At 40.8% G+C, this 72,089-nt stretch overlaps 3 protein-coding genes across 4 annotated transcripts; all 3 read right to left on the bottom strand.

The window, feature by feature from the left end:
* Positions 1-22,505: 22,505 nt before the first annotated feature.
* On the bottom strand, positions 22,506-41,837 carry LOC140822974 (purine permease 3-like). Its single transcript, XM_073184022.1, has 2 exons — positions 40,946-41,837; positions 22,506-22,883 (listed from the first exon to the last, which is right to left on the bottom strand). Exons 1-2 carry the CDS (start codon positions 41,657-41,659, stop codon positions 22,521-22,523), a joined length of 1,077 nt encoding a protein of 358 aa, XP_073040123.1. The 5' UTR covers positions 41,660-41,837; the 3' UTR covers positions 22,506-22,520.
* Positions 31,466-35,588, bottom strand: LOC140822973 (uncharacterized). The gene is made up of 3 exons (XM_073184021.1): positions 32,905-35,588; positions 32,227-32,810; positions 31,466-32,140 (listed from the first exon to the last, which is right to left on the bottom strand). The coding sequence occupies exons 1-3, from the start codon at positions 33,833-33,835 to the stop codon at positions 31,622-31,624; spliced, it is 2,034 nt and encodes a 677-aa protein (XP_073040122.1). The 5' UTR covers positions 33,836-35,588; the 3' UTR covers positions 31,466-31,621.
* Positions 41,838-57,863: 16,026 nt separating the features above from the next.
* Positions 57,864-61,560, bottom strand: LOC140824596 (bidirectional sugar transporter SWEET4-like). Of its 2 annotated transcripts, none has more exons than XM_073186168.1 (7): positions 61,532-61,560; positions 60,493-60,544; positions 59,421-59,457; positions 58,824-59,040; positions 58,564-58,725; positions 58,343-58,465; positions 57,864-58,252 (listed from the first exon to the last, which is right to left on the bottom strand). In XM_073186168.1, the coding sequence occupies exons 2-7, from the start codon at positions 60,539-60,541 to the stop codon at positions 58,088-58,090; spliced, it is 753 nt and encodes a 250-aa protein (XP_073042269.1). In that variant the 5' UTR covers positions 60,542-60,544; positions 61,532-61,560; the 3' UTR covers positions 57,864-58,087. The 2 variants fall into 2 exon arrangements, with proteins under 2 accessions (XP_073042269.1, XP_073042268.1); XM_073186167.1 differs by having other exon boundaries at positions 60,493-60,599; positions 61,532-61,555.
* Positions 61,561-72,089: the final 10,529 nt, after the last annotated feature.

The raw sequence follows: 72,089 nt of genomic DNA, 5'->3' as shown, positions 1-72,089 counted from the left end.
CGGGTCAATTTTAGAGGTCCAGGGGTAAAACGTTAATTTTCGGGCTTCTAGGGACATAATGGTCATTTTTCACCCGAGATGATATTTTGGTCAAGACACCGCCCTGACACAAATTCATGATATTTTAAATGTTCAAGCATCATGTTTATGATATTTACGCAATTACAATAAATACGTTGCATGCTTGGTTTTAAGGAAAAAGTTATGTTTATGCATATTTTTATTAAGTGGTGATTATGATGTTATTTTTGAAGGGTGGGACTTGGTTGTGACTGAAGATGTATATATATACAATGATATGAGATATGATGAGCTGAGGCCCAGGCTCAGTGGACGAGTAATACTGTCGCTGATGTCCCCCGCCGCCCAGTACTGTGGTTACATGTAGATGGATCCATCGATAGAGCTGTTACGATAGAGCTGATACGAAAGTCACAAATAATGAACTGAATTCACTTAAAAAGAAAACGTTTACGTATATAATGATATGAGATGACATGCTTTGACACGACATGATTTTACACGAGACGTTTATGTTCATGTTTTAAATTCATGAAAGTTATGCTGAGTATGATATTTTTCACTATTGTGTGCCTGTATATGTACTTGTTATTTCTGCTAAGGTGTGTTGAGTCTTTAGATTCACTAGGCGTGTGTGATGCAGGTGAGTTCGATGTCGATGAGACTGGAGGTGCTGGACTCTGAGTCAGCGGACCTGGTGGGCGACGCGACCCAGGGACCTATGATTCTTCCGCACATATACGATTTTACGTTTTGGATAGGATATGAGGATATTATATACTGTTCTATTTTTCTGTTGGATGTTAGGATTTTACTCACTTCTTTTACTCCATTATATTTTTATTGGTAATGGTTTATAATAATTTTTAAAAATGCTTTTAAGTAGGATTGCATGCATGCGATTCAGTTAAATGTTTATTTTCAAAATGAGAGATTTTATAAAAAAAATTAAACAAAAAATATTTCCGCATTTTAAAACGAGTAGACGTTTCACGTATTTTGTATTATTTGTATTAATTTAGATATCACATTTTTACTTCACGAATGTCATCATCAAAGATCTCTCAATATTAACTTCAAACTATATATTTTGACATCCCCACATAGTTGGATATAAGTATTTAGGGAGTAAAATTAAGTATTTGCGAACTCGCATTAGATACTCTTTGTACCAATTTAGCTATCATATTTTAACTTCACCAGTTTAGATACTCTTCGTACCAATGCATCTTTCATGGAGAGATCAACACTTGGTGAACTTATGTTGTCTATTCGAATATCCAGTATTTTAATACATATTGTGAGTATCTCATTTAAGATATCAAGTAATTGCAAACTCAATTAGATACTTCTCAAGTAAAACTAAGAATTTTAAAATTTCAATACTTAGTTGGTAATTTGATTTTTTTTTTGTTTTTACAAAAAAATATTAAATGAGGTAAATATGTTATCCAATACATCTTCCATGGAAAGATAAACACTTGGTGAGCTTACATTGCATATTCTAATATCCAGTATTTTATTACATATTATGAGTATCTCATGTACCAAATCAAATATTTGCAATCTCAAATTAGGTACTTCTCAAATAAAAATAAGTACTTTAAAATTTACATGCTTAGTTGAGAATTTTACAAAAAAATATTAAATGAGATGAATATATCATCCAAATTATTAATACATGGAAATACCAATATTTAGTTAACTTACGTTGTCTATTCGAATATATAGTATTTTAATACATATTGTGAGTATCTCATTTACGAAATCAAGTATTTGCAAACTCAAATTAGGTACTTCTCAAAGAAAAATAAGTACTTTAAAATTTTCATGCTTAGTTGAGATTTTTTTTTTTAAAAAAAATATTAAATGCAATGAATATGTCATCCAAATGTATCTTCCATAAAAATACCAAGACTTGGTGAACTTATGTTTCTTATTTGAATATCCAGAATTTTAATACATATTGTGTGTCACGCCCCGGGACGGGGGTGGTTGACATCGGCGTTGCTCTCAAATTTACATTCGAAAACAACATGCCTTAGAAGTACAAAATTCAGAAACCAGTCTTTTTATTCATAATACGGAATAAATCAATTGTCTGTTACAACTTGGATACTAATGTTTTACAGCGGAAATGTAAAACCAGACATAACAGTGTCTTAACAAATTATGCGGAATTAACATAAACATAAACTGAGAACAATAGTATTCTTCACCGGCCCCAGAACTGGATCCGCTCTTCTTCTTCTAATATTTCTTCCTCGTTCTTATCTGAGATGGGTTTGCTGGGTGAGTGATATGATATTCACTCAGTAAGCAAGGGCGGGAATAAATCTCAGTTTTAGAAATCCCATTTTACATAAACAATAACACAATAACATATAGAAAACTCTTATTTCAGAACAGAAATCAGAATTAGTAAGCAATGAGCACGTTAGTGAATTTCATGGCTAAACTGATATCAGTCCCCTATATGTTCTCTCTTCTAAGGGGTGAGGCCATAATCAGAATCAGAATCAGAATTCAGAAATGTTCAGAATATATATTCCTACCATTAGTTCACTAGGGAGTTTCAGTGCTTCAAAATCATATATCAGAAATAAACAAACAGAAACTATATTTTAAAACAGAATTATCAAACTGATTTCAAGATATTTATATATAAGCCCACTTACTATAATTTTCTAGATTTTCGGTTGAAGTCTACTGGAAATCTATTTGTTCTCGCTACTGGATTTTACAGCTCGAACAAGGCACTCTCGTAGCTCGAAAATTTAAGTAATAATCTCAAGATTTGTGTAACACCAATTCAGAGACTTGAGGGTGTTATTTATAGGCCAAAATTTGGCTGTTAGACTCTCTATTAATGGTCATAATATGCATTTAACAGCCTTGATTCCATTTTAAATGCTTCAGTTACAAGTCATGAGTTGGATTAGTAACTGTCTGCTGAAATATCGTTCTTCTGCTGTTGGATTCTATCTGCTGGAAAATACCAACTTCTGAAATATTAGCTGATGTTGGAATTGTTAGCTTCTGCTGGAATTTTTCTTTGCTACTGAATATTGCAAGCTGCAGGAAATATTAACTTATGCTGGAGTTTTGCATAGCTGCTGAAATGCTGGAAATTCAGGTTCTCACATCCCTCCCTCCTTATGAGGAGTTTCGTCCTCGAAACTTGGCTATACATGATCCTCAAAGAGATAAGGGTATTGCCCTCACATCTTTTCTTCCAACTCCCAAATAGCTTCTCTTTCGGGGTGGTTGGACCATTGCACTTTGACATATGGAATAGTTCGTCTTCTCAGTACTTGGTCTTTGTTATCCACAATACGAATCGGAATTTCTTCATACTTCATTTCTTCATTTAAATTGCCCTCGACCAGAAGTGGTCTGACTTCAAGAACATGACTTGGATCGGAAATATATCTTCTTAGCTGCGATACGTGGAAAAAATTGTGGATCCTTAACATATCAGGTGGAAGTGCTAATCTGTAAGTAAGTGTTCCCACTTTCTCAAGAATCTCAAATGGTCCGACGTATCTGGGATTCAGTTTCCCAGCCTTATTGAATCGGATTACACCCTTCGTGGGTGACACTTTCACATATGCCTTCTCTCCAAATTTTTAGTGTGAACACCACTGCAGCTAGTTCTAGGTCATGTGTTGGGTAATTTTGTTCATACGGTTTCAATTGTCTCGACGCGTATGCAATCACCATTCTCTCTTGCATGAGTACACATCCTAAACCCCCTTTAGATGCATCACTGTAGATGGTGAAGTCTTTGCCTTCCATAGGTAAGAACGACACTGGCGTGGAGGTCAGCTTCTTCTTCAAAGTCGCGAAGCTTTGCTCACATTTTTCACTCCATTGAAACTTAGAGTTCTTCTGTCTGAGCTTGGTGAGAGGTATGGCTATTGAAGAGAATCCCTCAACAAATTTTCGATAATAGCCTGTTAGTCCCAAGAAGCTTCGAATTTCTGTCACATTCTTTGGTCTAGGTCAATCTGAAATTGCCTCTACTTTCTTAGGGTCCACCATACTCCTGCTGCTGATATTATGTGCCCCAAGAATGTGACGCTCTCTAACCAAAATTCGCATTTCTTTAACTTGGCGTAAAGTTCCTTTTCTCTCAGCGTCTGGACGGTGAGACGTAGATTTTCTTTGTGGTCTTCCTCATTTGAAGAATACACTAAAATGTCATCGATGAATACCACAACAAACTTGTCAAGAAACGGTTTAAACACTATATTCATGAGATCCATGAATACTGCCAGAGCATTTGTTAATCGAACGGCATCATCATGAACTCATAATGTCCATACATTGTTCGGAAGGCTTTCTTCGGAATATCGTGACCTTGAGTTGGTGGTAGCCTGATCTTAAGTCGAGCTTGGAAAAGACTGTAGCTCCCTTGAGTTGGTCAAACAAGTCATCTATCCTTGGAAGTGGGTATTTATTCTTGATTGTGATCTTATTCAGTTCTCTGTAATCGATACACAATCTCATGCTTCTATCCTTATTTTTCACAAATAGGACAGGAGCTCCCCACGGAGATGCGCTTGGTCGGATCTGCTTCTTATCCAACAACTCTTGAAGTTGCTCTTTGAGTTCTTTCAACTCTGATGGAGCCATTCGGTACGGCGCTTTTGAGATTGGTGTAGCATTGGGCACTAAATTAATCTTAAATTCCACTTCGCGGTCGGGAACTTCGCCCGAGAGTTCTTCAGGAAAGACATCCGGAAATTCTTGTACTACCGGAATCTCTTATAGTGTCAGTGTGGTTCCTTCCTTTACCTCGATTAACATAGCTAGGTGAACTTCTTCTCCACTTTTCATGGCTTTCCAAGTTTGAGAAGCAGAAAGAAGAGTCTTTTGTTCTTTTGTCTTACCATGAAATAAAAGTTTCTCCTGGTGTGGAGCTTGGATGGTTACCGTCTTTCCATGACAGTCTACTAAAACATGATTCTTGGCTAACCAATCCATTCCAAGAATTACGTTGAATTCCACCATGTTCAGTTGAATTTGCCTTGAAATTCTAATCTTTTATGAGAGTACTAATATCCCGATATAGAGTGCGAGTTTCTAAAATTTGATTTGTAGGAGTTGCTACTCTATATGGTTCTTCTAAGTTATCAGACTTAGCTCCTAACTTCTTGGCAAATCTATTAGACATGAATGAATGTGTAGCACCACAATCAAATAACACATAAGCAGGTATATTATTGATTAGAATGGTACCAGCTACGACATCATTTGAGTTGTCGGCCTCTTCTTGAGTGAGGCATAAACTCGAGCATTTGTCTTGTTGTCCTTAGGCTTGTGTGGAGTTGTTCCTCCTGCTAGTCCATTCCTTAGATCTGGAAGAGGACATTGAGCAATGCGATGGTCCATCTTTCCACAACGGAAACAAGCTCCAGAATTCCTACGACATTCACCAGTGTGTGTGAATCCGCAAGTTTGGCACTTGACTCCTTCTTTGCTTGATTGAGAAGAAGTGGTTCCTTTGGATGGAGCACTGTTAAATTGGTTGCTTGAAAACCTAGGCCTCTTGAATTACTGGCCCGGTTGGTACTGGCTTGATTGAGGACGTTTGAGTTTGTTCTCACCTTCATGCCTCTTAATGTCATTCTCAACCCTGATGGCGGCTCCCATCAATTCATCAAAACTGTTGGGCTCGATAACAGGAAGGGCAGATTGAATACGCTTGTTCAATCTCTTCTTGAAGCGATGCATCTTCAAAGCTTCATCTCCCATGATGGTTGGGGAGTAAGTTCACAATGAGTGGAACTTGGATGAATACTCCACCACTGTCATATTTGGTTCTTGAACCAAGCTTTCAAATTCTGACAGCTTCTGTACTCGAACTGCTGTCGGGAAGTATTGCTTCAGAAATGCCTCTCGGAACCTTTGCCAAGTGATAGGTCCCGCCTTTACCATAGCTGGTGAGACTCCTTCCCACCATTTGGCTACTTTTTCCACAAGAAAATGTGTAATCACATCTACCTTGACCCCTTGTGGAACCTCATGTACTCGAAGATGGTTCTCCACCTCCTTCATCCAATTCTGTCTGACCTCAGGATCGGAGCTTCCATCGAAGTTTTGAACTCTTGCTCTTCTGAGAGACTCATAGTGTTGCTTAGTCCCATTCTGAGCCGGAGGTGGTGGCGATGGCTGAGTAGCATTATGGTTCACTAACCCTTGTAGCGTGGTTGCCACGTCGTGGCTATAGCCATCAAGTCCACCTGACTGAGGCCAACTGCTGGTGGTTGTTGTGGGGGTTGTTGTGCATCTTCATCATTGTGGTTATTGTTGCGATTTCCATATCTAGGATTGCGATTGTTTCTCACTGGTCTTCCGTCCATTTCCTACAAATATGAAAGCTCTAAGGTTGTTGGAAGAATATGGACTACACAAAGGAAGCACGACGATAGAGTAATTTTTCAAATTTAAATATGAAACCAATGGATAGAAATAAATTTTATTGATTTCCACAAAAGTGCAATTACAACTGAACTTCGAAAATGAAAAACAAAATGCAAATGGAACAAGTGTTATTACAAAGAAAACTACTACTGATGTTCTAATCTATCACTTCTCCTAATCCTAAATCCATAGGATCCTCTTCAACTCCTTCTTCTTCTTCGGGATCCTCCTCAGGTTCGTCTTCATGGTTGGCTATCACTGTTTCAAGATGTTCAATATGACCATGCAGAACTGCATTCTGGTCGCTAAGAACTTCGACAGTGTCCTGCAGCTCCTGAATCTGAGCATCAATATGTTCTCTATATTGATTATGCTGGTGTACATAGGGATGTAAATGATCCAACCAAGCCGAACATTATCAGGCTTGAGCTTGGCTCGTTTAAGATTAATTCAAGGTCAAGCTCAAGCTCGAGCTCGAGCTCGAGCTTGATTCGAGCTTTTATTATATGGCTTGAGTTTGGCTCATTTAAGATTGATAGAGCTCGAGCTTTATTCGAGCTTTTATCATCAGCCTAGAAAATTCGACTTGTCTTGAAATTACTAAGCTTGTGAAAAGCTCGAGTTCGACCCGTTAAAAGCTCGTTTATCATGTTAATCAAGCCGGGCTCGAGCTTGGTTTATTAATAGCTCTTTATCATATTTAACAAGCCTGACTTGAGCTCGGCTCGTTTTCGAGCTCGTAAAACATACAATTGAGCTCGAATATGAGCTTGGTTCGAGCGTGTTAAAATTAAATATATCTATGAACTAATTTTATATTAGAAATAAAAGTTTAACTTTTATTAGTACTAATATTTTTATTTGTCAACTCAAAAAATGAGTCAAGCTCGAGCTGGCGAGCCACCTAAACGAGCCGAGTTAGAGCTCGCGAGCCTATTAACGAATATGTTTGCGAGCTCACGAGCCGAATACGCTTAGGCTGGAGCTTGGTTTGATTAAGTTGTCGAGCTCAAAATCGAGCTTGAGCTTGGTTTGATATGATTAACAAACGAACTCAAACAAGCTTTTTATCGAGCCGAGCTCCGAATAGCTCGCGACCGGCTTGGTTTGTTTACATCCCTAGGTGTACGAGTTGGTGATTTTGATCCTTAAGCACTTGGATATTCTCAACCAAGGTGTCACGTAACCCAATGAACTCTGCAACAGTCTCTTGGGAGGTTTCAAACTCTTCTTGAGTATTCCTATTCTTCTCTTCTGCCTCATGCAGATAATGAGCATAACGTTGAACATCACCTCTCAAGTGTTCTGCTCGATGCTCCAATTCATCTTTGTCCAGCTCTAGGCAGTAGTTATGTTCTTTTAGTATCTATAGCTTCTTCTCTATGCTCTTAATGTAGCTACTTTGGTCAGCCATATCCTACATCCAAAACATGAGAGTGAAGGTTCATAAACGATATCAAGAATACAAGTCAAACTATAGACAATTACTGGAACGAACAGAATCAGTATGCCTATAACATTTAGTAGGAGAAAATAACTCAAAAATTTTTCGGTCTCAGAATGGCGTGAAAAATTTACCGAAAATCCTTCACATCAAGAACATGAATGTTACCAAGTTTGGTGTAAAAATGCTTAGCCGTTTGGAAATGAAAATTCCTCAAAGTTTCGAAAAATTGGAAAATTTTACGGAAATGATGATATCACTATCTTAATGAAGGATTTTGGGATTCGTCGGAGGTGCTAAGCCAATTTAATGGTTCTAGGTTAGGTTTTCCTCGTCGAGAGCTTTCCAACGCATACTTTTAATATTAAAAATTCCTCCTGGATCAAAATTTATGGCCGTTTGAAGTTTGCGCGAAAAACACCTCAATTTCCATGCCATTTGCAAGGTCTACTGCATGCTGAAATTCTCTGTCTACTGCAATTCTGATGCTACTGCAATCAGTCTGCTGCTTTTCCACCACTTTCTGCTGCTTTCCAGCATTGTTAAAACCAATCTGCTGCATTCCAAGTCTACTGACCCAGTCTTCTGCATCCAGATCTACTGGTTCTCATCTACTGGTTCTGGATTCGGGCTACTGGTTTTGGGTCTACTGATTTTTTTTTAGACATGCTGCTGAAACACTCGGAGTTCTACTGTATTCTGATTTGTTTCCCTATTGATTTTCCTAACTGTACGTAGTTAGTCTATCATTTCAGTAGTCTATTACAGTAGTTTATTAGAGTAGTTTATCATATCTTATTTTTCGAAGTCTATTCAGAACTTATTATTTCTAGTTCCTCCTCCCCATATTATGATACCTGGTTCGCTCTAATACCACTTCAATGTCACGCCCCGGGACGAGGGTTGGTTGACACCGGCGTTGCTCTAAAATTTACATTCGAAAACAACAAGCCTCAGAAGTACAAAATTCAGAAACCAGTTTTTTATTCATAATACGGAATAAATCAATTGTCTGTTACAACTTGAATACTAATGTTTTACACCGAAAATGTAAAACCAGACATAACAGTGTCTTAACAAATGTCGCGGAATTAACATAAACATAAACTGAGAACAATAGTCTTCTTCACCAGCCCCAGAACTGGATCTGCTCTTCTTCTTCTAATATTTCTTCCTCGTTCTTATCTGAGATGGGTTTGGTGGGGAGTGATATGATATTCACTCACTAAGTAGGGGCGGGAATAACTCCCAGTTTTCGAAATCCCATTTTACAGAAACAATAACATATAGAAAACTATTATTTCAGAACAGAAATCAGAATTCAGAAATCACAGGTTCCAGAACAGAGCACGTTAATGAATTTCATGGCTAAACTGATATCAGTCCCCTATATGTTCTCTCCTCTACGGGGTGAGGCCAGAATCAGAATCAGAATCAGAATTTAGAAATGTTCAGAATATATATTCCTACCATTAGTTTACTAGGGAGTTTCAGTGCTTCAAAATCATATATCTGAAATAAACATACAGAAACTGCACTTTAAAACAGAATTATCAAACTGATTTCAAGATATTTATATATAAGCCCACTTACCGTAATTTGCTAGAGTTTCGGTTGAAGTCTACTGGAAATCTGTTTGTTCTCGCTACTGGATTTTACAGCTCGAACAAGGCACTCTCTTAGCTCAAAATTTAAGTAATAATCTCAAGATTTGGGTAACACCAATTCAGAGACTTGAGCGTGTTATTTATAGGCAAAAATCTGACTTTTAGACTACCTATTAATGGTCATAATGTGCATTTAACAGTCTTGATTCCATTTTAAATGCTTCAGTTACAAGTCATGAGTTGGATTAGTAACTGTCTGCTGGAATCTCGTTCTTCTGCTACTGGATTCTATCTGCTGGAAAATATCAACTTCTGAAATATTAGCTGATGCTGGAATTGTTAGCTTCTGCTGGAATTTTTCTTTGCTACTAAATATTGCTAGTTGCTGGAAATATTAACTTCTGCTGGAGTTTTGCATAGCTGCTGAAATGATGGAAATTCGGGTTCTCACATTGTGAGTATCTCATTTTCGAAATCAAGTATTTGCAAAATCGAATTAAGTACTTCTCATCTAAAGAGTAAAATTAAGTATTTGTAGACTCGAATTAGATACTTTTTGTACTAATTTAGGTATCACATTTTAACTTCACAAATTCAAATCAAAAGTCACTCAATATTACTTGAAACTATATTTTTTTATATTCCAAAATAATCACAATCGAGTCTTAAAAGGGTAAAATCAAGTATATGTGAAATCAAATTAGGTACTATTTTTATCAATTTAGGTAACACGTTTCTTTTCACAAATCTCATCATCAAAGAACACTCAATATTATCTTCAAAATATATATTTTTACATACTGAATCAAATTTGAGTATTTAAAAGTTAAAATTAAGTATTTGTGGACTCAAATTGTGTATTAATTGTATTAATTTATGTATAACATTTTTTACTTCACGAATATCATTCGATGTCACTTAGTATTAACTTCGAATTATGTTTTGGCATCCTAAAATAATTGGATATGAGTATTTAAGGGGTAAAATCATGTATTTATAGACTCTAATTAGATATTATTTGTACCAATTTAAGTATCACATTTTAACTTCACAAATGACACAATCAAAATTCACTTAATATTACTTGAAACTTAAGTATTTTCTTACACATTTGAAGTATTTATATATGTTAGACATGAATTGTATTGTGGCGATGATAACTAAAACCAGTAGATCAGCAGACCAGATCAAACGTCTAATTTATCAGTAGCTGCTGTTCTAGTAAAACTAAATCAGTAGAAGAGATAGTTATACAAAACCAGTAGAAGACGTTGCCTAACGTTACTTTTTTAATGTTACCGTTAAGGGTTCCAAGTACTAGTATTAATTGCGGCATTAATTGCTATACTGAATCATTTAATGCACCTTACCCATTTTGGTATAAAACAGAACTGATTGTTCTACAGTCTTGTTGCAGGAACTTCTTTTGGCAATATAGCTGACTCTATCAGACTATCTGAAGACTATTCTGATTTATGGACGTTGAACTCAGTTGCTCTTATATAAGGGTAACAAACCTTACTCAAAAGCAGGTTACGAAAACAGATTTTCAAGGATCAAAGCTTTTACATCGAAATCACTCTTAAAGTTCAACAAAAAGAAAAGTAGCACACGCTTCATAGCAATTATCTGATCATTTGAAGATCATCTTGTGCTACTGATCATCACACTCTTCACTATCACTACACTATCTATACTTCATCAAGAAGAGTTTGTAATCTGAAAAGAGTCTTTTCAGAACCTTGTGTTACGCACATTTGTGAGTTGAGAAACTAAGAGTTTCAGTAGGATGAGTGTAAGTCCTTCTGAAGTGGGTGTGTACAAGAGTTGTACTGTAATATCCAAAGTCTTTTAGTTATATCTTCTGGAAACAGAAGAAGGGGAGACGTAGAAGAGTTTATCTTCGAACTTCCATAAACAACTGCTGCCTACTGTTTTACTGTTTTTCTACTACTTCATCAGATTTTTTCCGCACATTTTCATTGTAATCAGGTGAAAGTACACGCACAAGATCAACTACTATTTTTAACAGGATTCTAGTACTTCATCAGAACGAAAAACGAGTAGAGTTTATTCACCCCCCCTCCCTCTAAACTCAACTTCGATCCTCAACAATTGGTATCAGAGCGGGTTATTCTTGTTTGTGAAAAACTACAACAAATGGCACATTTCAGCAAGATCCCTATGTTCTCTAAGGAAGATTTTGATGACTGGAAGATAAGAATGCAAGCACATCTTGCAGCACAAGACGATGACATGTGGTATGTCATCACAGATGGTCCACTGAGAATCTTAAAGCCTAATACAGCTATTGCTGTCACTGACGGAGCACCACAGATGGTCGAAAAATCAAGAAGTGAATGGACCAATGAAGATAAGAAAAAGGCCAGTCTTGATAATGTGACGAAAGATATATTGTATAAAACTCTAGACAAGAACACCTTCAGCAAGATAAAGATGTGTTCTACTGCAAAGGATATTTGGGAAAAGCTCATCCAGATATGCGAAGGGAATGAGCAAACAAAAGAAAACAAACTGTCTGTAGCCATGCAGAAGTTTGAAAATCTAAAAATGAAAGCTGGTGAAACTCTAAACGAGTTCGATGAAAGATTCAGTAGCCTAGTCAATGAGCTAGCTGCTCTGCGTAAAGAGCATAGCAACAGGGAAATAGCCCTCAAGGTGATGAGAGCATTACCTAGAGAATGGGATGTTAAAACAATGGCTATGAGAGTATCCAAAGACTTGAACAAATTGGAGCTGCACGATTTATTTGCAGATCTGAAAGCCTACGAGTTCGAATTGGAAGTGAGAAGTGGAGAAGAGCCTTCAAGCCTACCAACCAAGGCTCTTGCTGCTACTGCTACTGCTTTTACTGCTACTGCCTCTACCTCTTCTACTGCTGCTGCAGTTGTACCTCAGGCATTACCGACTGTGATCACTGACAATACTCTGGAGAAGACTGCTGAACAAATCAGTAGTGATGCTATGTCTCTGTTTGTAAAGAAATTCTCCAGGTTCATGAAGAAGAACCATCGAACTTATCAGGGTCCCAATCGCAACTTCAAGAAAGACTCACCATCTGGTGATATGGGATGCTTTAACTGTGGAAAGATAGGTCATTTCATTGCAGATTGTCCTAAACCAAAGAAGGATGACCAAAAGAATAAGGATCACAAAAGGAATGACAAAAAGTCCAGAAGAGATCGAAAAGTGATGATTGCAGAAGAAAGCAAATCCAAGTGGGCGGACTCTAGCTCTGAGTCATCTGACTCAGAAAGCCATTCCAGTGACAGTGATTCAGAAGAAGTAAAATGTCTCATGGCAGACACTGACTCAACCTTGACATCTGGAGAGGTATTTGATTTTGACTCCGACGAATTTACACGAACTGATCTGATTAATGCTTTACATGACATGGTAGAAGAGTATTCTAGACTTTCTCAATTATTCGAGGAAGTTAAGATCGAAAATCAGGACTTAAAGAATCAGAACAGTAAGTTAACTTGCGTGCAAGTAGACAGCTGTAATGATTTACAAGTTGAGATGAGTAAATTGATAACTGAGAATGAAAGAGCCAAAGCAGATTACCAGAAGGTGCTTTCTGAGAACCAGAAGTTGTCGCTACTGGTAAATGCTTGGAATAAAGTTTCTGTTTCATTGGAAAAGATGCAAGAATTACAAAAACAGTCTGGAGACAGGAGTGGTCTCGGATTTTGTAATGATGAAGGATCTTCTGAAACGAATACCAAGCCAAAACTGGATATGTGCAAAGGGAAATATATTCATTTTGTGAAATCCAGCATGGTACAGGAACCAGTAGTACCTACTGCTTCAGTTGAAAGGAATGTAAATCTAACGAACAGAAGAACGCACTATGGTCTGGGTTACGTTAAACCTAAGGAAAAAGTTGACCAGAGTTACAGATTCAGAAGAGAATTCAACTCTGGAAGACAACATCCTATGAAGGTTAAAAACTACCAGTACTACAACTCTAAGCCTGTTCAGAAGAGATACAGACTGGAAAACAGAAACAGAAGGGAAGAACACCATTTTGATATGCATACCGTTAGAAATAACAGATCTTCTGTTGCACACACATCTTTGGATATCCGAAGTACAAAGTCCCCAAGAGTTGTACAAATGTGGGTTCCCAAAGGACTGATAAGGCTTGGACCCAAATAGATTTGGGTACCAGTTACTAAAATTTGTGTTTGCAGGAACAGAAGAAGGAAGCAGAAATCAGTAACTCTACATGGTATCTGGATAGTGGATGTTCCAGACACATGACTGGACAGAAAAACCTACTCTCTGAGATAGTGAGTTGTACTGGACCAAAGATAACTTTTGGAGACAACTCAAAAGGTAGAACCATGGGTAAGGGTAAGATTATCCATGGTAACATCACTATAAATGACGTGTTACTAGTTGACAACCTCTGTTACAATCTTATCAGCATTAGTCAACTGTGTGATAATGGTTATTCTGTAGCTTTCCAGAAGCATTCATGCATAATTAGAGATTCTGCTGAAACTACTGTGTTAACCGGAAAGAGAGAAGGCAACACTTACAGAGTCTCCTGGAACTCAAATCATGTCAATACTCCTACATGCCTAGTTGCTTCTCTTAGCAATAAACATTGGCTATGGCACAAGAAATTGAATCATCTGAATTTCAAGTCAATCAATTATCTCAAAAAGCAGAATATGGTTGATGGATTACCTGACATTAATTTTGTTAAAAATCATGTCTGTTCTGCTTGTCAGCTTGGGAAACAGATAAGATCCAGCTTCAAGACCAAAGATAGCAAATCAACTTCAAGATGTCTGGAACTACTGCATATGGATCTATTTGGCCCAATTCCCATCATGAGCTTAGGGGGAATGAAGTATACTCTTGTTGTTATTGATGATTTTTCTAGATTTACTTGGGTAATCTTTCTCGCAAGAAAAGATCAGACCAGTAGTCTCTTGATCAAGCTTCTGAAAAGGATTCAAAATGAAAAATCTACCACCATCATTAAAATCAGAAGTGATCGGGGCACTGAATTCACTAACAAGTATCTTGAGCTATATTTGAATGAATAGGGAATTCATCATGAATATTCAGCTGCCAGAACTCCTCAACAAAACGGAGTAGCTGAGAGGAGAAATAGAACTCTAAAAGAAGCAGCTAGAACAATGCTAGCAGATGCAGACATCTCTCAGCGCTTCTGGGCTGAAGCTATCAATACTGCTTATTACACGCAAAACAGATCGATGGTCAACAAAAGACACAACCAGACTCCGTATGAAATATGGAAAGGGAAGAAGCCTAACGTATCTTACTTTCATGTATTTGGTGGCAAATGTTTTGTACTAAATAATGGCAAAAATCATTTGACTGCATTTGATTCTAAATCAGATGCTGGGATATTCCTTGGTTACTCTGCTGTAAGCAGAGCTTTTAGAATCTTCAACAATAGAACTCTTAATGTTGAAGAATCGATTCATGTTGTCTTCGATGAAGACAGCAGTGCTGAAATCTCTAACATATCTGATTTAAGTAACAGGTTAGACAGGATTCATCTGGAAATTGACAGCGAAGATGATGTAGAAGCTAATACCAAGGATTTTCAAAATCCAGAACCAGACATTCCATTAGTGGAACCAGAAGTACAGACTTTGGATCTACCAATACCAGCAGAAGATGTTCTAGAGCCTACTACTGATTTTGTGGAAAACAATCTTAATGTATCAAATCAGGAAGATGATCAGTTAAATCCGTTTATCTGGAGAAAGTCCCATCCTCCATCATTGGTTATTGGTAATCCAGCAGCGCCTTTAAGAACCAGAAGGCAAATTTTTAATGAATATATGCATGCTGCTTTTATATCTCAGGATGAACCAAAGAAAATTGAAGAAGCTCTTCTGGATCCTAGTTGGATTGAAGCCATGCAAGAAGAGCTGAATCAATTCAAGCGTAATGATGTTTGGTTTCTAGTACCTAGACCATCTCACCAAGCTGTCATTGGAACTCGGTGGGTATTTAGAAACAAACTTAATGAAGAAGGCACAGTGGTCAGAAACAAAGCTAGATTGGTGGCTCAAGGCTTCAGACAAGAAGGAGGCATAGACTTTGATGAGACTTATGCACCAGTAGCAAGGCTCGAAGCAATCAGAATATTCTTAGCCTTTGCTGCTTTCAAAAATTTCAAAGTATATCAAATGGATGTGAAAAGTGCATTTCTCAATGGTCTTTTACAAGAAGAAGTTTACGTGGAACAACCTCCAGGTTTTATCGATCATTTCTCTCCTCATCATGTATTTAAATTACACAAAGCACTATATGGTCTAAAACAAGCACCTAGAGCTTGGTATGACACTCTATCATAGTTTCTTATTGATCATGATTTTACCATTGGAGCAGTAGATAAAACCTTGTTTACTTTAGTCAAGAATAAGCATACTCTTTTAGTACAGATCTATGTTGATGATATCATTTTTGGGTCAACTAACCCCAAATTATGTGCAAAGTTTGGAAAATTGATGCAGGATAAATTTGAGATGAGTATGATGGGAGAATTAACATTCTTCCTAGGACTACAAATCAAGCAATCAAAAACTGGAATCTTTATAAATCAAGCCAAATATACCAAGGAGCTTCTGAAAAAATTTGGAATGGAAGCATGTTCTGCTGCTTCTACTCCAATGAGCTCATCTATTAAGCTTGATAAAGATGAAAGTGGTATTCCAGTAGAGGTAACTCAGTATCGAGGTCTTATTGGTTCATTATTATATTTAACTGCCAGTAGACCAGATATCATGTTTGCTGTTTGCATTTGTGCTAGATTTCAATCTAACCCCAAACAATCTCATTATATTGCTGCTAAACGTATTTTGAAGTACTTAAAAGGAACTCAAAATGTTGGTTTATGGTATCCCAATGACTCATCGTTAAATCTTATTGGATATTCAGATGCTGATTATGCAGGTTTCAAACTAGATCGAAAAAGCACAAGTGGTTTTTGTCAATTTCTTGGTGATAGGCTGATATCCTGGTTTAGCAAGAAACAGACTTCCATAGCCACATCTACTGCAGAAGCAGAATATCTGGCTGCTAGAAGCTGCTGCTCTCAGATACTGTGGATTCAACAACAGTTGAGAGATTATGGGATTCAAGCCTCCGAATCACCTATATTCTGTGACAATACCAGTGCAATTGCAATCACTCAAAATCCAGTACTTCATTCCAGAACGAAGCACATAGACATCAGACATCATTTTATCAGAGATCACGTGCAGAAGAAGAACATTCGTCTGGAATATGTCTCTACTGATCAACAAACAGCAGTGCCAACCCCAGCTAAGAAGAAATCTCGCACAATTCTTAAGATTAAGAAGACAGCAGCACTGTCTGAGATTGAGAAAGTACCTATTCGACAGGTCTTTCCAGAAGCGGTCCCTTCTGCTAGGACCACTGCTTCTTCAACTGCACTTGCTACTATGTCCGTTTCAGCACCTCCTTCTGCTCCAGTTTTTAAGCCAACATCTGGAATTGTTTTTCGGGAACCAGCAAGCGCGTCTTCTGCTTTCCGACCAATCGTGCCTGTGTCATCTTCTGACAAAGGCAAGGGAAAAATGGTGGAAGAACCACCTGTTATTAGTCACAAAACCACTGTGGCTACTGGCGTTGATCTTCATCTCGCAGAGATTGAGACCTCTGCTAATGATGACATGAATTTTTTTGATGAATGGCATCATGTGAGACTATTCCATTCCTTGAGTTACTTCAAGACAAAAGGAAATTTTGCCAAAATGATGAATGCAGAAAGGAAGGTTTTTCAGCTGGCCAAAACAGAAAATATCATCGAGGCCTTGCGAAGAAGGGATTTTGTCTTCGCTCAGCTGAAAAATTCTTCAATCCAATTTTGATCCTGCTGTTCCTAACGCTGTTCAGGATCAAAATGTTATCATGATTCTCTCTGACAGATTGAAGCAGATGAATGAGCAACTTCTTGCTCAAGAACAAGGCTTTGGAGAGCCCACTGTTTATCATGTCGGTCTTATTCCAGTATTTCAACAGTCAGTTGAGAAAAGGACTACAGCCTCCCCAAAGGCTTCTGCTCTCAGTACTCCTGCATCTCCGACTCGACACATCCCGACATCATCACTGCTGTCCGTGCATGAATTGGCTTCGGTTGAAGAAGTCATTGAATCTATTATACCTTCAGTCTCAACCACTCAAGAAGCAGCACCGGCTACTTCGTTGCCACCTTCTGACTTTCCTACTCCAGGGCAACAATTGGCAGATTCAGATGCTCCCTCTTTGCTACCGAATTTAGAGGTATTCTCTGCTGCTCATCAAGTCGAGATGACAGCTCTTCTGCATCAGCAGCTTGCTCCTTCTACTGAAGGTCCCTCAGTCTCACAGGATGTTTCTGTACCACCGGAAGAAGTGTTGGCCTCTGTCTTGGCCGTTTCTACTGCAGAATTTACTCCTCTGGTTGCTGTTGCTCCTCCTTTTTCTGCAACTCCAGCAGAAAGCACAGCAGACCCTGCTCCTACTACTGCTTTGTTGGATGCTGCTCCCATTTCTACTGCGTTGAATGTCTCTGAAATCAAACAACGCATGGTTGCACGCACTCCCTCCCCGGAATTCGATGCATTCAATCTCGAACATCAAATTCTATGTCTGCAAAACGATCTCAACAACATCTCTGAGTTAGTGAAGCGTATGTCTTGTGAAAACCTTGCGAAATTCACTGGTGCTAAATCCTTCCGAGAAACAATGGGTAAACACCTCTATCTCACTAAGGAGACCACAGACAAGATGTATGCTGAAACTTCCATTTTCAGAAAAGCTATATCGAGATCTTACGCCACCCTAATCAGTGATCAAAATAATATTCTTACTCGACTCACTGAGCATGATGATCACTTTCGATCTCTATCTACTTCTGTGGAACTTTTGGATGCCAAGATTGATTCTCAAAATCAATCTATCGCTACACTGGATAATCGCATTTCTTCTCAGACCCCGTATCTGGAAATGCTAACCGATGGCATTCACAATATCTCAGGCCGATTGAATGACCTCTTTGCTCATGTGGTTGCCGCCGATGCCAAAAAGGGGGAAGATAGGGCAGATAGAGGAGATCAAGGAGGAAATCAAGAAGGATAGGGCAGATAGAGGAGATCAAGGAGGAAATCAAGAAGAAGATGAGGCTGAACCTTCTGACAGAAGAGATCAAGAGCCTCCGTCTGAAGAAATTATTTTCAGGGATATTGGAATCAATTGATACTTTTAAATCCTTATTGTCAATTATCATTCAGTTTATATGATTATCTGTTTTATTTAACAACGTTTTACTGATTAGGTTTTGGCATCACCACAAAGGGGGAAATTGTTAGACATGAATTGTATTGTGGCGATGATAACTAAAACCAGTAGATCAGCAGACCAGATCAAACGTCTAATTTATCAGTAGCTGTTGTTCTAGTAAAACTAAATCAGTAGAAGAGATAGTTATACAAAACCAGTATAAGACGTTGCCTAACGTTACTTCTTTAATGTTACCGTTAAGGGTTCCAAGTACTAGTATTAATTGCGGCATTAATTGTTATACTGAATCATTTAATGCACCTTACCCATTTTGGTATAAAACAGAACTGATTGTTCTACAGTTTTGTTGCAGGAACTTCTTTTGGCAATATAGCTGACTCTATCAGACTATCTGAAGACTATTCTGATTTATGGACGTTGAACTCAGTTGCTCTTATATAAGGGTAACAAACCTTACTCAAAAGCAGGTTACGAAAACAGATTTTCAAGGATCAAAGCTTTTACATCGAAATCACTCTTAAAGTTCAATAAAAAGAAAAGTAGCACACGCTTCATAGCAATTATCTGATCATTTGAAGATCATCTTGTGCTACTGATCATCACACTCTTCACTATAACTACACTATCTATACTTCATCAAGAAGAGTTTGTAATCTGAAAAGAGCCTTTTCAGAACCTTGTGTTACGCACATTTGTGAGTTGAGAAACTAAGAGTTTCAGTAGGCTGAAATGTAAGTCCTTCTGAACTGGGTGTGTACAAGAGTTGTACTGTAATATCCAAAGTCTTTTAGTTATACCTTTTTGAAACAGAAGAAGGGGAGACGTAGAAGAGTTTATCTTCGAACTTCCATAAACAACTGCTGCCTACTGTTTTACTGTTTTTCTACTACTTCATCAGATTGTTTCCGCACATTTTCATTGTAATCAGGTGAAAGTACACGCACAAGATCAACTACTATTCTTAACAGGATTCTAGTACTTCATCAGAACGAAAAACGAGTAGAGTTTATTCACCCCCCCCCCCCTCTAAACTCAACTTCGATCCTCAACAATATAGCCAAATAAAATATTTGGAACCTCAAAATAGGTATTTTATCGATCAAAATAAGTACATTTTTCTAATTCAACAATGAGTGAGAAACTATGTTTTTTCAAAAATTAGAGGATATGAATAACTCATCTTAATGTATTTTCAATGAAAATACCAACAATTTTTGAATTCATTTTGATAGCTCGAAGATCCAGTATTTTCTTAGACATTTGGAGTATACAAAAAGTCAAATCAAGCATTTGGAACTCCAAAATAGGTATTTTGTTGGTCAAAATAAATACTTAATCTTATTTCATGATGAGTAATGACCTATGTTTTTTTTAAAAAAAATAAAATGACATGAATAAGTCATCCTAATGTATTTTTCATTAATGGACCAACAATGACTGAATTTATGGTGAATGCTTGAAAAATATAGTATTTTATTATATATTGGAGTAATCAAAGAGCTAAAATCAAATATCTGAAAGCCCATAATAGGTACTCTTTATGTCAAAATAAGTATTTATTTTTATTCCATGATAATTAAGAAACAATATTTTTTTAAAATTATATTTTAAATGAAAAAGACACATGTAATTTTTATGGATAAAATAATATATTTATTTAAATAATAAAGGGTAAAAATGTAAATTTTGGTTTGTAAGGAGTTAAAATTAAAAGTATATCATTGTCAGGTACTGTTTCCTAAAAAATTATGAGTAGATACTGAATCTTAATTAAAACATTGACATTAGTATTTTTCTAAAATTTAAGTATAGTCAAATATAATAATAACAATAATTTAAAATTAAACACGTGTAAAAAAAATAAATGGAGGTATAACCCGCCTGAAGTAGGATAAAATCTGCCCATTAAATGAATGTGGTTTATGGCCTTTCAACTTTTGGTATAAACTGGTCTCAATACATAGCGATAAATTACATAATAATGTCCTCATTTCACATGTTTTAAATAAAAAATTCATTTTTCTTTGTGTTTCTTTTTTCTTGGATATATTTGCTTTAAATCATCAAACTTAACTAATTAATTATAGACCTCTTCAAAAATTTTATGAGAATTTTATATATTAATAGTCAATTTACTAGTCCTATAATTTAATTAGTAAATTCTAAATTCACTAAATAAATCATTCCGAGCTCATTGTAACCCCAATTGACTATCTGATAGCTCTGATGTGTCAGAGATACAAGTGTTGCTCATTTAATGAAACTCGAAGTTTCGAAAATCAAAATTTTCACTTATCATATTGAACAGCTATCAGTTCAGTGAACTCATTTACCAAAATTAGCAATTCTACTCTCCTTCCTCAATTAGCAATTAAGCTAACTTCCATTTCTTACATCATATTGAATCAACTTATAAATTCCTTTACAAGTATCATGTTTGATCTTCATCAAACTAAGTCATCAAATTCAACTTCTTGAATTTTGACTTTCTCAACGGGAACATTGAATCTGATATTTGTGTGACCATCAATACTTCAGGGATACAGCTAGTCGTGAGTTCACTTCATGTAATTCATAATAATATTTATTCTATTTCGGGCTTATCCTAATTATTTTCATCAACTCATTTATCAAGAATGTCAAAAATCATTTCCGATTGCACCCATCGGATCATGATAAGAGCGTCTAGTAGCATCACCTCATGATCCCCTAGGTATCGATGATAGTACCTTCAAGAACCTTAAGTCATGGTTAACGTACAGTACGATCTCTTCAGCACATGTAGCCTAATCGAATCTTCAACCATTGATATATCGAGAGTTGCATATAAATTCGATAAGGATGTAATTTATCTTTGAGTACTAATAGTGGCACGATATGTGCAACTAGAAACATTTTTTCCTAAAGCACATTTCTGCTCTGGTCGGAGACTCTTAGCACTATTAACTCATCAGATCACATATGATATCTTTACCCGTAGGAAAATGGTGCATTCCCGACTATAATACATTTGCTCCTACATATTTCGAAATTACACTCAACCTCATCACCTGATTACAATGAAAATGTGCGGAAACAATCTGATGACGTACAATCATAACCGTGGACTATTCAATTTGATAAGTGAGAACCACTCGGACAGTCGGAGTGAGGGTTGTTCATTGTATCATCATATGATCACTCATATGTATGAATGGACATCTCCATGTCTTTTTTACCAATGAAACATGGTGTTTACATCACATATGTTATTCTCAAGCTCAAACGACATTTATCTTTATTTTAGGTGATTGATTTGACTAGGAACATGTTTAGAATATACGGAACACTTCATAATAAGTTTCATGATCTTACGTTGAGAAGCACACCTCATGGTACCTGTTGTATGTTTAAGGACTTTATCTATACAGCTTACATGGTATATATACAGATAAAACATAATATCATAAATGAATAAAATCGTAAAATATTATTAAATAATGATCGTTTTACATTAGAGTCAATAAAAATCCAATCCACAAGTTGGTTTGTTGAACACCTACTCTAACATATGCAAGCACAAGAAATTGATCTATATAATGACACCATTTATTTGAGCCATGATTCGTATATTTGAGTCCCGCGTATATATATTTTTATTAGAGAAAAATATATTTTAAAAACATAATTCTTTTCTCGATCTTCGTGCTCAAGATCGATCAAGGAGTAGCCACGGATTGTTGATGATGGTTGCTCATCTCAGACTCCGTGATCATGTCATTCTTCTTCATCTTGCTTATTTTGACCTTCTCACCAAGAAAGTAGGACATGAATCCCCAAAGGGATAGAAAAAGAGAGACACCCTTTTCAGATTGGAACTTCTCGTGGTAAAACATGACAGCTAGTAACTCAGTTACCGGTAGCAGCACTGTGATTGCTATGCCTGATAAAAGAGATGATGAGTAAAATATAATACCAATAGCTCCCAAGAAGAAACACTGCCAAATTATCGCACTCCAAATAACAACCAAGTAGTATTTGCCCTCTCCCAGTTCATATTCTCTTGCTTCTCTTGGTATTGCCTGCCAAAACATAATTTTTACGTATAAGTTGATAATCAATTATAATAAATCTCTAAAAATTTAATTTTATACATGAGTTTTCTAAATATATAAGGCACAATCGTCGAAATTTTTCGTGCTATTTTGTCATAAATCATAGCTAACAGAGACGGTGTAACTCAACTATTTTAATACAAATATGAATTAATGTAACGTGGTGTTTCGATTACTACTGTACCTCGAAAACAATTAAAAGACAAAAATTTGTTGCGCTCGATCAATCTCCTTACAACTTGGACATGATAAACGAACACACCATGTAATTAGATGCAATAATGAACTTTGATGCAATAATGAATCAAAAGGTAAAAGCGATAAATTAGATATAAAGTTATAATATTTTTAATGATAAGATAGTGTTTATCTCATTCACACGATATTTGTCTTTATTCGTAATCGTGGATGTCAAATATCTTAATCATTAAATTAATTAATCACCTGACGCCATCGTGTCTGGCTCATTAGTTGGTAGTTAAGGTAAGTAAACAGCCGGCAATAAACTTTTGTTTGATTGCATGATATGAAAATTGATTATTGCAATAAATATTTTAAGTTTGAAAGTAAAATTTAATTTACGCACATAATCTTGAATAATATCTTATCACAAAACACCTGCGAGAGTGTGTTAATAAATTTCTGAGATAGCTCCTCTTCAAATTATCTATCATATGAAAAAATATTACTTTTAATTTCAAAAATACTATTTTTTTTTCTTCTGGATATAGATCAAGTTGACTAGTCTCACGAATATAAATTATTGAGATCGAGAGCTATCCATATTCAATGGGAAAGATTTAGAATCGACACCTACAATTAATCATCCCAAATACCTTCGGTTATTAATATAGTGATTGAGACATTAATTGATATGAAATTTATTGATTGATGGTGTATGTAGTCGGATATCTATAACTGACATATTTCTAATAAAATATTTTCTATCTAAATTTTTCACACAAATATTATTTAACGCCAGGATTTTTTTAGTAAATATACATTCATCACATGCCAATGGGCGATTGATTGTTCACATAATATATTCATTTCTAATAGAGACCTAATTTACCGTTTTGATAAGGATCGGAATCTAATCATAGAAAAACATGACTTAGTGAAATTTAATCTTGAACTTTTAAAATTAAAGAACAGAAGATAAAATCTAATCTAATTAATTCAATCGACTGATTAATTTAATTAATTCAAAATTTTGTAAATTCTACATTGATATATATATATATATATATATATATATATATATATATATATATATATATATATATATGATACCCCATGGAAGACAGGCCCATCTTACGGCCCCATTATGGAAGACAGGCCCAGCAAAGGCCCTATTCTCTCTGGCTCATCCCTAGCCCAAGTGGAAAATAAGCCCACCAAGGGCCCTAGCCCAAATGGAAGACAGGCCCACTAAGGGCCCAGGTATTCTCCTATAAATACCAGGTTTGGGTGTTCAGTTTATTCATTCACTATATTATTTTCAGCAGCACCCTTAGCTGCTCCCCCCATATATCCTCAGTCACTGACTTGAGCGTCGGAGGGGCTACGCCAGGACACCCTCCTGGCCCCCTCTTAACGATCTTCTTTGTTATTTCAGGCTCAGGGTAATTTCCAAACCCGCGTCTGGATTAGTGACACTTGCTGGGAGCGGACCCTAAATTTCCCGTGAGTATCACTTGGCGCCGTCTGTGGGAACAATCTGAGTTGAGACGTAGAGATGGTAGGCAAGAGAGGAAGCAGAAGAGTTAACTCAGCGTCATCGCGTCCTCAGAGGGGACCCGAACCGTCTCATGTTGAGGCGAGGCAGGAACAACCTCGTCAAGAGACAAGAACTGAGCAGCCCCGTCACGAGACGAGGGTTGAGCAAACCCGTCCTAATGAGAACGTGGGAAACTTGACCTTGGAACAGTTGGGCCAATTCATCGCCCGTACAGTAGATGAGGCCATGAGGAGGAACCAAGAGTCTATGAGTGCTGGGGAACGGGCCCATCGTCAGGAGCGTGAGGAAAATGTTGAAGTCCACCAGAGCAGGGTTGAAGAGACGCAACCACCTCAGAGTGGAGAAATTAGTGAGATGGGGGAGATGTGGAAGGAGATACAGAGATTGAGGGAGCAGGTGGGAAGCAGGGCGCCGGTACCCAAGAGAGGAAGCCCTTTTTCACTAGCCATCTTGGAGGAAGGGCTCCCTCCGAATTTCCGACAATCAAACGTTGGAGAGTATGACGGACATACAGACCCTGAGGAACACTTGGGGAGATTTGAGAATGCGGCTCTGTTGCACCAATATTCGGATGGAGTCAGGTGCAGGGTGTTTCTGGGCACGTTGGTGAGGTCAGCCAAGCAATGGTTTAATACCCTGCAGCCCAACTCCATACGGTCGTTCGAGGATTTCTCTGCAGCCTTCTTGCACCGATTTGCCAGCAGCAAGAGGCATCAAAAGAACTATTTGAGTCTATTTGTGATGAAACAACAAGAGGCTGAAACATTGCGGGACTTTGTCCAGCGCTTCAACACTGCAGCACTAGAAATACCAGCGGCTACCCCGGACATCATGATAAGCGCCTTTACCCAAGGGCTGAGGGGGGGAGAATTCTTCAAATCGCTGGTCAAGAAGCCTCCGTCGAGCTATGATGACTTGTTAGCTCGGGCGGAGAAATATGTAAACTTGGAGGATGCTCAACGATACAGGAGGATGGAAAACCGGCCCGGAGGAAGTAGGGTGGAGGGAGCCGAGAGAGGTGGAAAGAAGAGGGGTGCAGGGGAAAGAGATGAAGACAGAACCAAAGGTAGAGGACAATTCTCATCACATGTTCCTATGAATAGGAGTCGGGATAAGGTGATGGAGGTGAGGGAGTCGGGGGAGAGAGGGGAGAAGTCGCAGAGGGTTGAGAGCAATGCTCGACCTCCGCCGCAGGGTAGACAAGAAGGATCCTCGTCCAGGAGTGAACTGAGATCTCGCCCATCTTCTAGGCGGGGTCGAGGCCCTCCATGGATACATCAAAGGATCGAAGAGCCGAGAAGAGAAGGACGGGGTCAGGATGCTCCTCGGGAACCTGTCGAACCGAGGAGGAGAGCAGATGGAGATAACCACCCCACAAGAGGAATGATTCATATGATCTCGGGGGGTGCTACTGATGGGGATTCCGGGCGAGCGCGGAAGGCGCATGGGAGGAGGTTGGAGAATTTTGAAATATCGAGGAGTGCGAACTTACCCCAGGATCCTGTCATCAGTTTTGGACCGGATGACCTCCGAGGCGTTGTGGCTCCTCATAATGATGCCTTGGTGGTGACAGCCACCGTTGCCAATTACGATGTGGCACGAATTTTTATTGATAATGGAAGCTCTGTTAATATCCTGTTCAAGAGCACCCTGGATCAGATGAATGTGGATGGATTTGAGTTCGAGCCGATCTCCACTCCTCTATATGGATTTGCAGGACATGCCATCCCGCCGCTCGGTCAAATTGTCCTTCCTCTATCTTTGGGACATGAGCCTCGGCGGGTAACGAAGATGACAACCTTTACTGTGGTGGACACCCCATCCGCTTACAATGGAATTCTTGGGCGACCAGCCCTCAAGGATTTCAGAGCTGTAGCGTCCACCTATCATCAGAAGTTGAAGTTTCCTGTAGGGAGGGAGGTTGGAGTCTTATGTGGGGACCAGAAAGTCGCTCGTCGATGTTATGAGGGGATAGTGAAAGAAGAGGGGAAGAGGGCACGTGTGGAGGTCAATATGATTAGAAGGGGGCGAAGTGGGTTGCCCGTGGTAAGGAGGGAGGTTCATGAGGTGATGGATGAGAAGCCGGAGATCGTGACATTGGGGCCTGACAAGAAAACTCTAAGAATAGCCCCTGACCTTGACCCAGAGGTAAGGGAAAAACTTATTACTTGTTTACAAGCTAATCTCAACAGGTTCGCTTGGTCTGCCCAAGAGCTCACAGGGACGAGTCCAGAGGTAGCAGAACATCGGTTAAACATCTTACCGAATTCTCGTCCCGTGAAACAGAAGAAAAGACACTTCGGGCCCGAGAAAGATATAGTTATAAAAAAGGAGGTGGGAGAGTTGCTCAGTTCCGGGCACATTCGAGAGGTACAATTTCCTACTTGGCTCTCGAATGTCGTTCTTGTTCCGAAAAGTTCAGGAAAATGGAGGATGTGTGTGGACTTCAGAGATCTCAACAAGGCATGTCCTAAAGATTGTTATCCCTTGCCGCGGATAGATCAGTTGGTGGACTCCACAGCCGGACATCAGTATTTGTGCATGCTGGATGCTTATCAGGGGTACCATCAAATCCCCTTGGCCATGGAGGATCAAGATAAAGTAAGTTTCATTACCTCTGAAGGAACTTTCTGTTACGTGGTCATGCCCTTCGGACTCAAAAATGCTGGAGCCACGTATCAGCGGTTGATGGATAAAGTCTTTTCTAAGCAGGTGGGGAGGAATGTGGAAGTGTATGTGGATGACATCATGGTAAAGTCTAAGGATTCGACCCTGCTCATACCTGACCTAGTGGAGACATTTTCCACCCTCAGGTCATATGGGCTGAAGCTGAACCCTCAAAAGTGTATATTTGGGGTGAAGAGTGGGAAGTTTCTGGGCTATATGGTGACAGAGAGGGGGATTGAGGCTAACCCCGAGAAAGTTCAAGCCATCCAGAGTATGGTCTCCCCTCGGGGGCCCAAAGATGTTCAGCAGTTGACAGGGAGGATTGCTGCGCTGGCACGTTTTATCTCAAGGTCCGCCCACAGGAGCTTACCTTTCTTCCGGACCTTGCGAAAAGCAAAAAAATTTGAATGGGGGCCGGATTGTGAGAAGGCTTTCACAGAATTGAAGGAGTACCTGGCCGAGCTTCTCGTCCTGGCCAAACCGGCAACGGGTGAGCCTTTATGGGTATATTTATCTGCCACTGAAGGGGCTGTGAGTTCAGTCCTTGTTAAGCTGGATGGATCGGTTCAGCAGCCGGTGTATTATGTTTCGCATGCTCTCAAAGGAGCCGAGATCCGATACTCCGGGTTGGAAAAATTGGCTTTGGCTTTGGTAATGACAGCCAGACGCTTGAGGCCTTACTTCTTATCTCATCCGATTGTGGTGCTCACGAACAGCCCATTGGGCAGAATTCTAACTCATTCGGATATGTCTGGCCGCTTGATCAAGTGGACCACTGAGCTAGGGGAGTACGACATCCAGTATGAGCCAAGAACATCTATCAAAGCACAAGCCTTAGCTGATTTTCTAGCTGAGACTGTGCATCTTGAAAATGAGGACCCTTGGAAAGTATATGTTGATGGTTCATCTTCTAAAGAGGGGAGCGGGGTAGGAGTGGTACTGATTTCACCAGCTGGGGAGGAAGTGAAGTTGGCAGTTAGGTTGGACTTTCGAGCATCCAACAATGAGGCAGAATATGAGGCTGTGTTGGCGGGACTGCGAGCAGCCAGAAATGTAGGAGCTACCCGGGTACTTATTTTTTCTGACTCACAGTTGGTAGCGCAACAGATGAAGGGAATGTATGATGTGAAAGATGAGAAACTTATTGAGTATGCTCAAGAAGTGGACAGAGTCAGAGAGAAATTCACGGAGATTACATTTGAACAGATTCCCAGGAAAGAAAATGAGAAGGCAGACACTCTAGCCAAAATGGCTGGGACAATGGGGAGTTGGAAGACTAGAGATGTGGTATTTCAAATTGAACTCACACCTCAAACGAGTTCACCCGCAGTTGAAAAGGAGGAGGAGGATTGGAGAACCGCAATAACTGATTATTTGAAAGAAGGAAAGCTTCCCGATGACCCTCGCGAAGCTCGTAAGTTGAAGATGAAATGTTCACGTTATGTGATGGTCGGAGATGTGTTGTTTAAAACATCTTTTGCAGGACCGCTTCTTCGATGTTTGAGTTATACCGAGGCTGATTATGTGCTCCGAGAGGTTCACGAGGGATGTTGTGGAAATCATCTAGGGGCTTATGCATTGGCGAGGAAAGTGATGCTCGCCGGTTATTCTTGGCCCTCGATACTGTATGATGCTCAAGAGTTAGTGATGTCTTGTGATAGTTGTCAACGTCATGCCCGATTGCATCACCGGCCAGCGGCCATGATGAAGACTGTCACGGCCGCATGTCCTTTTGACCAGTGGGGAATGGATATTGTGGGACCTTTTCCTACAGCTCCTGCTCAAAAGAAATTTCTTTTGGTAGCGGTTGACTATTTCTCCAAATGGGTGGAGGCAGAACCGTTGGCCAGAATCACTGAGAATGACGTCATGAAGTTCTTGTGGAAGAATATAGTATGCAGATACGGGGTACCCAGGAGACTGATATCCGATAATGGGAGACAGTTCCAAGGGGCCAAGATCCAAGCTTGGTGTAAGGAGATGAAGATCCAACAGGTCTTTACCTCTGTAGCTTACCCGCAGAGTAATGGCCAGGTAGAGGTGACTAATCGGACGCTGGTGCAGGGTCTGAAAGTTCGACTGGGCAAAGCTAAAGGCAATTGGGTGGATGAGCTACCAAGTGTCTTATGGGCATACCGAACCACTCCGAGAGAAGGAACCAAAGAAACTCCTTTCGGTTTGGTTTATGGTACTGAAGCAGTGCTCCCGGCTGAGGTCGGGTTGGAATCGGCAAGGGTGATGCTTTATGACGAGGATAATGGTGCGAGACGTGCTACTGACCTTGATCTGTTGGAAGGAAAGAGAGAGTCTGCCAGCATTCAACTGGAAGCCTATAAGAACCGCATTGCACAGTCTTATAATCGGAGAGTCGTGCAGAGAAACTTTCAAGTGGGTGATTTGGTCCTAAGGAAGGTGCAAGAAGAGCAGAGGGGAAAACTGGACCCAAAGTGGGAGGGTCCCTTCAAGGTGGTCGAGAGACTGAGCTCTGGAGCCTATTACTTGGAGAATACGCAAGGCAAAGCTTTGAAAAGGCCTTGGAATGCTTATCACCTCAGAAAATACTATTCTTGATTCTGTCATTGATGTATTTTATTTCCTGAATTTTCCTATGTAATCTATTGGAATTCAATAAAATCAAGTTCTTCCCTTTAGTTCATGAATGTTGTTATATTGTGAGAGTGATAAAATAATTCTATTTTCCTACTAAGGCATCGCCTAGTAGAGGGGTTCGAGGGTGGAAGTGTTGAATCTTTATTTTCCTACTAAGGCATCGCCTAGTAGAGGAGTTAGAGGGTGAGGGTGTTGATTTTTATTTTCCTGCTAAGGTGTCACCTAGCAGAGGAGTTAGAGGGCTGGGGCGTTGAATTTTTATTTTCCTACTAAGGCATCGCCTAGTAGAGGAGTTAGAGGGTAGAGTGTGTTGATTTTTATTTTCCTGCTAAGGTGTCACCTAGCAGAGGAGTTAGAGAGCTGGGGCGTTGAATTTTTATTTTCCTACTAAGGCATCGCCTAGTAGAGGAGTTAGAGGGTGAGGGTGTTGATTTTTATTTTCCTGCTAAGGTGTCACCTAGCAGAGGAGTTAGAGGGCTGGGGCGTTGAATTTTTATTTTCCTACTAAGGCATCGCCTAGTAGAGGAGTTAGAGGGTAGAGTGTGTTGATTTTTATTTTCCTGCTAAGGTGTCACCTAGCAGAGGAGTTAGAGAGCTGGGGCGTTGAATTTTTATTTTCCTACTAAGGCATCGCCTAGTAGAGGAGTTAGAGGGTGAGGGTGTTGATTTTTATTTTCCTGCTAAGGTGTCACCTAGCAGAGGAGTTAGAGGGCTGGGGCGTTGAATTTTTATTTTCCTACTAAGGCATCGCCTAGTAGAGGAGTTAGAGGGTAGAGTGTGTTGATTTTTATTTTCCTGCTAAGGTGTCACCTAGCAGAGGAGTTAGAGAGCTGGGGCGTTGAATTTTTATTTTCCTACTAAGGCATCGCCTAGTAGAGGAGTTAGAGGGTGAGGGTGTTGATTTTTATTTTCCTGCTAAGGTGTCACCTAGCAGAGGAGTTAGAGGGCTGGGGCGTTGAATTTTTATTTTCCTACTAAGGCATCGCCTAGTAGAGGAGTTAGAGGGTGAGGGTGTTGATTTTTATTTTCCTGCTAAGGTGTCACCTAGCAGAGGAGTTAGAGGGCTGGGGCGTTGAATTTCTATTTTTCCTGCTAAGGTGTCACCTAGCAGAGGAGTTAGAGGGTTGGGGCGTTGAATTTCTATTTTTCCTGCTAAGGTGTCACCTAGCAGAGGAGTTAGAGGGTGAGGGTGTTGATTTTTATTTTCCTGCTAAGGTGTCACCTAGCAGAGGAGTTAGAAGGTGAGGGTGTGGATTTTTATTTTCCTACTAAGGCATCACCTAGTAGAGGAGTTAGAGGGTGAGGGTGTTAAATTTTATTTTCCTGCTAAGGTGTCACCTGGCGGGGGAGTTAGAGTGTGTTGATTTTATTTTCCTGCTCAGGTGTCACCTAGCAGAGGAGTTAGAGTGTGGTGACGTTAAAATTTTATTTTCCTGTTGGGATGTCACTTAGCAGATGAGTTAGAGGGTGGAGATTTTATTTGCCCTAGCGGGTTAATAGTATCAGAGACAAACTCATGAGAAGCAGTAAATTCAAATGCAAAATACCCAAGGTTGCATAAACAAAACGAGTTCGTACATGTCAAAAGTGCGCAAAAGGAAATAGCCAAATGTAAACGTCCCAAAAGTCGCATAATCCTATGGAAAATAAAATAATGCAGAAAATAACATAAATAAAGGAGCTCAATCTAGGAATCGGGGGGGAGACTCGATATGAAGCTCTCGAAGTCGATAAAGTCAGTAGGGGCGCCTGGCGGAGGATAGCCCTGAGCATGGAAAAGGCCGACTGCACCCTCGAAGCCCACCCCCAGGTAGTGAAAAGCTTTCGGGCCACAGATCTCGACAAATTCTTCGGATTTGAGAAATTCCTCTTTGAAGGAGGAAACTTCTGCAGCGTGTCGCACCTTGGCATCTTCGAGCTCAGCTTGTGAATCCTTTAAATCTGTCTTTAACTTCTGGATGTCTTTAGCTTGGTCTTCTGTCAGTCGCTGGAGCTCGTGTTTCTCTTTCAGAAGCTCTTGTTTTTCCTTCAGAAACTCGTCACCCCGAGCTTGGGACTCCGAAAGCTCCTTAGCGTGTGTCGCTTTCATCTCATCGATAGTAGCTTGGAGCTGTTCACGAAGAGCCATGCCCTCGCGCAAGTCTTGGCAGGCAGTAGATCGAGTGGCGTTGGCACGCTCCACCAACTCCCCTATGTACATCATGCCCTGGATAAATAGACAAGAGTGAAAAGATGACAAGTAAATCATACATGTATTAGACATTAATCTAAAGAATAGAAAGAGAAATATACCTCAGTGATGCTGCTGCATGTCCGGCGAGTGAGGTCAGACCACCCCAGTGAATTAATGAATGCTGCATCCGCTTCGGAAGGAAGCTGATACATTATCTTTTGAGCCAGCTGAGTAGGACCTCGCCCCACAATGGCTGTAGCTGATGTGTATAGAGGATGTACCCCTGATGCAGGAGGGGGCTCCTCATCGGACTCAGATCCTTCTGGAGAAGAGACCGACACTACTGAGATCTCTGAAATCTTGCGTTTACCATGATGGGGGACTGACGGGCTAGGATCAACAGACACCTTTTGTTTACCGGACGGAGGAGGGGACTTGGCGCGAGGAGGTGGAGAGGAGGCTCGCTTTGGGGCAGAGGAGGAGGAGCCCGTCTTCTTCTTCTTCACAGCAGCAGTAGGGGAGCTAGCGGACTTCTGCACAGTAGTAGAGCAGGAACCTGTTTTCTTTTTCTCAGCGACAGAACAATCTCTTTTTGTGCCCGCCGTGACTGTCGGGGTAATGGACTTCTGGGGTGCTGATGAGGAACCCCCGGCCTTTGTCTTGGAGAGCTCACGGAGAAATAGGGCGTTCATGACTCTAGTACCTGCAAGCAGAGACAAAGAACCAAATGAGAATGTTATCAAGTAACATAATAAACGAAAGAAAAACAAGAAGTATGAAAGGGCGAGAATATCTACCAGCATCCTCCTTCAGCTTAATTTTCGCGGGACTTAACCCGACGTGGCACAGGAGATCTTCAGATAGAAGTTGGGGGATGCTAAAGCATCGGTCTCCTAATACACTCATTATGTGTAGATAATCCTTATCTTTCTTATAATCCTTTGAAAGCTCAGGCTTAGTGAAGTTAGGGCACCAATCAGTGGAACAAGTCAGTTCTTCCGGTGGCTGGATAAAGAAAAAGTATTTTTTCCAGTCCTTCACATGACTAGGAGCCCCATCGAAAAGCTTGCGGTTAGACCGGGAAATCACATAGAAGGGTCCCTCTTTAGACTTGGCTAAGACAAGGAAGTAGGAGAAGGTAGTGCAACTTAAAGGAAGATCTAAAGCCCGGAATAACACGATGAGGCAGCATATTGAGCGGAGAGCATTGGGAGTGAGTAAACCTAAATGCATCTTATAATAATTGCTCAGCTTCTGAAGGAAATCATCTAGTGGAAAGCGCAGACCTGCATCGAAATGGTGCTGGAAGAATGTGTAACAACCCTTGGGAGCTAAATAGGGACGGTCGTCGGGGGTAGGAATTATGATCTGGTGAGAAGAGGGAATATGCCACATAGTCCTAATTTTGGGTTCGCTACCGAAAGGGATGTGGGATGACAGATGACCATACCACAAGTTGTCTGCATTAGATATGTTCATTTGTTGGGTTACATGGCGAATCTCCTTACCAGGGCGGCTATGAGTGACGACTTCTACCTCAGGGGTAAATTCAGGATCTTCTAAGGAATTCCTAGACTCGCTAGACCTCTTGGAACCGCTCGCGGAAGTAGACTCAGAATTACTCGCGGAAGTAGACTCAGAACCGCTCGCGGAAGTAGACTCAGAATTACTCGCGGAATCAGACTCGGAATTGCTCGGAGAACTAAACTCGGCAGCATAGGAAGACATTTTCTAAGGACAACTGAGCAAATAAAAAAGAATACTAACCCCGACGTAGCGTGGAAAGGTACACAAGGGACAAGACCGAGAGCTGCTGGGCGAGACGCGTGCGGGGCGAGCGCTCTTGGGCGAGACTCGGGCGCGGTGGGGCGAGAGCGCTCGGGCGCTGCTGGGCGAGGCTCGGGCGCTGCTGGGCGAGACTCGGGTGCTGTGGGGCGAGAGCGCTCGGGCGCTGTGGGCGAGACGCGGGCGTGCGGGGCGAGAGCTGCTGGGCGGGACTCGGGCGTGTGGGGCGAGAGCTGTTGGGCGAGACGCCGAGCGCTCTTGGGCGAGACTCGGGCGCGGTGGGGCGAGAGCGCTCGGGCGCTGCTGGGCGAGACTCGGGCGCTGTGGGGCGAGAGCGCTCGGGCGCTGTGGGCGAGACGCGGGCGTGTGAGGCGAGGGCTGGAGGGCGAGGCGCTGGGCGGTGGTTGGGCGAGAGTGTGGGCGAGACTGGGTGTTGGGGCGAGGCGCTGGGCGGTGGTTGGGCGAGAGTTTGGGCGAGATGCTGGGGCAGGAGGGCGAGGCACTGGGCGGTGGTTGGGCGAGAGTTTGGGCGAGACTGCGATCTCTCGGCGGGGCTGTGAGGCGAAGGTGAGGCGCTGTTGGGCGAGATGCTGGGGCAGGAGGGCGAGGCGATGGGCGGTGGTTGGCGAGACTGGGTGTTTGGGCGAGGCGTTGGGCGGTGGTGGGGCGAGAGTGATGGGCGGTGGTCGGCGAGGGTGATGTCGCGCGAGGGCAAGGGCGGAACTAGGTGCAGCCGAGCGAAGACGCGTGGTTACTAGGCGAAGAAAATTTGTAGAATGAAGCGTGAAGGGAATTCTGAGGGGGAATAGTAGTAATAAAGTGAGAGAGAAGTCCTATTTATAAAGAAAGCCAAGGACCAAATCTTTTCTTCCTGAACAGGATTGCGATTTGATATCTTTCACTTGGAGCAGGATTGCGATTTGATATCTTTCCTTTCAGAGCAAGATTGCGATATGATTTAATTTGCGATATGATTTAATTTGCTTCCAAATTTTTGGAGACTGACGAGAACGGCAGAAAGAAAATGCACGCCCTCACCCTTGCGAGTGGTTGTTTCTGAAAAAATTATGGGGGCGTTGCCCCCACACCCCCACGACCTGACCGGGCAGGTCGATCCCCGCGACCTGACCGGGCAGGTCGATCCCCGTGTTAGCGGTGAACATCATTCGTTAACGGCAAACAAAATTAATTTTTCTGTCACGGTCCGTCCTCATCGCCGATAAACCAAGGACAACACAACTAATCGAACTTTGAACCTACGATTCAGTTCGACTTGGGAGGGGGAGACTGGTGATACCCCATGGAAGACAGGCCCATCTTACGGCCCCATTATGGAAGACAGGCCCAGCAAAGGCCCTATTCTCTCTGGCTCATCCCTAGCCCAAGTGGAAAATAAGCCCACCAAGGGCCCTAGCCCAAATGGAAGACAGGCCCACTAAGGGCCCAGGTATTCTCCTATAAATACCAGGTTTGGGTGTTCAGTTTATTCATTCACTATATTATTTTCAGCAGCACCCTTAGCTGCTCCCCCCATATATCCTCAGTCACTGACTTGAGCGTCGGAGGGGCTACGCCAGGACACCCTCCTGGCCCCCTCTTAACGATCTTCTTTGTTATTTCAGGCTCAGGGTAATTTCCAAACCCGCGTCTGGATTAGTGACACTTGCTGGGAGCGGACCCTAAATTTCCCGTGAGTATCAATATATATTGAATATATATATATATATATATATATATATATATATATATATATATATATATATATATATATATATATATATATATTCAATATATATACAGAAATTGTTCAGATAAGAATCTTGTTTGAAACAGATTGTATTCAGAATATGTGTTATCTGAAGTTAGTATACAGATTGATTTTGATACAGTTGAGATTTTGATCAGTGATTGATAAGATATCGATATCAGAAAGTTTAGAAATGTCAGAAATGTATTTTGTCTGATTTGACAAATTATTCTATTCGACTGTAGTTTTATATCTGCTGAGTATTGTCATTGCTCTAAATCAGTATTTGAGACATCCTATATTGTTTTGAGGAGCATATTTTATTGGCAGATGAGATATAACAGTTGATCAGAATGACATGAAGATGTTTATCAGAAATCCTTGTTTTATGAGTTCATTGAACTCACTAGATCTGTATAGGATATTGATATTTCATCTTTAATTGGATATTACTGTGTTTTGAATCTGTATATGCTACAGATTAGTGTAAACTAGAGGGAATATATACAGTTCAATTGAATCAGAGTTGAATTCAAGAGTTACAGTAATTCAAGAATGGGATCAGAATGTTCAGAACTTGTTTGTAATAATCAGAACAGAGTAACAGATATGTGATTCTGTGTTTTGTATGAGATGGATTATCTTGTGATCTCAAAATGTGTCAGAATTGTACAGCCAAGCTTGATATTGATAGTCAGAGCCGAATACCAGGTAGGTATTTCTTCTGTAAATTATGTTATTAACTGATTTGTTTATGGCAGTAGTTCGAAGTTGAAATCACATACAATGTCAGAAATGCGCTGTAGTGACTTCAGTTGTTATGGTTGTGACTGAGAATATATGATATTCGAACAGACAGTTTTTATATAGACAGATTAAGTCAGTGGTGACAGATTTGCACTGAAATGTTGGCAGAAATTGTACTGATATGTCTGAATCGCTAACAGAAAAGACAGAAAGATAGAAATCAGAATGATTTATTACATAGTTGTGAAGTTCTAAATAGAAATGGGAGTACATTTCTATAGCATCCGTAATGAAATTACTGCCATTTTCTCCAAATTGAAATATAATATGATTATGATTGACAGATTGTTCAATCTATATCTATTAGTTGTACAAGATGATGTACAAACAGAACCAAATGACACAGATTGATGTCAGAACATAGTCAGAGTGACTAGAATGTAGAAGTAAACGATATCAGATTGTGATTTCGATTAAGTTTACAGTTATGGCAGATCATACCATAAGTTATTTTGCAGATTATTTACAGATTGATAGACAGTCAGAGTGTATTATCCAGATATTGGAAGACTTTGATAGAGTTATAGAATGCTAGATGTTAGCACTAATTGATATGATTCAGTATTACTGTGTGGCAATAGCTATCAGCTTATCAGAGGGGTAATGAGATAGTACAGACAAGACAGTATACGATGAGTACTACAGATTTCTTTTGAAGACAATTCGAAGGAAGATGCAGATAGTTCAGAATGGACAGATTTAAGAAACCAACGTCGGATGATGACGATTGGTAGTTGAAGCTAAAGATTGTTTATGTCTTTGTTTGAGGTAAACAGATTTGTTAACAGCTGATGATACTGATATGTGACAAGCTGTAGATTGGTTTATACGGATGTTGTATAACCAACATGGCAAGATTGATTCTGTCAGAGTTAGTGTAAGAAGTATTAGAATAGTATACTTTATGAAGTTTTATTCCAGAATTGAAATCTGAGGTTGATACCAGAAAGAGATTTCAGAATGGATTCATTGAGATGAGAGTTTGATTTAATCTCTGTTATACATTTCTTCTGATATATCTGAATTGATTGTTTATGAGTTCGAGGACGAACTCAGATCTAAGAGGGGGAGAAATGTAATGCCCGAGGATTTGATTATCCTGATCTATGTTAATTTAATTATTATGAATTGAAGTGATTATAACCGGACCATCTTGAGAATAAATTGAGAGGACTAAATAGTTGGGCGAAGATGGCGCGCCCGGGCGGAAGTTTTTAACCGCCCGAGCGCGAGTGCCTCGGAGAAGAAGGCCGAGAGTTACTCGCCCGGGCGGAAGTTTGTGCTCGCCCGAGCAAGACTGCTTGAACTTGCAAAGGCCGAGAGTTACTCGCCCGGGCGGAAATTTGTGCTCGCCCTAGCGAGAGACGTGCAGTAAGAAGAATAAGCCACTTGCCTTGCATGCGAGATGGAGTATATATATATATATATATATATATATATATATATATATATATATATATATATATATATATATATATATATAACAATCGAATTTTCCTTAGAATTCATCAGAAAGGAGACGAAATCGTTGGGGAAAGAATCAAGTCTTCTTCAACGCAAAGAATTGGGATTTGCGAGAAATCCGCCCGTCCGAATTTAAATCCAACTTCAGTACTGTGTTCCTATCAACACAGGCTACAACTGGACGTAAGTTTTATTACGTTTAGACATGTTTTGAAATTATGCTATGGTCAGAATTGAATAGGATTCATATATGATGTTCTTGTCATGTTAGACATCATAGAATCGAAGTCAAATTGAGAAATAGACTGTTTATGAAATTGTTATGATTTTCAGAGTCGATTTGACTGAGATTCGATATCAGATTTGTGTTATCGTTGAGATTATAAATTGTATTAATACCGATTATGACTCGTGGTATTATATCTGTGGTGTTCAGAATGACGGGGTATTCAGATTGTATTGTTATGCCGTCGAAACATCAGTTGATTAGATTGATCAGATTCAGTAATGATTTCGATTGTAACGTGATATCGTTGATATGAATTAGATTGTACCTTGTTCAGATATAGATCAGATTATATACTGATTTGAGTATTGATCAGAACAAGTTTTGATTCGAGTTATATACTGATGTTGTATTTATATGATTGTCATTGCCAGACTGGGTATGGACAGATCAGAATACGAGACTTCGTCTTCGTCAGACCGGGAAGACAAAGGTATAAATAGATGTTGATTCGGGATTGCACAACTCGTGTTAGGTTTGACTTGAGTTTCCCCAAATCACATACTTTATTTTATTGCATTGATATTGCAGATTATCAGATTGATATGTGCATGTATTGACTTAGAACAGAGTCAGAGTCCGAGTCTAGGGCAGACAGCCTAGCTAGGGCAGAACCGCCGAGTCTTCCACAGAACCGATAAGACTCTAGACTTACGGTGTATCGAAGAGCTTTAGATGTAGATCGACTTCTATCTCAGACACTCGATACAGAATACCAAAGTCTAAATTAGATCGGGATCCCTAGATTAGAATGAGAGATGAGTCAAGTCTTAGATAGTGAGACTAGAGTTGATTTACAGATCCGTAGTGATTATGTTTCGTAGATTACGATTCATGTTTTATTTACAGACTTGTACTGATACATGTTGTTGATTATGCTACATGTGATAAGATATAATTCATGCTTTTATATATGTTTTATATGCTTGCATGATTACATTGTTTATACTGGGATATTTATATCTCACCGGAGTTATCCGGCTGTTGTCTTGTTTTGTATGTGTGCATGACAACAGGTGGGGCAAAGATCAGGGTCCAGAAGAAGATGAGAGATCAAGATTAGAGTGGTGATTCCGGACTTGGATGTAGATAGGTTTCATTACTAGAACTGTAGTAGTTGAACCTTAGATTAATTGAAAGACTATTGTATATTATTGTACTTTTATACAGATATATATATATTATGTAGATACCATTACCTTCCGCATTTTAAAAGAAAAATTTTTAGACCCTGGTTATCTTAACTGATAATTAAACCCCAAAGATGATTAAGAAGATGATTAGCGTTCGGGTCCCCACAATATATATATATATATAAATATATAAATTTGATCTTCTGATTTAAAACATAAAAGAAAAAGTTTATTATTCTAAATACTCATTATGAGTTTATAAGAGCACCACTAATGTGTTTGATGAAACTGTATATCTCTAATAAGTAAATGTCATATAAGCGTGCTTACATAAATGTCTACGGTGGTGTTCAGATATCGATTCTCATATATATAATACCTACTTAACTAATATGGGTCATTCCATTTTTTTAATATATAGAGGTATAGCCATATTGACCAGCATGCCCAAAAAGCTGATTCAAAATTTCGGTTGACTTACATTATAATATATTTATATGTGTGTGTGTTTTTTCATAAATATTATTCAAATTTCAACTGTCAACTTATAGTGTAATGAATGTGAATATTATTGTGAATATCCCTACTGAGATGAGTTTATTAATTGTTTATAGTGTGAAATTTGTGTGTATTGGCTTTGTTTGGGAGGTATTTAGTGTATTACTCCAATGAGAAGGAAAGTTGAGTTGTCCAACCAGCCAGCTGCTGGGGCCGGTCCGGAACCCATCAAAACTCGTCGTTTGGCGGGATACGGTGGCCCGTTGTTTGGCCGGGTGGAAAGATTTGGCGGGATATGGTGGCCCCTTAGCTTGTTTGCCCGGGTTGAAAGATTGTAACCCAACTCACTAATTTGACACGACCAGATGAGCCACACCGAACCATTTTTAGTTATATATTTAGTGGGTTTGAGTCGGCCATTAAATAGGACGGGTTAAAAATTTCCAATTTTACGTGCCTATTTGGGGGATGGGACGATTCGACGGGTCTAACCCATTTTTACGACTCTATAGTTGAGGCACTTGTGAGGGTTATATTAAAAAAATTAAAGTTTGATTGATATTATTTCGTTAACATCCCGTATCCCGAATTGAAGGACAGGGACGATGGAAGTAAATTAACAAGTCCAGAAATTCTCATTTCAGATAAAGTAAATTCTATAAATTATAATTTTTATTTAAACAAAAACTTGTTTATAAATTTAAATCACTTATATTATTTTTATAAAAGAAACTTCTTAGTTTTTACAAAAAAAAATTTTAAAGAAATTTTATGATTGATGTGATTTTTATATAAGAAACTTCTTAGTTTTACAAAAAACAAAGTTAAAAGATGAGTTTAATTATTAATTGTTTTTAGTGTGAATATTCTAATGAGATGGGTCTTTGTTTTTTCAATTTTTTATTTTTGCTGATTAACTTGTTAAAATTTGGTTTAGATATGCTAATTTAAATTTTTTGATTATTTTGATTTAATCAATGAGGTAATATTTTACAATTACAGAATAAAATAGCTAAAAATAAAATATTAATGAATCAAAATGGAAATTTAAAATCTAACAAGTTAATGCATAATTTTCTAAGAATGATAATTGAAGAGTGGGGTGTAAAAAATATTACCTGGAAATCTTTGTTGATGAGCATGCCGACTGTACAGAAGGCAGTGGCGAAAAAACACATCACCATCTGAATCTCCAAAACAAGAGTGTATGTTAAAGCCTGTCCCGCCTTCAAATACATCAGCTCCACCAACGGCAGAATCAGGCCGTATATCGCTGCCGCACCCAACGTCATGAAAAACCCTACGAAATACTGTTTATCGGACTCACCCTTTGGGCGATCACCGCTCGTGTGAAGCCCCAAAACCACCGCCCCCACCGTCAGCAGAACCACCGCGTTTATGGAGTACGCGGTGAACTTCTGCTTCACGAGGAGGAAAGCAAACACCGCCGTGAAGGCCAGCTGAGTGGCGATGAGCAGGGAGGAAGTGGACACCGGGAGCTTCGCGACGCCGTATGCGTAAAGATAGTCGTCCAAGCCGGTAAAGGTTCCGATCACCGCTGCCGCCCAGAACACTCGGGGTTTCATAAAGAAGAGTTGGGCGTTTGATGTGGTTCTGCGGCGGAGCATGTAGGAAACGAGGAGGGGGATGAGGATTATCGGGCAACCGCCGGTTTCAAGCCAGCTGGAGAACCAGATCCTTTTGCCGCCGCGGATAAAGTAGAGGCGCATGATCAGTGGGCCGCCGCAATTTCCGATGGATAGTATTATGCAGTTGATGATTAGATAGATCCTTTTCATGGCGGCAGTGGTGGTGGCGGCCTGAACTTCCATCTGCAATGATGAATTTTGAACCGCTGATGATTTTGGGATCAGACTCTGTTGACTTCAAAGCAACTTGACCTGCATTTTTATTTTTAGTGATGCGGTTGCTGCTGAAGGACAATTTAGTGTTCCAAATGTTGAGGACGTACGTCTTCAGATTGCGGCATTTGGCTACTTTTATCAGCGTCCGATATTAAACCAAAACATTTACATATGCGGCCGACGTTGTTTACGCTCCACTTTGTACAAAAATTTTATATAAAAGTAATGAAGGTGTATATGAATTATAAAAACATTTTATTTTGGGTCCTTTTTTCAAAAGCTATTTTGGAATGTGGAATATATCACTTGGCATTTTTCGATGTCACTTCAGCAATTATGTTAAAATAATCAAAAATTAAAAGTAATTATACGAAAACTAAATTTTGAACATTTAGTTAACTAAAAGCCAAAATTTAACAAGTAAGTAGAAAAAAAATATTTTCCCTTAAATTAAGTTACTATAGCATATTCAAAATGGCTAGAATAGTCACAGATATATCTATTTCTGAATTCTTGATTTTCATTTTTGCAAAATAATTAACTGCCTGGTTTGATTATCCGTTTTGATTTTATTAGTTTTAAGTTATTTGGTTTATTTAATTATGACATTTGTAACTTAGTTCGGGACTCGGATTGTATAAACCAAACAGACCGTACTACAAGAAAATAATACCATGCTAGAATAAAATGGTTTATTTTTCTAGTTAGGCATTTAAAAAACCCGAAAACCGAACAACATTTTGAAGAATCTTATTGTAATAATATCCGGTGAAAACTTTACTTGTCACAAACCCATTATGTAAAATAAATAGGCTATTATGTCCTCATGATTTCTGAACTTTTGCACACTTCACCCATGTCACTGAAGTCCATGCTCAACCAATGCAATTATTTATGATACCTTAATGATGAGCTCATCAAGATCCGGTCCAAACTCCCGGCCCATATCTAGGGCCCACAGGTGAAGGACCCATGACAAGCCCAAGTATTCTCCTATAAATACCAGGTTTGAGCGTATTATAATTCATTCACTATTTTGTTTTCAGCAGCACCCTTTGCTGCTCCCCCCATATATCCTCAGTCACTGACTTGAGCGTCGGAGGGACTACAACAGGACACCCTCCTGGCCCCCTTTTAACGGTCTTTTTCGTGATTTCAGGCTCAGGATAATTTCAAAATCCTACGTCTGTACTAGTGACACTTGCTGGAAGCGGACCCTAAATTTCCCTTGAGTATCACTTGACGCCGTCTGTGGGAAACTTTGAGTTGAAACGTAGAGATGGTAGGGAAGAGAGGGAGTGGAAGAGTCATCTCAGCATCATCGCGTCCTCAGAGGGGACCCGAACCATCTAGTGGGCGCTATTCTTGTTTGTTTTTAAAAATCGAGGGGGACATAAACCAAGCCATGAAAGGGCGTCTTGGTCACGTCCTAAACATGTCAAGGAAGGATTTTAACCATGGCTACAGCCTCTAGGGCAGCCAAGATCAGAATCTTCACCTTAGATAAGAAACATGCAAATCGGGACACAAAATGACATGATGGGGACTTGCTGTCAAAACGTGTTGCAAGGGGGGAAAGGGGCTGCAAATAATGGACTACCACCTTCCTAGCACACCCTATAACATGACCATAAGCAGCCTTGAGCCCCTGGAAATCGAGCCAACCCTGAAACCACAAAAACATACCAAACCGTGAAGGCATAGGAGAAACCGGAAAATTAATTCTGCACATGATTTTCGAAAGTTCTTGACATGATTTCGTTTTTTTTTCCTGAATCAAACACACATGATGGTTTTTTTTTTTAAAAAAAATACATATAAAACTTGATTGAAGAGAAAAAGAATGGAATATGCATGCCTGAAAATTTGTTTTGAAAAGAAAACAAATCGAACGACGACACGGTGCGGCGGAGACGGAGTGTTATTCTTTCGTTTATACTTTTCTTTCTTGTTTCTTCCCTAGCTAAATCTCGAATTTTTCTCTACTGAAGAGGACTGAATTTTTCGAAAATGGAGAGGGAGAGAATGGCTAGGAATGAAGGGAAAGTTTGCAAGATAAAAGGGAGAGAATAAGTATTGCTATCTTTCTAGTTTGTGTGATGAGGAATGATTACGATATCATAGGATTTGAAGGATAATTAGGAGGTGAGAGGGCCGATTTTCCTAGTCTAGATACAAGGGAGGTGATGTCAACCGGGCAAATCGGGTGGTAGCCGGGTGGGCGATTTGCCAAGTCGAGTGTTTAGATATATATGCGAACGTTAATACGAGCTACTGATGGCCCAGGGTGGTTGAGCTCCCTGTCACCTGAATGACAACGCCCGGGATGATTTGAGTAGTAACCCTGAAACCACAGAATGTTAGGGGAGCGCCGGAAGTTGTTCCGGCGTATCCACTCCGACGCTCAAGTCAGTGATGTACGCAAAGGAAAACTTCGAAAGTAAGACTATTTGTGAGTGCTTGTGAGTATTCAGAGAAGAGTCGATACCTCTGTGAAACACCAACGGAGGGTACTTATAGATGAAGCTGGTGGATAACTTGCCCGTAAAGTTCGGATGGTGGTCCATGACTTGAGATCATGGGCCACGTTGCAAAGTGGTGGGCCATGTACTGGGAGTGGACTTGGTCATGGAGTGTGGGAGGATGGGCTCCGTGATGTCCGGAAGACGTGGTAGTCAGAACGTGTCTCTTCCCCGGATATCTTCCACCCGGGTGCTTCGGAGGTACTTTTCGGACCGGGAAGTTTTTACCCCGGGTATTGGCTAATTATTCACTGGGCGGTGGCTCGCCAAGTAGTTCATTGGGAATTCTTCAGATAACTGAGTGCACAACTTGCCGGGCGTCTGAAGATCCGGAATCCCGTTTTTCACCCCGGTTTAATGAAAGTAATTGCATTTTGATATTTTCTCCCTGCTCTAATCTTGCCCAAGTTTGAGGACCTCTCGGGTCAGGGTCTGTATCCGGGGCCCGGGTTCCCTTGGGGCATCACCACTCCCTCCTAAAAAAGTCGGGCTAGAGTCTGTCTCGCTGTCCCGATTGGTACAAAGCAGTTCTCTTGGTGATAGCGGAGTCTTCTAGAATCCTACAAATGTGGATATCATCGCTAATGCTGTCGTAAGCCCTAAGATTCAAACTTATCCGCAATGTTTCGCGTTTCGAAGACTGTTATGATATCTCGATATTTACGCCTGTCTTTTCGCCTGCTCGGTGCAACTTCCAATACTCATCTCAACCGTTGATATATTCGGGAATTGATGATCGTGATACACTCCTCCTTCCTATATATATACATATGGTGTCCTCCCACCCTTCCACTATCCCTTGCCGATTACTTCCATAGATATGGCCGGTGCCAGCAACTCCAGAACTCCAGGGATGCTTGAAGCCCTTAGGGAGCCCAACCTGGAAGTCCAAAAATCCCTCATAGAGGACGAAGTGCTTAACGAAGTTCTCAGATATTGGGAAAAGCTTCAAGAACTGAAACTTTTCTACGATTCTGGGGGAGCCGTCACCCCGGCCCTGGTATCCAAACTAAGGAAAGTGCGCCAACAACTACACATAGCTGAGTGGGTGGACATCTTCACTGATGGCCGTGTATATCAACTAATGCTTCGGAAGGAATTGAAGCTCCTGAAGAACATTCTTGGTTCTCCTATCTTCATGCAAGGCTCCCCTCCCCCGCTGTCTGCTTGGTTGAAGATACGAATAATTGTAATAGAAGAGAAATATGACGATGTAATGCGTGCCAATGTATATGGTTAAATACAGCTTTATCTCGGTTTCTTTCTCTGTCACTGTTCGAATATGACCATTTATGAATCTCTCAACTGATATATCACAAACTGTATACCATTATCTAATGAGATGACTCACTGGAATTACCACACCTAATACCTCCCGAGACATTAACACAAACGCCGGGGCCACGTGTCTCCCGGGCTTCACAAAATGCCGGTAACCTAAGACTCCCGACCCCTGGTATGGTGTCACCACCACACCCTTCTGATTTTTAACCTTAAAATCTCATGGAGAGACGTTTCATTTTCCGAGGCAATGATGACACCGCGACATTGATATTTGTTCACATCCCTCCCCCTGATCGTAACAACTTACGAGGCATTTACTGACCATATACGTATTCTTAGACCAACGGCGGCGCTTAACTTTTTCGCTACATAAATGCGCAGTCGTTTGGTAAAGACGGGAACTCTTCGGCTTCCCCGTATTCAGTACCCTTTGCCTATAAATAAGCAGATGCAGGTGAGGTGAACAACATTTCAAGATGCCGAGTTCAAGCGAATCCACTGTCTGCAGCCGCCCTTACGGCCCTTTGCCCCCCTCAACGCGCGCTCGCCTGAACTCGTTGAAGAGGACTATCGAGGAGTTCATCCATTTGAAAGTCATGTCCACTCGGCGTAAGATTCATGATCTTGTACGCTCCCACCAGGAGGGCCTGGCCTTCACCCGGCCGCAGAGAGCACTGGCAAGGAGATACAAGCGGGAATTTCACGTGGCGCGCGTGGCAGAGCTAGCCACTGATCAGGTCCTGCTGCAGGCAATGCTGCGGAAGGAAAGGAATCAACTGAACAAGCTTGCTGCGACCGAGTCCCTTGCCAATCTCCCACTCCCTGAATTGCACCACTGGATGTCTGCGTGGCAATCTCGTGTAGACTCTAGGATGTCAGCTGTAATACGGCGCCGGTTCCATTAATAATATTCTATTTCGCGTATGTTTGTATTTTCTTCAAACTTCACTGGCTTTTAAGATAAAATACTGAGGTCTAAACCTCCTGAACTTAAAGTTATATGCCAGGGCCTTAAACCTCCTGGGCTTAAGATAATAACACGCCGGGGCCTTAAACCTCCCGGGCTTAAGATAATAACATGCCGGGACCTTAAACCTCCCGGGCTTAACATAATAACATGCCGGGGCCTTAAACCTCCCGGGCTTAACATAATAACATGCCGGGGCCTTAAACCTCCCGGGCTTAATATAATAAGATGCCGGGGCCTTAAACCTCCCGGGCTTGAGATAATAACATGCCGGGGCCTTAAACCTCCCGGGCTTAACATAATAACATGCCGGGGCCTTAAACCTCCCGGGCTTTAATATGGTAAGATGCCGAGGCCTTAAACCTCCCGGGCTTGAGATAATAACATGTTGGCTCTCTTCTCGGAATGTTACTCAGACCGCCCTGATGACACGTGCCCCTCTCTCTCATCCCAACGGTCGGAGATGTTCCATATTCCGAGGAGCCGATCAGTCTGACACCCTCATGATTACACGTCCTTTCACCTGCCCTGCACAGCTGACAAGGTGCATCCCGTTCGTCCGTATCCATTCAGATCAATGGCGGAGATCCACGATCCAGGTGTATTCTTCTGAACCCATGCGGGCCTTTAGATTACGGCTAGATCTACGGCCCAGATCGTTTCCCCGTTCCTATATATATGTCTCCTTCTCCATCACTCCTTACTCTTTAGCAAACTCAAGCTCTCGCGTCTCGAAACTCTGCACAAACTCCGCTGCATCCTCGACGTCCCGACCACTATTTTTCTTCAACAACAATCCTTGTAAGTCCCTTTCTTTGTCATGTCTTCTTCTCATACTTCTTCTACATCGGGTAGGATCTACCACGGCTCCTCGGAATTTGAGGAAGAGGCCCTGCTTGATAGCCCATCAGTTTCTGCTTCTCCCATTTCTACTTTCCGCCCCCAAAATCCAATTTCCTCTCCTCCTCCCAAAAAACTAAAATTTTCCCATGGGGCTGGGTCTTCAAGCTTCCAGAAGAAAGAGAAGAAGGCAACTTCTTCAAAACCCTCAGCCCGGGTTGCTTCTTCTCCAGCCCAGGCTGCTGCTACTGGCCCCTTGCCGTGGTTTTCCACCATGGCCAGCTCCCTTCGAGCCAAATCAGCCGAGGAGATCCGTCTTCTTGGCTCCATCCCTCCTAATTTTGACATCATCATCCCGGGCCCTAGCAACCGGGCTGACCAACCACCAGAAGGGTGTCTAACCTTCTTCCGAGACCAGGTGGCTAATGGTCTCCGGTTTCCCCTCCACCCCTTCTTTGTCGGGATATCCTCCCTGCTGGGTATTCCCCTTAACCAATTTCATCCTAATGCTATCAGGATGATGACTTGCTCTTTTACTCTTATTTCTATGTACCCTGACATAGCCCTTGAGCCTTCCCTTTTCAATTTTTTCTTTATCTGTTATATTGGCGATTACGCCTTTTCCTTCAAGACCCGGTCTCACCACAAACTTTTCGGAGATATCCCTTCCTCCGTCAAGGATTGGAAACGCCGGTTCTTTTATATCCGTCTTCCCCGTCTTCCCGAGTGCCCGGCTGGGTTTATTTCTGCCCTCCCCGCTCAGCCCGGTCTCCCAGAAAATTACCGCACCCTAGACTCTTACACCCTGAGCGAGGAGTTGGTGGGAGGAAAAGTGTATAGCTCCTCCGCCCTCCTTAGTGAAAAGCTCCTGATGGCCTTCGGGCTGAGTCCCAGGATAGAGGACCCTACCGATCGCATCATCGAGGAGTTTGACCCCTCCCGCTCCGGTAGGTTTCCTCTGCTTGCCATTTATATTTCCTTACTTACCTTACGCTTTACCTGTTTTTAATGGGTTGTTCCCTGGTATAATTTCTTTTGCAGAAACCGAGATGAAAGAGGCCTTCATCCAAAAAATAGCTGAGGAAAAGGCCGCTAAAAAGGCTGCCCGGAAAGCTGCTGCTGCTGAGAAAAGGGCCCGAGAGCATCAGGGGTCTTCATCCCGGGTGGCCACTGAAGGCCCGGTCGAGGAGAGGCCGGTACTCCAAGTGCCTGCTACAAAGGAGACCCCAGCTCCTGCCGAGGTTACCGGGCCCTCGGAACACGGGGTTATTATAATTGAGGAGGGGGACAAGTCTCCGGACCAGCCCCTTCTGACTGTCAGGAAAAGGAAAGCTGCCCGGGAGCTGGTTCGTGTTGAGTCCCGGGTGATTACCCAGATGGTTCAGGGGTCTGGGCCCGTCCCCCCGGTGTCCCCCGATGGATCCTCTCAGGTCCTTCCTGCCACCACTACTCCTCCTGCAATGCCCGGGACTATATTTTCGGCCGGGAGCTCGAAGATGGGCTTCCAAATACTGAAGCGGGTGGTGACTCCTGCCGAGGAGACTATCCTACAGGCTTCGAAGGCCGGGGATCTCATGCTGGAGAGCTTTAACCTCGCGCTGGCTGTATGCTCTCTCCCCTTACTTCTGCTTCTTTGCTTTACTGGTAATACTTTTCCTTATGTGATTTTTGCTTATTCACAGAGCGGGCAGCTGGCCAGGGTGGCTTTTGAGAAGATGAGTGCCCTGCAAGAGAGCACAGAGGCCCGGGTCACCTCTGCCACCGCTCTTCATGAAGGTTCCCTGGCCCGCATTGCTGAACTTAAAAACCTCCATGCGGGGGAACTACGGGGCCAGGAAGATACAATCAATGTCTTGCAGGGCCAGATCGGAGAAGCCCGGGCAGAGATCTTTTCGCTGAAGGCTTTACTGGAGAAGACGGAGGCCCGAGCTGAAAAGCTAGATTTGGATGCCCGGGACGCTCTGGATAATTTCGTGCTGGCCACCGAGAGGGTGAGTGAACTGGAGGCGAATCTTGCAGCTCGGGCCACCTTAGAAGAGGAGTGGCGGGTTGCTTTTCTTGCTACTGCGGAATTCCAGCAGCTGGTGACTAATAAAGCCTTTCCTTATTTCAAGGCGGGCTTTAATAAATGTAAGGGGCAAGTGAAAGAAGCAGGTCTACTGCCTCCGGAGAAGAAGAGCCTCCTAGACTTAGTCCGGGCTGCTAGCTCCCTGCCGGAGGACGGTGCAGAGATCCCGGATGAGGAAGAGTCCGAGGTGGAGGAGGACTCAGAGCCTGAGACTGCCCCTTAGATTTTTGTTTATTTTTCTTCTTACGGTAGTTGTAATAATTTCTCTTTTAATGGATTTTCTCATTCATCCGTGTGTCTTTGTTTTATCTCTGTTAATAATAAGAATTGCAGGGAAACTAGGGCATGGTATCACCCGGGCCTTTAATAATAAACTGAAGGGAAAGCCGGGGCGTGGTGCCACCCGGGCCCTCAATAATAAATTGGAGGGAAGCCGGGGCATGGTACCACCCGGGCCCTTAATAATAAACTGAAGGGAAAGCCGGGGCGTGGTGCCACCCGGGCCCTTAATAATAAACTGAAGGGAAGCCGGGGCATGGTACCACCCGGGCCCTTAATAATAAACTGAAGGGAAAGCCGGGACGTGGTGCCACCCGGGCCCTTTAATAATAAACTGAAGGGAAAGCCGGGGCGTGGTGCCACCCGGGCCCTTAATAATAAATTGAAGGGAAGCCGGGGCATGGTACCACCCGGGCCCTTAATAATAAACTGAAGGGAAAGCCGGGGCATGGTACCACCCGGGCCCTTTATAAATTGTTTGAGGGGAAGCCGGGGCATGGTACCACCCGGGCCCTTTATAATAAATTGAAGGGAGGCCGGGGCATGGTACCACCCGGGCCCTTTAAAATAAACTTTCCTGAAGCTTGCTTTTTATTGCCAAGTATTTACAAGGGATTTACAAAAACTTCTAAGGAAAATATTTCTTAAGATGGAAAGCATTCCAGGGCCTTTTGAGAGGACGGCCTTGCCCATCTTCAAGATAATAAGTGCTTGAGCTAACTTTGCGCACCACCTTGTAAGGACCTTCCCATCGGGCCTCAAGCTTGCCAACATCTCCAGCCGGATTTGCTTTTTTCAGGACCATATCTCCTATCTGGAATTCCCGATGTCGGACCCTTTGGTTATAAGTTTTCATCACCCGACGCCGATAAGCCTCCATTTTGATTGCCGCTCTTTCTCTCCTTTCTTCAATGAGATCGAGTTCATTGGCCCGGGCCTTATCATTATCCTCCGGATATGCGTGCACCCGGGTTGAGGTTTGCCCGATCTCGGCCGGGAGCACTGCTTCAGAACCATACACCAGGCTGAATGGTGTTTCCCCAGTAGCCGTTCGAGGTGTGGTACGGTATGCCCAAAGAACACTGGGCAACTCTTCTACCCAGTCTTTTCCAACTCCGTATAATCGAGCTCTGAGTGCCTGGACAATAGTGCGGTTGGTTACCTCAGTCTGCCCATTGGCTTGTGGGTAAGCAACTGAGGTAAAAGCCTGAGTAATCTTCATCTCCTCGCACCAAGCCCTGACTTTATTCCCCTGGAATTGCCTGCCGTTGTCAGATATAAGCTTTCGGGGAATCCCGAACCTGCAGACAATATTTTTCCATAGGAATTTAAGAACCTCTCCCTCCGTGATTTTAGCCAAGGGCTCTGCTTCCACCCATTTAGAGAAGTAATCAATCCCTACGAGCAAAAATTTTTTTTGAGCTCGGGCCACAGGGAAGGATCCCACGATATCCAGGCCCCACTGATCAAAAGGGCAAGAGGCCCGGATAGGCTTCATCAGGGCAGTTGGGTGGTGATTAATGTTGCTATACCTTTGGCATCCCTCACATGAGCGGACCACCCGGGCAGAATCTTGATGCATAGTAGGCCACCAGAATCCAGCGAGCAAAGCCTTCCTAGCCAGGGAGGTTGCTCCAAGATGATCTCCGCAGCAGCCCTCATGAATCTCCCTTAGAACATAAATGGACTCGTCCCCGGAGATACACTTGAGAAGGGGACCTTGGAAAGACCGCCGGTATAGGATGTCATTGATCACAACAAAACGAGCTGCTCTCTTTTTGATTTGACTGGCCTCCTTGGCATCCTCGGGTAGATGGGACCGGGAGATGTAGTCAAGGATGGGGGTGGCCCAATCATCTTCCCGGGTTTTAGGAGGCTCGGTATCCACTGAGGATACCAGGCTAGTGTGGTAAGATATACCCGGTTCCCGATAGTCAGTAAGTGAAGCCGCCATTTTTGCCAGGGCATCGGCTTCAGTATTTTTCTCTCGGGGAATCTGCTCTACGCTCCAATCTATGAAATATGCTGATAACTCCCTGATGATAGTCAAGTATTTTACAAACTTCTCCTCCCGGACCTCATACGCTCCCTTTACTTGTTGGGCTACCAACTGCGAATCTGTATAAATAATGACCCGAGTAGCTCCAGCATTCCGGGCTGCTTTTATCCCGATGATAACGGCCTCATACTCTGCTTCATTGTTGGAGGCCCGGAAGTCCAACTTAACTGCCAACTGTATTTTTTCCTCGGTGGGTGATATCAATAGTACTCCCACCCCGCTGCCATCTTTGCCGGAAGCCCCGTCTACAAATATCCTCCAAATTCCCTCGATATCGGGGACAATCATCTCAGTGATAAAATCTGACAAGGCCTGGGCTTTAATCGCCTTCCGGGGTTGGTACTCGATGTCATACTCTCCCAATTCTACAGTCCACTTTACCAGCCTTCCCGAGATCTCTGGCTGAGTCATGATTCTCCCGAGAGGGGTATTGGTCAGCACCGTGATAGGATGAGACAAGAAGTACGGGCGAAGTTTTCGTGCTGTAATTATCAGGGCCAGAGCCACCTTCTCTACTTCGGTATATCTAACCTCGGGCCCTTTGAGTGCGTGACTCACATAATAGACCGGCCTTTGATCAGTACCTTCTTCTCGGATCAGTACAGAGCTGACAGCATATTCGGTAGCCGAAAGGTACACCCAAAGTTTCTCTCCGGGTCCAGGCTTCTCAAGGACAGGGAGCCCGGCTAGGTGATTCTTCAATTCTTTGAAAGCCTTCTCACATTTTTCATCCCAGCCAAACTCTTTGGCTCTCCTTAGGGCTTGGAAGAAAGGGTAACTCCGGTGTGCAGATCGAGAAATAAAGCGTGATAAGGCGGCGATTCTCCCTGTGAGCCTCTGTACATCCTTGACTGATTTTGGGGATGCCATTTCAGTAATAGACCTGACTTTCTCCGGATTGACCTCAATTCCTCTCTCGGTGACCATGAACCCAAGGAACTTGCCACTCTTAACTCCAAATGTGCATTTGGCTGGGTTTAACCTCACCCCATACTCTCGGAGAGTAGAAAAAGTCTCTTCGAGGTCTGGGATGAGCTCATTGTGTGCCCGAGATTTCACCAAGATATCGTCTACGTAAACCTCGATATTCCGCCCGGCTTGCTTGGTGAATATCTTGTCCATCAATCTTTGATATGTAGCCCCGGCATTTTTTAACCCAAAGGGCATGACCACATAGCAAAAGGTTCCTCCCGAGGTAATGAAGCTAACCTTCTCCTGATCTTCCCGGGCCAAGGGGATCTGATGGTACCCCTGGTAGGCATCCATGAAGCACAGCAACTCATACCCCGATGTCGAATCCACCAGTTGATCAATCCGGGGTAGGGGATAGCAGTCTTTTGGGCAGGCTTTGTTTAGATCCCTGAAGTCAACACACATCCTCCATTTGCCAGCTGATTTGGGTACCAAGACTACATTGGATAGCCAGGTGAGAAACTGGATTTCTCTAATCTGCCCGGCCCTCAATAGTTCCCCCACTTGATCGGCAATTACTTTATCCTTCTCGGGACCGAAGTGTCTCTTCCTCTGCTTTACTGCCCGAGAACCCGGGATGATATTTAACTTGTGCTCTGCTACGTGGGGGGAGATCCCTATCAATTCTGATGAGGACCATGCGAAGATATCCGCATTCTTTGCTAGGCACTGTAGTAATTGAGCCCGGGTCACTGGCTCAAGATCCCGGGCTATCTTTGTTGTTTTCAAGGGCTGCCCGGGTAAGATGCTTACTTCCTCCTGCTCCTCCCCTTCCACCATGTATACCTGTTGGATAGAGTGCACCTCCTCCTTCCCTGGTCTCCTACTCTCTCCACTTCGTCGGGCTCTTTTATTTTCAACTTTGACGGTTTCCGCATAGCACTTGCGGGAAGAGGGCTGATCTCCCCTTACTTCTCCAACTCTGTTCCCCACCGGGAACTTTAACTTCTGATGGTAAGCCGAGGCTACAGCTCGGAGAGCGTTCATAGCCGGCCTGCCTAAAATGATATTGTAAGAGGTAGGAGCACTTACCACCGTGAAAACCGTCATCACCGTCTTCCTGAGCTCCTCAGCTCCTATTGTGAGGGGCAAGGTGATTTCCCCCCGGGGGTAAACTGTGTGGCCAGCAAATCCGAATAATGCCGTTTCCACTGGCTGCAACTGGTAGCCCTCCAAGTCCATCTGATCCAAGACCTCCTGGAAAATAATGTTCACCGAGCTTCCTGAATCGATGAAAATCCGGCGGATGTCATAATTTGCCACCTTCGCTTGGATGACCAGGGCATCATTGTGTGGGAGGCTGACTCCCTGCAGATCCCGGGGACCAAAACTGATCACCGGCCCCTCATCCCTCCCTACATCCTCCACTCCAAAACTCTCTTGTCGGGAATGTGCTTTCCTGGCCCGGTTGGAATCTCCATCCGTTGATCCCCCCGAGATCATTTTAATCACCCCAAGGGTGGGCGACCCTCCTCCGTCCCTGTTTTCCCGACCACGAGACGTTTGACCGATATTATCTTTTTTTTCTTGTCTGACCTGGCCTTTATCCCCCGGTTTGTACCCTGCATCTTTATTTACCCACGGGAGCCCCCGGGGCTTCTTTGTTAACTGTGTCTGCTCCCCGGGGCCCGACTGGGAAGGGGCCCGTTTCAGTCGTCGGCACTCACTTGTGCTGTGAGCACATTCTCCATGATAGGAGCACATCTTGGGAGCGTGTGGCAGGGTTGGAGGTGACCGATATAATTTGGGTCCCTGATCACCGCTGCAAAGATGGACTCCTTCATCCCTGCGCGGCTTCATGGGGGCGTATCTAGAGAAACGCCCGAGATTATTTCCCCGGGCGTTGTCCTCAGCTTTCCCGACTCGATCATTTCTTTCTCGACGGGTGGACTCCCTCTTCTGCCGTTGCGCTTCCTCCATGTTTATGTACTTTTCTGCTCGGGACAGCAGATCCTCAAAATTCCCGGGCTGCTTTTTCACCAAAGACCTGAAAAAATCTCCCTCCTTGAGTCCCTGAGTGAACGCTGTAGTTTTGGTTTCGGGAGCACAAGCCGGCACCTCCAGGGATGCTTTATTGAACCGGCGAATGTACGCCCGAAGAGATTCATCACCTGATTGCTTTACCTCGAATAAGCTAAAGGCAGTCTTCTTATACCTCTTGCTGCTGCTAAAATGGTGCAAGAAAGTGTCTCTGAAACCTGCAAAAGATTGTATGCTCCGGGGTTTCAACTTTTCAAACCACCTCTGGGCAGAGTCCACTAGGGTGGTGAGGAACACCTTGCACTTGATTTTGTCAGAGTAGCAATGTAACATGGCCATATTCTCAAACCGGGTGAGATGCTCGTCAGGGTCTGAGTTTCCATCATACTCCCGTATTTTGGTAGCTTTGAAATGAGCTGGGAGGGGCTCACTCACAATCTCCAGGGAGAAAGGGCATCCCTGGGAAGCATCCGGGGCTGAAACCTGAGATGACCCTGCTTTAGCTTCCAACTCTTTCACTTTCTTCTTTAAATCTTCTAGCTCCTGGACCATAGAAAAGGTAGGAGCTTTGGAAAACGCCTGGGAATTCTCTTCTCGGTCTCTTTCTTTTTCAAGAGGAGACTCTCCCATTGCCTCATTTTCCTTTGAATGACTGGGTTCAGGTAGGCCCCTTTCGGCGAGGGCTTTTTGGACCGCAGCAGCTATCAACTGAGCCAACTCCTCTGGGAGGTGACTGGGCAACGAATTTTCTTGACCTCCTTCCGGATTTTGAGGACCAGAGTGGTTCCCCGTAGTTTTACGAGTGGTAACCATATCTACGTCTTCAGCTACAGTTTCCCGCAGACGGCGCCAATGATGTCAACCGGGCAAATCGGGTGGTAGCCGGGTGGGCGATTTGCCAAGTCGAGTGTTTAGATATATATGCGAACGTTAATACGAGCTACTGATGGCCCAGGGTGGTTGAGCTCCCTGTCACCTGAATGACAACGCCCGGGATGATTTGAGTAGTAACCCTGAAACCACAGAATGTTAGGGGAGCGCCGGAAGTTGTTCCGGCGTATCCACTCCGACGCTCAAGTCAGTGATGTACGCAAAGGAAAACTTCGAAAGTAAGACTATTTGTGAGTGCTTGTGAGTATTCAGAGAAGAGTCGATACCTCTGTGAAACACCAACGGAGGGTACTTATAGATGAAGCTGGTGGATAACTTGCCCGTAAAGTTCGGATGGTGGTCCATGACTTGAGATCATGGGCCACGTTGCAAAGTGGTGGGCCATGTACTGGGAGTGGACTTGGTCATGGAGTGTGGGAGGATGGGCTCCGTGATGTCCGGAAGACGTGGTAGTCAGAACGTGTCTCTTCCCCGGATATCTTCCACCCGGGTGCTTCGGAGGTACTTTTCGGACCGGGAAGTTTTTACCCCGGGTATTGGCTAATTATTCACTGGGCGGTGGCTCGCCAAGTAGTTCATTGGGAATTCCTCAGATAACTGAGTGCACAACTTGCCGGGCGTCTGAAGATCCGGAATCCCGTTTTTCACCCCGGTTTAATGAAAGTAATTGCATTTTGATATTTTCTCCCTGCTCTAATCTTGCCCAAGTTTGAGGACCTCTCGGGTCAGGGTCTGTATCCGGGGCCCGGGTTCCCTTGGGGCATCACCACGAGGAAATTGCTTATTTAATAATTATAGATGATTAAAAGGTTAGGGATTATCTACCAAGAATGGATCAAGGAAATGAATCAAGGGAAATGAGTTGTCAAATATTTTGAATCTAGAAAGGGTGATGGCCGATTTTTCTACTAAATAGATGGGGTAGGAAAATTAGTTAATTAATAATTATTGAGGATTTAAAGTGGAAGGAATTATTCTACCATGAAGGGATAAGGAAAGATATACAAAATTGAGAGTTGAAAAATTAATTAAATCTTAAAGGGTAGTGGCCGAAAATTGAATAAAATGGAGGGAAAATATTTCTTAATTATTGAATTTTAAATATTTAGTGTTTTATCTACCCATTAAATATTTTAGTGAATTAATAAATTAATTATTGAACCTAAATGAACTTATTTACTACTTATCTCAAATTACTTAAATAATTCCTTAGACTTTTTTTACATTAAAATAACTTATTATTTATCTTAAATAAATTCTAGGAATGTTTTCTTAATATTAAATTTTATCTCAATACTCCAACTCCAGTCCGGCCTCATTTATTTAATTGAAAAGATAACAACTAAATTACTGCATAAAATAATTAAATTTAAAGAAAAGAATTTAAATTCTCATGTATAAAAATCATTAAAATTTAAGCAATATTAATTATGCATGGCTTATACGTAGTCTGATTTACGGGTTATACAATATGTGTGTGTATTAGGTTCAGGGTTATATAGTTTTCATAATCATAATATTCGAAAACCCTAGCCTCCAAGCCAAGGGATTTTCGAAAATCATCTCATCCTACTCTCCTTGTTTTCGGCCACTTCAAATCAATTGAAGATCTGAGCCGTCAACCTGTTCTTCAATCTCAACGTAAAATCCTTCTAAATTTCTAGTGCAATTTAGAAGATGAACAATTGATCTAGTCGTGGACTTCATAGAAAGATTGAAGAAAGGAGCCTCGAAGAAAGTTCATAGGGAATACAGCAAGAGCTATCTCCGCTAATCCCGGAATAATTGGATGAGTCAAGTGAATATTTCACTAAAAGTAAAAGTTTCAAACGCCTATATGAATGTTTATTAAGACCGTACGAGTGCTCAAACAATAATTTTGAATGTCAAAATTTAAAATTTTTAAAACTTCTGTTACGTTTGGATACAAGAAAACCCGAATCCCAAGAGACGTGAGTTATTCAAATATCCAAACATTGAGAAACATTTGTGTTATTTTTGTTTCAGTCTGCTTACCTTTGATACCCACCTGTTTTTCTTACTTAGTCATTTTTTAGTGTTCAGTCTGTCAGTTTAGCTTACTGCCTGCACATAATTTTTCTGATTAGCTAACTGATATTGACTTAGCGAGAAAATTCAAATTGTTAATCAAATCGAATTATTTTTAATAAGCTAGTGTGATTGTTTATTCACTCATTTAAAAATCACCCGATCCTAACATAACGAATAAATTAACAAGGAAATAATAATACTAATAATAATAACACCACCACCACGAAGAAATAAAGAAAAAAATTATGAAGTCTCGTCAAATCCAAAACAAAAACGAATGAAAGCAAAATCCAAAAGAAAAATTTATGAAGTCTCATCAAATCCGATAATAAAAACGATTAAAAGAAAAATCCACCCAACCAATGATAGCAAAGTGGAATAGAATTATCAGAGTGCAATCGAAAATCTACCCGATATGGGGAAAATAAGAGTAAAAGTGCAATAGAAAATATCCGCAGCAAAACCAAGAAAAGTTCTTGTTTCAAACTGGCAGCGAGGCCACGCCCCGGTGTGCTGTGGAGGTCTGGAGCTGCACCTCTCCCGCTGGCTTAGCATCGTCGCGAACCTTCGGTTTGCCGTAAAGCTTGTAATAAGCGTACACAGAGAGTTGCACCAATCCCAGTACCGCTCCAATTCCGTTTCCAGTCTGTATGTATAATTAGCACTAATTAGTTTTCCGTTGAATAAGAAATAATTTATACGAAATTCTTGTAGCTAGAACATGGAACTAACTTACAGCGATATACAAATCCAAGGTCTTGAGGTTAGCGTAAGTAAACCATACGATCCCGTTTACAAATCCAGCCAAGCAAAGCCAGAATGGCAGGAATTCCACGCTCTTAGTTTGGACAACCTTTTTCTGTCGAGAGCCAAAAACATGCAAGCAATCCATTAATCTAAACGAATGTGAAATTCGATGATCAATTAACCGGAAGAAAGGAGTGTGAAGAAACTTACAATGATGGAGAGAGGGGAGCCGTACATCATAATACCAGCAAGCACACAAATGATCCCCACAAAAGTTGATCTCTTGCTGTGTGTGTGGAAGCAAAGAAGCGTGACTGCTGCTATGGTCCCAACCAACGCTGCCTCTCCAAGTAGAAAAGCTCCTATGATTTTCTGAAAGAAATAAAGATATATATCAGTAAATTCGCTTGACCCACAATGGTTTTTTGGCAGAATGAATCGATTTTGTTCATCTATGTAAAATCACTCACCCTGTTCCTTTTGCTGGTGTAGGCGAAGAAAATGGTGAGGTAAATCAACTCCAAGGCCAGGCCGATGCCGTTGATAGTTATGACGAGCGTGCTATCGGGATGAACGACGGGTAACCCATAGAAGACCCAGAATAAACAGTTGAGCACACAGAGAAGATAGGGGTATGGATGGAATTCCTCCGTACTCTTATTCTGCCATATCCTCTTGAAGGTTGGCCTATAATATAGAGTTTTGAATAAATTAATAGTTTATCACATCAAAATAATTAAAAAGGATGTTTTTTTAATCAAAATTTCGAGAATATTGTCATGTATATTCCTAAGTTTTTCGATGCAGTAAGTCAGATTACAATAAAATAAATCAAGCAACTGACATTTTGGGAAACTTTTTTATTTTATTTAATAAATCATTAAGAAGAAAGACAAGTTCTATTTTATATATCTAAGAAAAAGAGAAGTTGTGCCAATTATGAATTTTTATCATTATAATATGATTTCGATCATATTATTTCACTTAAAACAATTCATGACTCTTTTGGGAGGGTAGAGCTTTGAATACATAAAATCAAATTTGATTAACATGAGAGAAGAGATTACGCTGGAGAGATGAAGAGACCAAAAGATATAACATTGCCTGCAAAAAAAAAAATTTCAAGGATGGATAGTTAGGCAAAATCGAATTTTTTTAAAATAAATATTTAAAGAAAATATAAATGGATCAGGATAATGTCGAAACCAAATCTACAAGATTTAATTCTTTTCATCCCAAGATAATTCTTGCAACTAATTTGATACTTTCAAAATTCAAATAATTTTTTATCGACATTAGGGTAATTGACACTTTATTTTTCAAATTATAATTTGCCATAAAATTTCACCATAAACACACATACATAATTTGTTATTTATATTGGGATATCATCGCACCATAACATCACAAGTAACATATAAACATCAAAATTTATAGTGGTTCACCTCTAATTTGCCATAAAATTCCACAAAAACACATACATGATTTGTTGGCTTGATTTGTTTAGCAATTCATGCCCTTTTTTCAAATTTTGTTTTCCCATTAAAGAGAAGTAGAATCCCACCAAAAATACATGAATAATTTTTAACGCACTCTTTTGGAAAAATAAATCGCACAAATTCAAACAAGTTAGATACACATTAATTAAATTTTTTTATATGCCCGACGAAACTCAAATAATTCAATCTAAGTTCGCGGAAACACAAAATTCATCAAATCATATATTAACATGCACCATGAACGGCTTTCAAACTTCCGGCATACACGCAAATTGTGCTTATGTGCGCGTAACGAATTGCAACAAATATGAGAGAGATGTACGTATACCAGAACACAGGAGACACGCAATACATGTATTTAACACACATGAACTACACACAATACGCATACAATTAGCCTCGTGAAAATTGATAAACGAATCGGCTCTAACATTACTTGAGTCGGATTGGAACAATTTGGAGGCGGCTCCTTCTAATCAACGTAAAAATCGATTGTTCTAACGATCAAGAAAAATAATAACGTGACTAGCTCGAAAGATTATGATCAGACTGTTAATCAAGCCTAGTACTCCTTAAATAATCAATAAGAGAACAAGATTGGCATATATACGATCGGAGAAAGCATGAAAACGAGACGAACCGATGATGCCGATGATTGTGCGAGCAAGAGCTTGTCCGGCGTAAGTCATCTTCTCAACAAAAATATTGATCAGACGTAAAACTTAATTAAACTCTAAACACCTGAAACTGATATACTGCAGAGAGAAAAGTTGAAAGCTGATAGGAGAAAATAAGAGTGAGGTACCCTAATATATAGGGAGGGCGCAACAGTTTGAGTCCATGTGAAATTATAATTACAGATTCCTAAATAAACTTGATTTTCATGGTTTTGTAATTAGAGTCGAATTCGAATGGACGCAAATATCAATTTTCACCTTATTCTGTTAAAGACTTTTAAAACAAATACTTTGGTGATTTAAACAATAAGTAAAAGAATCATACAATTTTAGATAGTTCTTATTTTATAGTGAGGATTTTATGATTGCAAGAAATTAAAATTCACGGCATAAAAGTTTATATTTCATGGGGGTCACGGCACGTGACATTAATCACCTTCATTAAATTGCATGAATGACTAATGGCACGTTTGGCAAAATCAAATATTCATGACCAAAATAAAGTTGATGCAAATATTGATTAAAAACTTTATATGCACATGAAGTGCCCAAGAAATAATTTTTTTTATTTCTTTTATGATGTTTAGTTTGATACTTTTTATCTTTAATTTTTTCTATTGTTTTATTAAAAATTTGGTAAATATGCATTAAAAATTACAATTTCATGTGTTAATATGATATTGTAATAAGGTACGGATACTCTGTCCTCCAATGATATGGAGATATGGATGAAATTAAATATTCGACCAGGATGGGGATAGGGATGAAGGTTGATACAATAAATTGGAATCGAGACAGAGGCATAAAATCATACCCGAAACCGACCCATTGTTATCCCTAGCTAGTGCTCCCACTTTTCCAAATTATTAATCTATATCTTCAAATTTTGAATAAATTCTATCACTTAATTAATCCTAAGCATGCTAGTAAACTACATCATCAATACTAAACAACCGAACACCAAAACATCCCAAAGCAGACTGAATTCCAAGACATTCTCACCTTGCTGTCAAGAATTCTACGAAGCAGCAGTTCGCGCACCTCATATCGTTTGCACCGTTGGACCTGATATTTTCACACTACAACAAAGTTAACACATTATTACTGAATTCAAAATCGAACGAACTTGAAATCGGGTGGCAGAAACTATCCGAATCTACCCCGAACTTACCTGCAGCAAATCTCACAGCCCTGTTCAGTTCTGCTGTCGTTTGCGTTAGTTCACCTCGTTCCTCGCTCATACTCCTGAACTTTCCCGCAGGACATACGTTTGGTATCACGCAGAAAACGAACATTAGACCTGCAGAATAAATTCAAATCTGGACAACTTTCACACAAATTGCGACTCAACTCTCCATAACAATGGATGATTGATCCTAAGACATTTCCCAATAAACAAATAGCGAACAAACTATAACGCAAAAAATGATAGACGGGGAAAAAAGCTTACTAATGGAGTACTCTGCATCAATTATTCCCTCGAGTTGTTGATCTTCATGCATACGTCGCAGCTATGGATATATATCTTTCCTGCAGAGCTGATGCTCATATATATGGGCAATACAAATACGTTTGGATGTGGATAGTGTCTACAGAATTTAGTTATAACAGAATATCCCATGTGATTTTTGTTGGGACATCGTATTCTCGCACCCAAGACGCAGCGGAAGTTTAAATATTTTTGCTTGAGCGTCGTGTGTTCAAAAACATTCATAGGGCGTTTAGAATTATACCTTTGCGTTCTTAACGCTTGGACTCCAAACTATTCCGGTGTTTAAGCAGAGATAGCCCTTCTTGTAAATTCCTACGAACGACTCTTCAAATTTGATTGCCTAATTAGGTCCATGATCAAAAACTTTGTTTCTCGCTTGGATTGCACTAGAAATCACAAATGATTTGTGCGTTGAGACTGTAGCCTCTGAATTTCCAAAATCCGGAGATGGTGCAGCGACGACAGCACGACGGTGGAAGACTCTTGATGTCCGAAATTGATTTTCCGAAAAGAAGTTTTGTTGGCCGAGAATTCCGTCATTTATCATCATGGATTTGTTCTAATTGATCATTAACAAATAATTAACAATTAATTATTGATTTTAATCAACAATTAAACAAATCACATTTGTTTTTGTGGCCAAAAATTTCAACAATCAAGAGGGGATGGCCGTAGGTTTCAAGGGAGAAAGGAAGGAGTTTTTCTTGTGTTTTTGTGAAAAATTCATCATCAACGATTAATGAACCTAATGTTGTATTTATAGAGTGAGACTTCTAATCTAATTCGGAGTCCCTCTCCCACAAGGACTCTAATAATTTCATTATATTAAAACTCTCATATAATTAATATATAATGTAATTATTAACATTTAATAATACATGATATAATAATATTATATACACATATTTTATATCACCGTATAAAATATATATATGTATATTAATTAAATTAAATAATCATTATTTAATTAATAAATTAACTCCTTGGTTAATTTAATTTTAGACTCCTCTAGAACATATATGAGAATTTGTGCATGTTAGTAGTCACCACTACTAGCACAATCATTTAATTAGTAAATTCTCCATTCACTAAATAAATGATTTCGAACTAATTATAACCCCGAACGACGATCCGAGAGCGTCGATGTGTCAAGGATACAAATCTTGTTCATATAATGACAATTGAAAATTTCGAATATCAAAATTTTCATTTGCCAAATTTAGAACTTGCCATATATGGCAGTTACCATATTTGACAGCTGGCAGTTTTAGTTAACTCCTTCACAATACAGGCAGTTCCACTCTCCTTCCTTATTTAGCAATCATGCTAACTTCCATTTCTTTCATCCTATGGAATCGGCTTATAAACTCCTTTATAAGCTTCTTGTTTGATCTCCATCAAACTATAGTCGCCAAATTGCAACTCTTTGAAATTTGACTATCTCAACGGGAACACAGAATCCGATACTTGTGTGACCCTCAATGGTTCAGGGATAGAGCTAGCCGTGGGTACACATCTCCATGTGATTCAGAATAAAATTTATTCTGATTCGAATTTACCCCCATTCTTTTCATCAACTCCTTGATCAAGAATGTCAGAACTCATTTCTGATTGCACCCATCGGATCATGGTAAGAGCGTCTAGTAGCATCGCCCCATTATCCCCTAGGTATCACTGATAGTGCATGCAAGAACCTTTAGTCATGGTTACCGTACAGTACGGTCCCTTCCACAAAGTATATCCCGATCGAATATGCAACCATTGGTATATCGAGAGTTGCATATGAATTCGATAACGATGCGATTTATCTTTGAGTACTAATAGTTGTATGGTATGTGCAACTAGGAAAACACATTTCCCTAAAACACATTTCTTGCTCTTGCCAGAGACTCCTTGCAATATTAACTCGACTAGATCACATAGGATATCTTCACCCGTAGGCGAACGGTGAATCCCAGGCTACAATGCATTTGCTCCTACGTATTTCGAAACTACACCCAACCTCGCCACCTGATGACCCTCGATGGAGTCAGTAAACGGATCAAAGTGCATGCTAGTACGTATAGCCCATACATTGTCCCGGGTCAAAGGACTAATGGTGTACAACCATACTACGGACTATTCCACTCGTTAAGTGGGAACCACTTGGATAGCCCGAGGGAGGGTTGTTCAGTGCATCATCATATGATCACCCATCTGTGTGAATGGACATCTCCATGCCTTGCCAATGAAACATGACATTTACACCACAAATGCTAGTCTCAAGCTCGAGCGACCTTTTTCCTTGTTTTAGGTGGCTGATCGACTAGGAACCTGTTTAGAATATACGGTACACTTCCTAATGAGTTTCATGATCTTACGTTGTGACGCAGACCTCATGGTACCTATTGTATATTCAAGGACTTTATCTATGCAGCTTGCATGGGTATACAGATATAGTATAATGCCATAATCGAATAAAATCATAAAATATTATTAAAATAAAGATTGTTTTGCATTAGAGTCAATAAAAGCCCTAGCCACATGTTGGCTTGTCGGGTACCTACTCTAACAATCTCCCACTTGCCTTATATCCGACTACCCAAAGATCTTAGACCCATTGCTTCGCGATGCTTATCAAACAATGGTCCTGGCAGGGGCTTCATCAGTGGATCAACAACGTTATCTGCGGAGGAGACTTTCTTTACTGATATGTCTCCTCTTCCCACAATCTCCTGGATTATGTGGAACTTTCTCAGTATATGTTTGGATCGCTGATGAGACCTTGGTTCCTTCGCTTGCGCTACGGCACCATTGTTCTCACAGTAGACCGAGACTGGATCAACTATTTGAGGAATGACACCCAACTATTGGATGAAATTCTTCATCCAAACACCCTCCTTAGCTGCAACCGATGCAGCTATGTATTATGCCTCAATGGTTGAATCCGCTGTAGTGTCTTGCTTGGAATTATTCCAAGAGACAGCACCACCATTGAGCATGAATACAAATCTAGAGGTCGATTTCGAATCATCCACATCTGATTGGAACCTAGAATCAGTGTAGCCTTCCAATTTTAGTTCTCCATTCCCGTATACCAAGAACAAATTCTTAGTTCTTCTCAAGTAATTAAGAATGTTCTTCACTGCTTTGCAATGCAGTGTACTAGGATTCGACTGATATCGGGTTGCATCACTCAGTGCATATGCAATGTCAGGTCGAGTAGATATCATACCACACATAATACTGCCTATGGCAGACGCATATGGAATGAGGCTCATGGTTTCTATCTCTTCATTAGTCTTATGGAACATAGACTTGAATAGATTCACACCATGAGTCATTGGGAGATATCCTCTCATGGACTCCTCCATAAAAAATTTCCTCAGTATGGCATCGATATATGTGGATTGGGTGAGGCCTAACATTCTCTTTGATCTATCCCTATAGATCTGTATTCCTAATACATATGATGCTTCACCCATATCCTTCTAGAGAACTTACCAGCTAACCATACTTTAGTTGACTGCAACATCCCTATATCATTCCCAATGAGTAGTATGTCATCAAAATAAAGCATTAGGAATGTCACTGCACTCCCACTAACCTTTTTGTATACACAAGGTTCCTCAGGATTTTTGACAAAATCAAACTCTTTGATAGTGTTGTCAAATCTGAGGTTCCAGCTCATTGATGCATGTTTGAGTCTATAAATGGATATCTGAGTTTGCATACTTTGTGCATACTTCCTATTAATGTGAATCCTTCATGTTGAGACATGTAAATCTCTTCCTTAATCTCCTCATTAAGTAATGTTGTCTTCACATCCATCTTCCATATTTCATAGTCATATCATGCTGCTATGGCTAGCACTATCCTAATGGACTTGAACATTGCGATTGGAGAAAAGGTTTCCTCATAGTCAATACCTTGCCTTTGAGTATATCTTTTTGCTACCAATCTAGCTTTGAAGGTCACCACCTTCCCATCCGCTCCAAGTTTCCTTTTCTAAATCCATTTGCATCATATGGGAACAATTCCATTAGGTGGATCTACTAAGGACCATACTTGGTTCGAATACATGAAGTCCATCTCGGACTGCATGACTTCAAGCTATTTAGATGAATCGGCATCAGACAATTCTTCCTTGAAATTTCTTGGATAACATCCAGGCATGGACTCACCTTGGCCTTCTTCAAGAAGCATGATCAACCTATTAGGCGGCCTTGAGACCCTTTCGGATCTTCTAGGAGTTTGTGTTTATTTGATTACCTCTTGGGGTGTGGATTCTACTATTTGTGTAGTGGGAGGTTCTCGAATCTCATCGAGTTATATCATTTCACCTTTTCTATCTAATAGAAACTCCTTCTCCAAAAATGTGGCATTCCTTGAAACAAATACCTTTGTTTCACTAGGATAATAGAAGTATTATCCAACAGAGTTCTTTGGATATCCCACAAAGTAGCACAATTTGGCTCTACTATCCAATTTATCTCTCACTGTCTGCTTCACGTAAGCAAGACATCCCCATATTCTTAGATATGAATATTTGGGCGGCTTTCCCATCCATATCTCATATGGAGTTTTATTCACTGCATTTGTATGGACTTGATTCAACAACCTTGTCACTGTTTCAAGCGCATATCCCCAAAGGGAAGGCGAAAACTCAGTAAATCCCATCATAGATCGAACCATGTCCATCTCGTCCGATTACAACATTCTGACACACCATACAACTGGCCTGCGGCAGACGGAGTCCACTGTGAGAGAATCCTCTTCTCGTTAAAGTAGTATTGAAACTCAGTACTCAAGTATTCTCCACCTCGATCTAATCGTAGTGTTTTAATACTCTTTCCTAATTGTTTCTCTACTTCTGCTCTGAATTCTTTGAACTTTTCAAAGGCTTCAGACTTGTATTTTATTAAATACACATACCCAAACCTCCAATGGTCATTGGTAAAAGTAATGAAGTAGAAATGACCAAATCTCGTGCTAACACTTAGCGGGCCACACACATATGTATAGATCAAATCCAACAGATTATGTGCACGTTCCACTTTCCCTAGGAAATGGGCCTTGGTCATTTTTCCTTTCAGACAGGACTCGCACCTCTCATAGAGAGTTTATGTCCGACGAGTCAAACATGCCCTCTCCTACTAGCTTGTGGATCCTTCTTTGGAAAATATGTCTTAGCCTAACGTGTCACTGATGTGAATCTGGCCGGGCATGACGTTCAAAGGACGGCTAAGGAAGTTCAAAGAGGCCCTACAAGGATTGATGAGCAAGGAAGTAGGTCTCGTGATGCATGGGAGTGCGTGGGAAAAGCCAAAGGACATTATTCAAGCATTGTTCAAAAGACCCGAGGCTGCACGGACCCAAGCACGGACCTGCACACGGGGTCCGTGCCCAGTACAGTCGAGAAGGAGAAACCCGAGTCTACACGGACCCGAGCACGGGGTCCGTGTCCATTGTTTTCCGGAGAGTAATTTTACAGAGCCTACACGGACCCTTACCCGGAGGCATACACGGGGTCTGTGCCCTTTAGTTTTGGCGGATATTTATTTTCCTATTTTAGAGTTTTAATTATTTTGTCAAGTAGATTTGATATCTTTAAATATGCAATTTTTATTTAGGGTTTTGTTAACTATATATAAGTACCCGTCGGTGAACAGTAAAATCGGTAATGAATAGTAATTCCGGAAATGAATAGTGATTCCGGCAATAAACAGTTTTTCCGCCGCTATGAACAGTTGTTCCGCCACTATGAATAGTAACCGTTTGATGAATAGTGTCGGCGATGAACAGTAACCGCGAATTTTATTTTATTTTTTTTTTCAACAAATCCGTAGAAATCGCTGCACAAAAATTGGTATTGAAAATCCTACGAAGAATTGAATGGATACTCTTACTTGAATCAAAAACCTGGCTCTGATACTACTTGATGCGATCCCGCCCACGAGATCTCTGATTTTTCCCGATCTTTGAGACAAGTAATTGATAGGTTTGATAATCGCCTCTAGATCACGTGGTCTAGCAACAATTAATCAACGAAAGAACAATCTCATTCAAGAGAACCTCCAAAGAACCCGTCCTTGGCAACCCTCGTGATATTCGATTGACAAACGCCACAAAAGATAAATCTTTTGATAAGTTTGATTTGATACAACGCAAAAGTTATAACGAAACTTAAGCTTGTGTTGAGAGAATTCTCAAAGGAATTTTCATAAACTCAATAATGAACAAAAGTTAAAAATTTACATGGTATTCTAACTTATATATAGTTAACAAAACCCTAAATAAAAATTGCATATTTAAAGATATCAAATCTACTTGACAAAATAATTAAAACTCTAAAATAGGAAAATAAATCTCCGCCAAAACTAAAGGGCACGGACCCCATGTATACCGCCGGGTAAGGGTCCGTGTAGGCTCTGTAAAATTACTCTCCGGAAAACAATGGACACGGACCCCGTGCTCGGGTCCGTGTAGACTGGTTTCTCCTTCTCGACTGTACTGGGCACGGACCCCGTGTGCAGGTCCGTGCTTGGGTCCGTGCAGCCTCGGGTCTTTTGAACAATGCTTGAATAATGTCCTTTGGCTTTTCCCACGCACTCCCATGCATCACGAGACCTACTTCCTTGCTCATCAATCCTTGTAGGGCCTCTTTGAACTTCCTTAGCCGTCCTTTGAACGCCATGCCCGGCCAGATTCACATCAGTCACAAATGTGATTGGTTTAGACTATCTTGTTTTCTTTTGGTTGTTGTTGAAATTATGTTTACTTGGAAATTCACTTATCATTTCCAAAACATTTCTGGCCCATATAATTTCTTATGTCCAGATTTCTTGTAGTGAAATATACATGTTCTAAATTATCAGGTCTTGTCAAATTCCAGGCCCACCACATTCTCATTAGGCCCAATCATACTTACACCATGCTCATGGGCAAGAGCTCCATCTTGCATGTGTGTAGTCATGTGTTCCTTGAAAGTGGCGTGCATCATTATGCGAGTTTCATGCACTATGCAACTCTTGCATGTGTATTTGAATGTCAACAGCATTCAAAATTTCCTCAAACTGTCTCTACAGTTCATTTGACATAGAAGCGAGCATATAACACTTTAAGTTTCATAATATGGTCCCACCATATTGCATGCTTTGTCAGTTCAGCACGACTGGCATTAGTGTGATTGTTATTTTTTCCGAATTTAGAACAATTTTCCCAGCCAATCTTGAAAATTAGTGTTTGGTTAGCTTGTTTTAATAACATATATGAATTATGCGACAAAATCATAAATATACTGATATGGAAACAGAATAAACGTTACCGACTATTTTAAAATATTTTGTAAGACATAAAATATGGACTTTTGTTTTTACGAATTGCCTCCCACTATTTTGACATTTTCACCACCCTCTGATGAAAAACGGGAAATCCATTAGTGAGTACGCAAGGTCCAATTGCGAAATTATGATCCCGAATAATATCAGCCAATCAGAACTTCCAAAATGTAGAGCCCGATTGCAACTCCTTGCAACCTTTACGTAATTTTGCCTCACGTTTGAGGAGGGTCCAATAATATGATCTCCTTTCTCTTCACGTGCCGAGCCCGGCCCATCAATATTGAACCTTAATGGACGGTCGCCATGTGATCCCCCAATAATATGAGCCGAAATCATGGGAGTTACACATAGTTGACATCAAATATGTCAGTGGAAGTCATAGCTTTCTGGCGTCCAGGCATTCCCAATAATATGAGCCAGACACTGACCGCAGGTAGCGTTCATCATGCAATCACCGTTGATGGAAGACAATGAATTATTAAACTTTCTTTTAATTATCCTTTTAATGGGCTTGATTTAAATTTTGGATCTCATCCAAAATGAGGGATTTTAATTATAAAAATTTGTCTAATCATTATTTTAAAACTCGTGTCATGATTGTTTGTATGATTACCGGATTCATGCAACTCTTGTCCTTATATTAATAATAACGCACATACTGATTATTTATAATATATCACACACATCATAAATAATAAAGGATGATCGATAACCGAGAGCTAATTGATCCGTACGAGCCACATACGGATCAATGTCCATAACCTAGGTAAATGCAGGGATGAAAATGCAATATTACATAAGCTTCCAATATTTTACATGTCTTCGATCTTCAAAACTCCTTCTGAGGATCGGGTCCACCGTCTTCAAATCTTGATCTCGCACTAATTTTAATATTTACATAAAATATCCATGGCACATTGGGATACAAATTTAGGGGGTGAGAACGGACCATAAACCAGGTCTACTTTTAATTATCAAATAATAAAAATATTACACGTAAAATATCCAAACATACACCTAGCACATTGGTCATGGTCCTCGATCATCCCTTTAACATATAATATCATATATTATATAAATCCGATATATCACATATTATCAATAAATCGTGTATCTCGTAAAGTATCACTAACCGTCATAATTATTAAATTAAATAAACACTTTTATTTAATTTCAAATAATTAAATTTCTTGAAAAACACCTTTTACCATAAATAATTAAAATCATATTTTAGTTATTTATTTTGTAAGAAATTGATTTTATCAAAATTATTTCAGGGGTAAAATTGTCCGTATTTTCACAAAATATCAATTTAACCCAAAATTTTAAAAAATCAGAAAATCGCCTGTGGCCCGAACAATTCAAGCCCACGACCCAGCGCGGTGCCCGAGACGTTCTTGGGTACCCTCCCGCGCCGCCCGCCCACTACCCGATCCAATCGGGCGCTGGCAGGTGCGCTGTGCGCATGGCGCTGTTGGGTCGATAAATCAGAGGATATAATTATTGATTTTGTGCTTCAGTAATATCAATTAATTTGAGAGTGCAATCTTATTATTTTAGTGAAGTAGAACAAGATTAATAAATTATTTTGATTAATCATGTGTTGATTGGATCAAATTAATTTATTGGAGCTTAATTTAATTGAATCCGACCAGGTCCTTTTGGTGACTCTAATATAAACTCGGATAAATTATATGAGTTATAATTTATGGTATATGTGAGATAAATTTATCTGGACTATTATATTGCATGGAAGTTTATCATATAATCTTCTAGATATAGTATAATATATCCTGTCCATTTAAATTTATATTTTAAAAGATATTGTCATTATCTTTTATGTTACAAGATAATACAAATATATATTATATATATGTGATATTGTAACTAGTAACCACACATAATCCTACGTTTAGAGTTTGAGAGAACACCGGAGAAGGCTTGGAGGTTTGGAGCGTAGATCTAGTGCAAAGAAAGATCGAGAACACGCTTCAAGGGTAATTCTCTAATTTCTGTGTGCTGTAATTAATTAATTCATGTTAAATACGTAGAACAATCGATTCTGTGAAGAAGAGATGATTGAAATCACAACAAATGAATTTTTGTGATCCGATCTTCTCGATCTTGGCTAACATATTGTGGGGACCCGGACGCTAATTCATTTCTTAATCATCTTTGGGAATAATTATATCAATTAAGATAAACAAATTCTAATTTTTTTTAAAATACAATGCGGAATGTAATGGAATCAATCTGATACAAACATCAACATAAAAGTACAAGTCTTGTACAATTACATTAAAATCAAACTAGGGTTCAACTACTATATATCAAGTGCTGAATCCTATTCTACTTCGGATCCAGATCTCCACGCTAACTGCACTCTCTCATCCTCTTCTTGACCCTAATCTTGTCCCACCTGTTGTCATTAGCACACACAAACACGACAACAACCGGATAGCTCCGGTGAGAATATAATCTCAGTATAAACAATGTATACATGCAATCATATAACAGATATAAAAGCATTAAATAGATATCCATAACATGTATCAAAATCTGAAAGACATGAATAGATATAAATCTGTAAATCAACTAGTGACTCGTCATCTCAGACTCGACTCATCTCTAATCTAGAGATCCCGGTTCCTGGACATTGGCACAATATACAGAATCTCCGCAATAAAAGCCGATCTGCTCCTACGCAACATCGATATAAACAAAACATCCAGTGTCTTGGCATATC

Source organism: Primulina eburnea, chromosome 2 (assembly GCF_022965805.1).
Source record: "Primulina eburnea isolate SZY01 chromosome 2, ASM2296580v1, whole genome shotgun sequence".
NCBI lineage: Eukaryota > Viridiplantae > Streptophyta > Magnoliopsida > Lamiales > Gesneriaceae > Primulina > Primulina eburnea.
Note: the sequence above shows the minus strand (reverse complement) of the source record. Positions and strands in the feature narration are given on the sequence as shown.

Coding starts and splice junctions, on each gene's coding strand:
- LOC140822973 (XM_073184021.1), bottom strand. CDS start 33,835: ATGTCTTCCTATGCTGCCGAGTTTAGTTCTCCGAGCAATTCCGAGTCT. Junction 32,811..32,904: donor TAAGCTGAAGGAGGATGCTG/GTAGATATTCTC, acceptor CTCTGCTTGCAG/GTACTAGAGTCATGAACGCC. Junction 32,141..32,226: donor CATGCAGCAGCATCACTGAG/GTATATTTCTCT, acceptor CTATTTATCCAG/GGCATGATGTACATAGGGGA.
- LOC140824596 (XM_073186168.1), bottom strand. CDS start 60,541: ATGACTTACGCCGGACAAGCTCTTGCTCGCACAATCATCGGCATCATC. Junction 59,458..60,492: donor CACAATCATCGGCATCATCG/GTTCGTCTCGTT, acceptor TTTTTTTTGCAG/GCAATGTTATATCTTTTGGT. Junction 59,041..59,420: donor GGTCTCTTCATCTCTCCAGC/GTAATCTCTTCT, acceptor TCTATATTATAG/GCCAACCTTCAAGAGGATAT.
- LOC140822974 (XM_073184022.1), bottom strand. CDS start 41,659: ATGGAAGTTCAGGCCGCCACCACCACTGCCGCCATGAAAAGGATCTAT. Junction 22,884..40,945: donor TCATCAACAAAGATTTCCAG/GTAATATTTTTT, acceptor ATGTTTTGGCAG/GCAATACCAAGAGAAGCAAG.